The sequence below is a fragment of the Centroberyx affinis genome, unplaced genomic scaffold, assembly GCF_046629955.1.
Source record: "Centroberyx affinis isolate AG114_WGS23_722 - 3 ecotype Tasmania unplaced genomic scaffold, CSIRO-AGI_Caff_v1 ptg001619l_1, whole genome shotgun sequence".
Classification (NCBI taxonomy): Eukaryota; Metazoa; Chordata; class Actinopteri; order Beryciformes; family Berycidae; genus Centroberyx; species Centroberyx affinis.
This window is the reverse complement of record NW_027280059.1, coordinates 226337-285445: the sequence shown is the minus strand read 5'-3', so window position 1 is coordinate 285445 and position 59109 is coordinate 226337. Positions and strand designations below refer to the sequence as shown.

At 44.0% G+C, this 59109-nt stretch overlaps 3 protein-coding genes across 4 annotated transcripts; all 3 read left to right on the top strand.

The window, feature by feature from the left end:
* Nucleotides 1–8859: 8859 nt before the first annotated feature.
* id3 (inhibitor of DNA binding 3) lies at nucleotides 8860–10352 on the top strand. Its single transcript, XM_071528104.1, has 3 exons — nucleotides 8860–9266; nucleotides 9749–9821; nucleotides 10259–10352. The coding sequence occupies exons 1-2, from the start codon at nucleotides 8967–8969 to the stop codon at nucleotides 9800–9802; spliced, it is 354 nt and encodes a 117-aa protein (XP_071384205.1). The 5' UTR covers nucleotides 8860–8966; the 3' UTR covers nucleotides 9803–9821; nucleotides 10259–10352.
* A 3946-nt stretch (nucleotides 10353–14298) lies between these two features.
* Nucleotides 14299–24735, top strand: e2f2 (E2F transcription factor 2). The gene is made up of 7 exons (XM_071528103.1): nucleotides 14299–14574; nucleotides 21799–21898; nucleotides 22268–22487; nucleotides 22851–23012; nucleotides 23130–23244; nucleotides 23408–23618; nucleotides 24461–24735. Exons 1-7 carry the CDS (start codon nucleotides 14299–14301, stop codon nucleotides 24733–24735), a joined length of 1359 nt encoding a protein of 452 aa, XP_071384204.1.
* A 7071-nt stretch (nucleotides 24736–31806) lies between these two features.
* On the top strand, nucleotides 31807–58515 carry asap3 (ArfGAP with SH3 domain, ankyrin repeat and PH domain 3). 2 transcript variants are annotated; one of them, XM_071528100.1, is made up of 27 exons: nucleotides 31807–32176; nucleotides 36586–36658; nucleotides 39159–39304; nucleotides 41384–41458; nucleotides 42823–42872; nucleotides 43578–43701; nucleotides 44930–45015; nucleotides 45515–45590; nucleotides 46739–46825; nucleotides 47005–47114; nucleotides 48605–48674; nucleotides 48785–48872; nucleotides 49281–49329; nucleotides 50387–50553; nucleotides 50835–50968; nucleotides 51148–51239; nucleotides 51336–51516; nucleotides 52662–52747; nucleotides 52930–53045; nucleotides 53157–53224; nucleotides 54469–54576; nucleotides 54763–54985; nucleotides 55225–55406; nucleotides 55497–55516; nucleotides 55839–56049; nucleotides 56303–56434; nucleotides 56612–58515. In XM_071528100.1, the coding sequence occupies exons 1-27, from the start codon at nucleotides 32051–32053 to the stop codon at nucleotides 56684–56686; spliced, it is 2955 nt and encodes a 984-aa protein (XP_071384201.1). In that variant the 5' UTR covers nucleotides 31807–32050; the 3' UTR covers nucleotides 56687–58515. The 2 variants fall into 2 exon arrangements, with proteins under 2 accessions (XP_071384201.1, XP_071384202.1); XM_071528101.1 differs by having other exon boundaries at nucleotides 55225–55516.
* Nucleotides 58516–59109: the final 594 nt, after the last annotated feature.

Below are 59109 nucleotides of genomic sequence, written 5' to 3'. Positions count from 1 at the left end.
TGCCTTCTGAAGCCGCATCTGTAAGAGCGCTGCTCAGATTACAGCGTAAACGGTGGGTCCAGGTGAAGCCTAACGTTTGCCAGATGCTGCGGTAAAGTCACCAGGAGGTTAGCCTAACATTGGAGTGTTGTTGTTGGTCGGGGAGGGTGGAATCATCTGCTCCCTAACAAGGGGGGCATACATCTGGCATGAGCAGAAAAACAATACATTTATGAGCATTATCTCAAACGAAAGTGGGTGACAGCACTTTTGATATCTGGGTTTATCTGTGATATTTAAAGGAAAGAATAGAATAAAACTTTAACTAAAACATTAACTTGAGATTGGTTTGTCTTGCAGCTGAAAAGTAAGCTAGTTGTCTATTTGTCTATCTATTTATCTCCTCTTCAGTATGCCTCTAATCTCTCTCTCTGAGGCCTTGCAGACGTCTGGAGGACAATAATTAACTCACTCAGTCATTCAATGCGTTGACACAGGTGAGCACTACTGGGGTTGTTAAACAGTCATTATAGGGCCGTTGTGAGGTGGATGAACACACACACACACACACACTTGATTGACAACTAACATTGTCATAGCTTGTCTGTCACGTTAGGCTGATGCCCATTCAATTACAAAATGCCACTGTTGACTGTATTAACACTGATTAGATAAAGGTGACGTCACACTTAACCTGAGGCCTACACACCTTTATCCTTCACTGACACTCAACATAAACCCAGCAGAAAAAAAAAACATGACATGACATTTGGGCCTCTTGTGAATACAATGCAGAGACATGGTAATTGAAATCATTATTGGTTTAACGCTTCTCAGCTCCCATGAACTCGTCAGGCCTATCTCTTGTTTTGCCCGTTTTCAAAGGAGCTGCTCTTCGTCCTTCACTGTGGAGCTTATCAGTGTTGTTTGAAGTGTTCATCTTTATCAGAGCTCACTGTGTTAAGGTCATCAGCCTGACCCACTGACTATTTATGCCCTCTCTCTCTCTCTCTCTCTCTCTCTCTCTCTCTCTCTCTCTCTCTCTCTCTCTGTTTTTCTGCATCCCTCATGCTTTCATTCATCATGAACAACATTTATTCCTCATAGCCTTTTTTGTTTTATATTTGTGGTATGTCATTTCTCTGCCCCACTTTCTATCTGCCCTTCTCACAATGTCACAAAACTCTTCTGATCACGTTTCCTTCATTTTCTACATGTTAAAGATTCCTGTCATTGATCATGTTCCAATACACTGTGAGGAATCCTCCTGTATGACACTTCAATATCATGTTACGTCTTCTATTTTTGATTGAATTTCTGTATCTGGTGTCTTTTTTACTGTCCTGCCATGTAAATGTATTTTCCCCCTTAGGATCAGTATAGTTTCAACTAATTTGATCTATCTGTTCCCCACAGGCAAATCTGAGAAACTATGTAATCTTGAAAGTACCTCAGCATCATGTCTAATAACCCTGGGAGTTTTTTTTTGTTTTTTTTTTCTTAAAGTCTAAGTGCTTCCAGTATGTGAGAACCGGGTTCCACAGGCCATATTCCTCTTTTGGCCATTTTGGAGGATCGGAGGAAGGAACATTTTTAGAAATCTTGAGTGGCTTTGACCCTCCGCCTCGGCAAGACTCTTAACTTAGTGGTGCGGGGATATTTTCAGTAAATTACAGAGTAGCCAGAGAATGTTAGCAGGAAATGTCCGTACTACAATACACAGAGCAGACATGGCTAAACAGATATGGGCATTTCCTGGTAATGTTACTCTCTCTGGGAGTGAGTCATGGTTGTCTTATTCCAGCTTTCATTCTCAGAGACAATGCATTACACAGCTAGATTTTGGAGCATCTGTGCTTTCTGCAAGCAGCGACAAGTAACTGAGTGACAAAGGGTCACAGAGTGCGAGGATTTCTCATCATGATACAATTACAGCCTGGTTTCTCAAGCTATTGGTCTTGACCTAAAATGGGTCACAGATAGAACAGCAATAAGTTTTAATAACTCTCAGCGTGAGAGACAAAACACACTGGAGCATTACAACCTTAGTGACATGATGCAATTACGATGGTTTCACACACAGAGGCCAATTAGAACTCACACCATAATAGCCAGCTGAACATGGCAGTGCAAAGCTGACCAGCTGGCAGAGTGTCCGGTCTGTGTTCGATGGCTGGTGATTTTCCCTGAGCCTTGTCTCCTTTATGTCCATCCCATGATCCTGCATATGTCACACCGCCCTCATTAAAGCCATGTTGGAGGAGGAGTGTGTGTGTGTGTGTGTGTGTGTGTGTGTGTGTGTGTGTGGGTGGGTGGGTGGGTGGGAGGAGGGGGAGGGGGCGGTATTTGACAAGCGGAAAGACATCAGATAGTCAAACCGAAAATAGCTACAGAGAGAAAATTGATAATCACAGATCACAGAATATGAATGCGGCAAACATGTAAGCAGACAACCATCTGACGTACAGATATAGATATTCATACATACAAAAAGACAGACAGACAGATAGACAGACAGGCAGGCAGAGAGACAGACAGACAGGCAGTCCGGCAGGAGGGCAGGGTGTGTTTTGTGTTTGATTGGCTGCGGGACTCAGCAGTCCGTGTAAGAGCCTTTAATCAGGTCACTGAGAGCCCAGACCCTCTTCTCCCACTCTGCCCCCTCCGTCTGGAGGGCTCCGCCAGGGGTGACCAAGAGGGGCATCACTGACCCAGATTAGGACAGGGTAAGAGTGTGTGTGTGAGTGTGTGTGTGTGTGTGTGTGTGTGTGTGTGTGTGTGTGTGTGTGTGTGTGAGTGGTGATACGAGGGGGGGGGATCAGCTGTGTATCATCTCTCAATCCCCACTGTTTCTATTCATTAGAGGTACAAGGGAGAGACAGGAGAGATGAGGAGGGGTGGCATGTCTGTGTGCGTGTGTGTGTCCTCATGCATGTGTGCTTGCATATATCCATTTGTGTGCGCACAAGTGCTTGAATGAGTGTGTGTATGTATGTGTGTGTGTGCGTGTGTGTGTGTGTGTGTGGAGGGGGTTGGTGAAACGCCGGAGGACGGACGGAAGAAGAAGTGTTAAAAGAAAAGAATGGCGGTGAGAGAAGGAGAAAGTCACTGCTGTGGCTCATCTTAGATCTCAGGGACCCTCTTGACCTAGAAACACATGACACACACACACACTACGCACACACAGGTGCAGAGATACCCACCAGGGACCTAATGGCCTCTGTCTTTGTGTCTCTCTGAAGCCTGACCAGCTGAACCCCTGCAGCAGCAGCCGCAGCGTCAGGCTCCTCTACACCTCTTTCTCTCAATCCCTCTCTTTCTTTCCCTCTCTGGGCATCTCTTTCTCCTTTCTGTCTCTCGCCCTTGAGTCTCTCGCAGTTGTTTTCCACACTTGCTTTTAATGTTGTCTCTCTCTCTCTAAGCTTTCCTCTTCCTTCTTGATTCTCCTTCCTGGACACCCTTTGACCATTTTCCGTTTCTCTTTCTATCTCTCCATCTTTCTCCCAGAATCCATCTCCTCTCCGCTCCAAGACACATGCGTGATCTTATTCTGTGTGGGGTCTGTCTGTCTTACAGTGCTGGAAAGGATTTGGATCCCACTCTCAAACACTTTTGAGTCTTCAGGGCAATGTATGGGCCACACTCTGTGTGGGCTCCCACTAAGTACGGCCCAGACAGTCCTTAATTACAAGGTCAACATTCAAGTTCAAGTGAGTTTAAAGTGCATTTACCACAAAATGTCCCACTTGCACAACAACAGTAAAATCAACAATTGCACAACAGTAATAGCAAAAAGAAAAGGAGTTATATGGCCATCATCTGGTAATCATCTGGAAATGACTGCATGGGTCTTGATTTGGGTTAATGATTAAGGATGTAGCTCCATACTGGGTGGAACCAAGACTGGATGTGGATCAGACTCTTTCCTCCTTGGCAATATGGAGAAGTCTAGCAGACGCTGCCAGTTTGTCTCTCGGCTGCCTGTAGACACTTATGCTGGAATTTATTTGCAGTTTTAAAAACAGACGAATGGTTATAGAAGAGGATTAGGGCCTGCAATGCTTCCATTAATGGTAGTCCAATCATAGACTACAGCAGCAAGGTCAATGTCAGTTCTACTGTGGCCAAACAATATCACTGCCTTCTGTCTATCTGACTGTCAATCATCACGGAGTGGGCTGTAGGATACAGCGATGTGTAAAAGTCACTTATTAATGTAAGCTCTTACACCCATTATAATATGTCAATAAGAGATGGGCAAGAGATGGATATAAATTGCCAACAGCCATTGCAAATCCAGCCTGGTTTGAGAGGGAGGATGGTAGGTGTTATGAACCATCAGATCACCCTCAGCTACACAAACTGGGATCAACCAGTTTGGCCTTAACTATGCTTACATGAAGCCAGATGTTTATCCTCATTGGATGGTTGCGGAATAAACGGGCCGTTCCAGTCAGGGACGATAAAAACGACAAAACAACGGTGTGACCAATAGCTGGCAGCCTCTCTGCTCAGCCGGTCACACTGTGAGCAGAACAGCTCGCTTGTTTTGCACCAAAGAGACCATGGACTTCATGGCCTTCTGGGGCTTGAGCGTCCCACCTGCCATACAGTTGCCTTGCCTCTGTGTTCCTGTATGAACAGACCAGTAAAATATTCACACCCAGGGACATGGCCATCTCACAACATGATAGGAATGATAACAAAGTAGTAGACAGCCACAGCTCAACATGAAAACAGCAACTATAGCAGCACCTGACTTACTTTCACTATACACTCCTTTACTGCTGGAATCAAATTATGCCAAATGTACAAACAGTTGGATTTACATAGACACTGAATGTAGCCTATTTCTGCAGAGTTATGCAAATATAAAAGTGGTTCCTATTCAGTTACAAAGAATAATTGAGATGAATGAATGAATGAATGATGAATGGATGCGTATGCAGAGGCTTAAACACAAAACATAATTAACAATTGGCCTACGCAAAAGTAACACTTTGCACAAAACATCATTCTTCTAGGACATGAATTGTCCAGGTCACCAGGGACAGAGGCTTGGGATCTGTGGGCCGTTCAAAGCTGAAGGAGAAAACTGTAGCGTCTTTGATGAGAGACAGAATGAAAACGGCGAGCAGAGGAGGAGGAATCCTGCATGACACACACCAGGGATACAAAGAATTAAGTTTCACTCTGTTTCTTGCCACTTAATTATTCCCAAGATGGGCCTGCACTTGTGGAAGAAAGAGATACCCTTCTGTATACAACACTGCCTCTCCACATGACAGTATGGTGGTTTGCCCCCTCCATCTCTCTCTCTCCCTCCCTCGCCCTCCCTCTCTCTTTCTCTGTCTCATCTCACAAGATGACCCTCATTCCTCTGCACTCTGTTCTGTTGTTACCACAGGAAAAAGAGACGCTTTGTTGACGTCCGGGTTAAGAGAAAGCGCCTTGAGAGGTTTTCTTTTGGGTAAAGATGAGTGTGTGTCGGGGGGTGTTAAGGCTTTGAGGGGGGAGTGAGGAGGCTGAGGAGGGGTAGAAAGAGAGAGAGAGAGAGAGGGAGAGTACATGGCAACCCATGGGCAAGTAGTGCAAACACACATGCACACAGTCATGCAAGTGGAACAGATGTTTCAGCCTATTGTTATGTACAAGTATTTATTTTCATTATCTTTATTCGACGCTATTTAGATGTCAATAAAGTATATCGAATTGAAATTTAATTGAGCGAAAGTCAGAGAGAGAGAGAGAGAGAGAGAGAGAGAGAGAGAGAGAGAAGAGGAGGGGGCGCTGCTAATTATGCATGGCGATTGTTGATGGCTTGATTGTCTGCGTCCAGCTGCACGGAGAAGCGGGGAGAGGGAGAGGGAGGGCGGGGAGAGAGGCAGACTCACTGACGCCAGGCTCGGAATTCTCCCATCCATTGAAAGAGAGACCCGATTGTGTCCGGGGCCTTTCCGACGAGCACCTGATCCCTGCCCAGACACACCAGTGTGTGTGTGTGTGTGTGTGTGTGTGTGTGTGTTTTCACGGATTGAGAGCTCTGGAATCCGCAGACAGCCAATACAAACGCTGCCATGGGGACCAGAGCAAGCTACTGTGTTGGCATGTTTTTGATATTCTAGAAATAGCTGCTCTTGCCTAAAAATGAATACGGATTTAAATTAGTTTTAAAAAAAACAGTCAAGCTCGGGCATCATGGGATAGCCAGATAAAATAATGTTTACCTCAGCTCAGCATGTAGACCTAATCCCAATCGCATAATCTATTTTGCCTAAACATTGCCCCAGCGGTTTGCTCAGTCAGCAAATACAAATAATTATTTTCCCACCAGACTTGGGAATTTTAGGACAATATTTGTCCTCCCCTTGACATATTTAAGAAAGATATTTGAGGTCAAAGTCTTGTTTGGATAGTCAGCACCGCTCACAAAATGTATTTCTAAAATAGCAATAGACCAAACTCCGGTCTCACGGTTCAATATTGTGGTTTGCTCTTAAATGAGGTCGCTGGGTGACTTGTCATAAAGGGTCAATGGGGGAGCATTATTGCCAAGACGAAGGCAGTGGGTAGCGACCTTAGTGCTGACATGAACATCTGTTAAACCACTGCATAATGGTATGGGGTGGATATCTCCAGCCGTGCGTATTTACGCACAAATGTGTCCAGAATGAAGATAAAATGCAAGATTCTAAATTATAAAGATGGATGTACGTTTACCACTCATCTTTAAACACTGTTTTCCATATGTTACTTTTTTATCATAGGCGGTGAGAGAATACATCTGCCAGCGCCTACAGCATCACCAATAAAATATGATTTACAACACGGATAGGTCCGGCCCTCAGTTCTGATTGGATCAGACACGTTCAAAGTCGTTGCAAAATTCCTGATAAACGCACACCTGTTACCGCAGGTGTGTCAATTGAAATATGAAAATTACCAGTCACTCTGGCGCCCATTGGTCGATGAGCAATCACTTGAACTACTGTTCAACAACTTTGGCAGTGAAAAAACATTTAATTATTGTTGATTAAAAAGACACCTATCGTGTCGTGCCTAACAACACCTTAACCTTAAAATGATTGTAAACCACGGCCCTTCGTGGTTTTATTGCTTAAATAATGAATGTATGTTCATCATCTTTAAACACTGCTTTCCTATCACTTTTTAATCTCAGATTCATCTGCTCGAACAAACCATGCTATGCTGGGATAATCCATTCGTTAATGCCTATATAAATGCAAAGTTTGGAGTATTTGGGAACTTATTTCTCTTAATTTCTCTGAGTTCCTATTACTGGGAGTGGAACTGCAAAGTGGGATAGGGTGCGGGAGGAGGCGGGAGGAGGGAGGGGGTAGAGCCATTTCTGTGAGTGACAACCCCCGTCGGCCAATCCAGTGTTTGAGCGCCTGTGCTTTGCTCCTCTCCGGTGGTGGACGGGGGAGGGCGGGCCGTCTGCCAGAGAGGGGAGTGCGCGTCGGGGTGAATGGATGACGTCGGGAGGCTGGCGCCAGCATGTCTGGGACTGGCGCGTTAGATCAACACAGCTGGGCCGGGATAGGACACACAGCTGGCTCAGGCCTGCATTCCTCCACAAAACAGGATTGTGAGAAAAGGGGAAAATAAGACCCAAATAGGAGCAGAAGGGGACGAGCTTTGATGTAAACCAAAAGGGAACAAACTATGGAATTGTTAAAATATCTTTTCATACAATAATTTCACCCAAAGGAGGTTAGATTTTGCCATTATGTATTGATAGTGACTTGACAGCTTCATTGTGCTCTAATATGGGAGTTACAGACATTTTGAATTAGGCTATACTATGCAGCTCGTCTATAGGAGGATAAGCCAACAAAATATACAATGATCGATTAATTAATTCATAGTCACTTATAATTAATTATCATAATAAAATTGTATTAACAATTAATTAATTTCCAAATAACCTGACCCACTGACCTTTTACCTATATTATCTCCATATCTCCATATTCAGTATCATAGCTTTGTGTGATGCAGAGAAGGGAATAAACAAGGCAAGAGACAAGGAAGAGGGACTGCTGTTGGATGTGTAAAAACATGATGTGGTGATAAAAGGTTAAAAAATAATAATAGCTAATAATCATTCAGTTTGATAAAGTGTTGCCCTGTCATTAAAGAGCTTGTCTCTCCTCAGATGGTGATAATGTTTGTGGACTGTTTCTTAATCCACTCTTCAAATCAATCAGATATTTAGCCTGTAATTAAGGGGTTCACAAACGTTTTCATATCAGGGATATAGCCTAATAAATAATAGGCTAATAAATATACATTAGAACACGGACATCCATTTGATAAGATTCCGAGGAACCCCTTCTGAGAAGATTTTTGGTGTAGATATGATTTAGTACAGAATTGTATAACTGTTAACACTGTAGGTGGAGAGGGAACAGTGGGGACAGTGAAGCCTATAATCAAAGCAGACATTGTCTTATTGCACTAACCTTAAGGGAGTCAAGAAATTGTGAAATTTAAGTAGCCTATTCCTCCTTTAACTGGGAAACCCCTCAAGGACCCCTGGTGGTCGCCGGACCCCACTTTGAATGCTTTTGATAAGTTATCTATGTCTATTTCAAATAAATACCATTGTACCTGAAAGAGGTGACTAATTGATGGACAATCCCCTTAGGCACCCCAGCCTAATTTCCTCATTCTTTCACCTACCCCCCAGTAGGCGATATCAGCCAATCAGAACCGTCATGCTCCTCAAACCCGTCAGGAACTCTTTACACCGGCCAATCAGAGCGCTGGGGTTTATTTATATGCGAGAAAGGGGGCGTCAACAGGCGCGCAGTGTATAAAACCTAACTTTACACCGCTGCCACAGCACTGTAGCTGTTCAGGACAGTGGCAGGGAAGCGGCAACAGGGAGAAAACCCATCATCAACTTCTACCTTACATCAAGCTGAGTCTCGTGTGTTTTATTTTTACACCTCTTCTCTCATCATGAAAGCCATCAGTCCTGTCCGCTCGGTGAGGAGCTGTTACAAGGCTGTGTGCTGTATTTCGGATCAGAGTCTTGCCATCACCCGGAATAAACCCTCGTCTCTGGAGGAGCCCGTGGGCGCCCTGTGCGACATGAACGACTGCTACTCCAAACTGAAGGAGCTGGTACCGAGCATCCCGCAGAACAAGTCGGTCAGCCAGGTGGAGATCCTGCAACACGTTATCGACTACATCTTCGACCTGCAGATCGCGCTGGAGGCGGAGACCACAGCCACGCCGGAGATGGTGTTGTCAATAAAGGTGAGGCGAGATAGGTGGACCTATGGTTGTCCTTCAACAAGCAAACATCCTTCTTGCTGAAGTGTCCTTGAGCAGGACACTGAAGCACTACCAGCTCCAGTTTTTCTATCTAACCCGGCGCTCTGAACTCTATAGAGGAGAGAAAATGAGAATTCCCCGATAGGTTATGGGAATCAATAAAAATACATTAAGGTTTAGGTCCATTCTGTCTGGATTGGTATAAGTTTGCTCTGCTTGCGCCTCGGAGAAACTGTGTTGTCCGTTGAAAAGAAGTTCTACAATGTGCATCTCCATCTGCTTGGTGCTGATATCGTAACAGTGTTACAGTAGCTGATAATGTTGGCTAGTGTCTGATAACTGATGTGGAAAAAATGTTACTCCCCCGCACAGACCATTACTAATTCGTTCTATTTGATTATATTGAGTGTTCAAGTGTTGCCAACGTCTAAAACCCGCTTCTCCCCGTTTTGCTTTCCATTCAGACTGCAGACCTTACTCGCAATTTCTCCAAAGAAGAGGGGCGGTTGTGCCATTAGAATGGTGATAACAGATACGGTATGTATTGATCTTTTTTTTCCTATTCATACCTCCGTTAAATGTGTCATAGACTAACGTGTCTTTCTAAATGCATGAAAATCACAAGACTCCGATGTGATGTAAAATGGCTTTGGGCTATAGTCTACACGTTGTCGTAGAGTAAGGACAGAGTCTTGTTTGGGTTTTCTAAGTGACATAAAAGCCAGTAAATACCAACTGACATAGTCTGGGCATTGATATGCAGAGGGAGTTTAAGGTCTCCATACCCTCCACACTCACCATGGTTGCCAATTAGGCAGGCCAGTGAATGTGTGGCGGATTCATTGCTATCTGCCTGGGGTTAATGAAAGTTCCATGCTAGGCGCCAGTCTGTCTGCTCCCCTCTGCAGGGAGGGAGGGAGGGCGGGCGAGAGGGAGAGATCTGACTTCACTTTTCTTCCTTTCTCTCCATGCAGGTGCAGGGAAACACATGTCTCCACTTCACTCCGGGCAAGAGGACAAGAGGGGCAGAAAGGGTGGGATAGGTATTTGGAGAGAAGGAGGAGGAGGAGGAGGAGGAGGAGGGGGGGGGGGGGGGGGGGGGGGGTGAAAGAAGAAGGACAGAAAGAAGTGGACTGTTTCCTAGATGACTTGAGGATCAACAGTAGTGTACGCTGCAGAAGCAGACTCATTCTTTGGCCACTGGACAGACAAATCAACCAACCAAAGCTGAAACCATACTTTGAGATCTAAAAGGACACTGTTTGTACGCCCTCCTCCCCCCAAACCATGGATTCCCTATAGCTAGAAGTGTATTGATGCATTGTTGTTCTTTTCTTTTCATTTTTTGTGTTACATTCCAAACAAACTTTTGTGGGTCAAACTCCACAATATTTAGCTACACCCCAACCTCTACCCCTTCTACACCGAGTCTTACACCATGTCACTTAATTATCACCACATCACTTCCCCATCATCTGTTTTCTAATGATCTGGAGGCTGTTACAACTTAATGAGAATGTGTACATATCTCCTGTGGGTATGTAAGGTGTGCCAGTTGAGCTGAATTGGAAGGTGGTGTTCTTTCTGAATGGGGGTGGGGGTCGCCTTAGGTATAATCAGAACTCTATACTAGAGTTGATTGTAAATGTTTGTAGGGATTGTGTTATTTCTACGGACAATGTGCTGTGAGTTTCATAAACTCTTTATTATAAAGTGTGCTTTGTATGTACGTTCTTATGTAATGAAATAAAAAAGATGTTCTAAAACAGCTTGGAGGGTATGAAATAATTCATGTGAAGTATTGAAGTCAGTGGGATATGAAATAGCGTAGATAATGTTCCTCAGAAGGTAAGGGTGATGTTGACATGCTTTTTAGGGTTCAGATGACAGTGAAACGCTGATACAACAGGATGTATTCAGAAGAATCTTGAGGTTGTGTGGTGGGAAATCAAACGAAGGGAGTTTCCTGTGAGTGTCTCTATTTTTCCATAGACTGTTTAACCACCAGGGCCAGTATGAAGCATTCCCCCAACATGGGTCCAGAGGATGCTGAGAAGTTGTCACATACAATCTAATCATTCAAAAAATCTTGAAAGTGTTGCTTTAGTAACAATACTTATATCAACATTCATGACATCAGATCAGCATGTGTGTTAACGAAGATGACCTTGGAGGCTGAAGAGCATCACCTGTAATGCTGCGTATCCACACTGTCAAACACACTCTAATAATACATTTCAGTGAATTTTATAGTCTGGGTAGGCCAGGTATGACAGTATTAACCATATTCAAAAAATCACATATGAAATCGTATTAATAACTAAGAATAGAAGCAGCTGTCTGATGATACAATGGCTATTTGGAATGAGAATGCCATACTTACTTACACACTGTGGTCTCAAAAGGCGAACGAGCTACTCCACCTTGTGGATGTATCTGGAATTTCAGGCATTAGATATGAACTAAAACAGGGCATACTAACAGCATTTCATCATATCATCAACACATTTCAGTGGAAATTTGTGTATCCTGTTAGCTTATATTGTTATTTACTGAGTCTTTACAAGAAAAAAAAACAATGCATAACAGACAACCATCACACACAGTCCAATATACAAATAGAGCTTGTCCTAACCTACAATATGTGGCCAATGATGAGACTATGACTCCATCTAGTGGTGGAAATGGGTTATTGACATAAGGGTATAAAAATCAGGCCAGTGGAACAGAAACCACACACACACACACACACACACACACACACACATGCATGCACGCACAAATATATTCTCTGGTAAATTATATTCTCGTAGAATATATGGGTAGATGTTTGGCTGTGTTTTTGTCACAGTGTTTGTATCACAAGAGACATAGCCTAAATAGATTAAGCAGGACTGATGCTTGAGGCTTTTGTAATGCAGATAAGATGCCAGTAAACACCACAAGATGGGGGTGTTGGTTGAGCAAGCAATGACTTGTATCTTGCTGAAATCCCAGGAATGCAAGTACTCTAAACACAAGATAAGCTTGTTGCTTTCACCTATAGATGGATGTCACAGTGAACTCCGAAAAGGTCAAGTGTTGCTTTGGCGTAAAAAAAATCAACTCTTTGGTTTGATATGAGAGGGGCGCTACAAAGAGAACAAGGCAACGCTGACATAAATGTAATAATCTGAGGAGTCCATCAATCAAATACTCTACATACAACCAACTCTTATTCAGTGCAGTGATGCCATGAACAAGTTCTGGCATATGTCAAACAAAAGGCCATCATTATTGTGAACGTTATGTGTGGTGGATGTTGACAACACGTCCTCTGTTTGCCTGAGCCATACTGAGCTGCCAGTGTGAGGTATTTCACACTACACTCACAAGAGCCTTAAACACACACAGCATATTGACTTTGCACCAGATAAATAACACCTGAACTTGAGGGGTTCTTCTTTCTCTGTCGAAAGCTATTAAAATACAATACAATGCCAGTCAGTGCAAAACAATGATACCTTATTGGCTTAACTGATACAATTATTGTTTTATTTGTATTTTGTAGTCCAATATGCTATGTTATTTAATAAGCAGGCAACATTATCACCTTTTCCTTTCACTCTCAGCCCTCTGTAGAGTCATTAGCAACTATCTGAAGTGAATGGACCATAAGCAGCATGTTGGATATGGTGATTTGCCTGGAACTTTAACTCTCTTCAAGGCATGACAATAGGCTTGCCGACGTTGGGAGTTTACTCCATTAGGGGTCAAGTCATATGGCTTGGGTTGGGGTGGATGGGGGAGGGGGGTTGTTTTCTTTCAATATCTCTTCTGAGCCAATAAGCAAGAGTGTTACTGAATGAATCCAATTATCATCCGCGAATTATCCTCAGGAGCAACACCTTGTAACAGGCTACAATACACCATCATAAAGTGTGATAGTGACTCCATGTAAACAATGAAATAGAGAGGATCCTTTGCTCTTTTCATCCATGTCCCTTGTCCAGGGAGCGGATTTTTATACATTATTACAAAGCCTACGTTTTAATTGTGATATGTATCTAAACTATATTTAATAAGTTATTGAATGATGCAAAATATAGGTCAAAATTTGGTGACATAGTGCTTATCCTGGCCTGTAATGTAACTACTGTGGTAACAACAAAGTTACAACAATCTAATTATATAGATTTAGTAGGTACTACAGACGTCCAATCTTCATCATTCATATTTAAAATAATAAATCGTATAAGTAGTCATTGTCTGTAGGTCCAGACTGGTCACAAAAGAACACCCTGTTCCACAACTCAGCTGCTGTCGCTTTAAGACCAGACCACACCTACATACAACTGTTTTATGCAAATGTGACAAGCCGAACGTGCCGTCAGCCAATCGGAAACGAGCTCCAACCGCGGGAGATCTAAATTTCGCGGGACGAAGTTTGGCGGTAAAAAAGGCTGTTCTTCCCCAGCTCTTGTCCCCTTGTATGGAGAGCGGAGCTCGGAGGTGGACAGACAGGAGTCACAGGCAGGCTCGTATTCCGTGTATCTGAGGGATTCCCAGTGACTTGTAAATCTCAGGGTGGAACCTACTTCTCAATGAAAACAACAAGCCTCCTGGTGCTGGACTCTGAAATACTGGACTTTTTTAATTGTGTATTTATTTAGCCAGCAATACGTAATAACCCGCAAGGCAAGTTTACTCTGCACTTTGTTACGGGACAAAGGATAACAGTACTGACCAAGCTGCTGTAGGCTATTCACTGACAAAATACTTCGAAATACACCTGGATTTCATATCTAATTCATGCATTTTGCACCTAACAGGCTGATTTCAGCTGTATGAATTTTTCTTCTCAGTTCTGTTTTATTACAATCGCAGGGTTGAAATATATTTTGCAATCAAGCCAGCAACAGTAAGCTTGCTAATACAGGGGAAATCGTTGCAGAGCATTAATCACCGTGCTTGGCTAACAGCAGACTTCTCCCTTCGCCTGACCAGGCCGGTTTACTTTAGCTTATTCATGAAAATGATGCGGATGCCTGCAGGCGTCTCCCCGGCGTCGGGTCGGGCAGCAGCGGGTCTGCCCTGCGCCCAGCAGAAGATGAAGGTTTTGTCCACCGCCGGAGTGAAGACCGAGTTCTTCAGTACCGGGCTGTCCAGCCCACCGATGAACACGGTACCGGCCGGGTATTTCACCCAGATCTGCAACACCACCGCGGCGGAACAAAGGGCCAACAGCCTGTATTCAACCCCCCACGGACCCGAGGCTAAACCCATCAGATCATCCTCCGGTCGACTGCCGGTAAAGAATCAAGCAAACACCCACTGAACTGAAGAATAGATGCTAACGCGCTGCACCCAGCTTGAACTAGGCCTATATTCATATTATAATAACTAGTGAGCGATACAGTCCCGTACAGTCTGTGTGGGGCGGAATAATTCTTCATTTCCATTGGTATGCATATTGTAGCGTTTGTTTCATAGTTCAAATATGTTTTGACGTGATAAGCCACAGAGGAGCCACTGTGGCTGCTGTTTGACGTGAATGAATGGCGTGTGTTCCCGTTGCCGTCCATGTTGAAGCCTGAGAAACTAGTTTGTGCGTCTGTGTGTGACATCTTTCCCCCGCAACCCAGCTGTAGCTAGACAGACAGACGCAGTGTGTGTGTGCGTGTGGGGGTTGAGGGGTGAGGGGGTGACAGTGTTTAGTGAGTGTTTGGGGGCCCCACTTGTGAATAGGAAGGATGAGTGACCCCACAGTGGGAGACTGCTGGGGCTGTAAGAGTAGCTTTTAAAGACTCAAACAATACCTGGGGGTCTGGGGGTGACCAAGCTAATGGGAGAAACTAGATGTCCTAATGTAAACACATAGCATTTAATTACACTTAAAGCCATTGCACTGATTCAGTTCTATGACCTATATTAAAAATCTGATTATTAGAGAGAGGAACTTCGCTTGGGGATGTTGCCCAACCAGCTATTACCAGTAATTCGACCAGAAACTCCCAAGTCTTCTTATTTAGACAGCTTGTTTTGTGATTACACCCTAAGGCAGCTGTTCCAACCATAACCACTAAACATGTACCCACCTATCTGGTCTGCACCTGTCATATGGGCCGTCCAGGGCCTGTGTAACCTGTCAGTATCACTAGGAGGGGGGAGGGGGGTTAGAGGTCGTAACTGGGCAACTGGTCTGTTTTCCCAGGAGTTGGACATGAGGTGTACCACCAGTAGGAAGGAACTCCTGGAGACACTGAGACACTTTAATTCATGGCAATAATATTATAGCTTTATGTAAAGAAAATGCTATGGGTGTTATATGCTAGTAGTGTATAAACTGTGTGCTGCCTATTTTGGAAGGATTATCTGAAAATCTTGATGACCTTTTCTCTTCAGACACCTTACGACCCTCCAGGTCAAGATATATTGGGAAGAGCTGAGAGGATTGGATAGGAGTAAGCAATATGTTTGCGTTCCCCACCTGCTGCTGTTTGTTGTATCGGCCTCCCCTCTCTAGTCTGCTGGCCCGGCCTTGAGTTGCAGTAGGGATAAAGCGGTTAGGGGTAGAGTGGCAGGGGTCTCGAAATCTCACGTTAACCCCCTGCCCTTAGGCCTGTATTCACTAATAGGCCAGTCCAAGAGGATTAGCTGGGCATAAGTAAGGTGAAAAATGTAGGCTACCACCTGGCTTATTGAACTTTATTACCATGCTACTCAAGCCTGTATAGTGGTTATAGTTATAGAATACCCCCTGTTTTGTTCACAGACTTGAAAGGGTATTTTTCCCATGTCACCATCTCCCAATGACGCCATACAGTATGATGAACATTTGGACCCTACACCTAACATTGGGTGTAGGGTCAAATGTTCATATACTGTATGTGGCGTCATTGGGAGATGGTGACATGCCACTGATAAGCAGCCAGGATGCTGAGTGTGTTTTCACACTGATATGATGTTGTCTATTCTTTCTCCCTGCCATAAATACTGACTAGAGGGAGACTCCTACTCTGTGTTTGGCTCTGATGCGACCACAAGAACTGCACTTTTTAAGTGAGTTGGAGTAGGGCTAGTGCTCTCAGTTATTACACAGTAACACTGAAGGTGCGCAGGCCCATATCACCGCTGCGGGGCAAATAGTTTGTATCTCCAAAACGTGAGCTTTGGTGGGACTGAGAAGAGCGATGCACTTTTGAAATTACAGAACGGGTTTCATAAGTCCCAAAAACCCACGATTATGAATCTTCCTCTGCACATAGTAGATGATGTAGATTTTCAATAAAAAAAAAATTTTTTAAACTTTGTGTGACAGACAAAATATACAAGTGATGGGCTGAAAACCAAGCAAACATCTTTCAGTGTTATCAGGTGTGAACCAGAAGAAGGTGAAAGAACAAACTGGCCTAATAATCCTACTTGTCTCCCCTCTCTCTGGAGATGACATGGCAGCAGTGAGTTGTGAAACTCATTTCTCAGCAACTAGGCCCAGGCAGTGGGCAGCCGTTAAAAATACACTGGAAACAGACAGAGAGAATCTTACGGTCTCTCCCTTCCTTCCTCTGTCCCCGTCTCTCTCTCTCTCTCTCAGAAACACAGTGGAGAAGATGATCTCACAGCTTCCTCTTTTCTTTTCTTTTCTTTTCTACATGCTTCAAAGGAAACGAAACAAACGAAGATAACAAGAAGCTTCTCCTCCCTGGGCAGTTTTTTTCCTAAATTCTTGCTCTTATGTAATCACTGACCTGCATGAACATGATTTGCATAGTATGTACTGTAGTAAAGGAGGCAGGTGTTGAGGAGTTTCAATCTTTTTTCATGCTGAGAAGCCTCTGGCCTGGGCAGCATACATGTTGTCAGTAACACATTACATAATCTGGAGCTTTTATAAATTACCACAGGCCTCACCTCATGTCTCCCCAATAGAAAGACATTTTGTCCAGGTATCCCCAAATAGAAAGAACTGATTATCTTGTTGCAGTAACTGCTGAATGAAATCAAAATTATGATGAGCTTCATTTTTACCTCCTTTTCCTGGGTGCCTGCCAGGACGTTTTCAAGGTCCTCTTTTTGAGAACTAATAATAATAATGTGTGACACTTTGTTGATCCCTGTAGGCCAATTTTCTTTTCACTTGGCCCTCATCCAGGTAGGTCAGAGCACAGGATCAGTTACACACATCACTCCTGCAGCTGGTAGGGGGTCAGTGTCTTGCTCAAGGACACTTCAGCAGGGCGGATGTTTGCCGACACAGCAGTCTTTCTATCCTGCTGCTGGGTGCTTTAGTCTACTTAGATCAAGGATTACCTTTAGGGTTGAGGTGCCCCGTGTACACCCCCTAGCATCCCATTTGATCGTAAACGTCTCTTTGGTCCTTCATTCTGTGAGCCACTCACTTATTTCAACTATTCCTCATAACAACATAATAACCCCACTCTTATTGGCTGGTTAGATAAAAGGACGGTGGGCTCAACTTTAAAGCCTGAGTTCCTTTAAAAAAGGAATGAAGGCTTACTGGAGAGGGGCATGCTTTTGAAAACACCCTAAGAAAAAGTTAATGGTTGACTAAATGCAGGTGACTTCAGTGGCAGATTACTCTTCCTCACTCATTAATCCTCATAACTGTAGTAAAAGCATGTGAGGTTTAGCCGGGGTGTGAACTGTTGATAATGTTTCACTCTTGTTTCCTTTTCTGGTTGATGGTCATGTAAATGTGTTACAGGATTTAGGTTTAGCCTGCGTCAGGGTAGGGAAAAAGATCCAAAGTCGAGGGAAACCCTTTCTCAGTATGACATGAGCTTTCAGATTAAACCTAGACCTTCGCCTTAAGCTTCTCTACTGGAGAACGTTCTTGGGCAAGGAATCTTATATTTATAAGAGACTTCATAATTTTATTATCCAATAGATTTTCTGTGGAGGGGAAAATGCCAATTTGGTCATAAGATGCATAGACCCAGGCAACACCATTGGGAATATGATCTAGCCGACTTAATGTCGACCAGAAATGACGTTCCACTGATTCCCTGCTTATTTCTAACATCCATGTTTCCACATTTTCATGGAAGTGAGAGGCACCTCCAGTTCTTCCTGAGCATGCTGGGAAAAAATGAAAACGAACATCGATATTAAATAACACAGACAGCTAGTACAAACCAAGGAAAGAGTTTCTCGGCCCCTTGGTAGGAACACAAACCCCTTCTGCTCGGCAGGTTTCTGTTGAAGTCGGGCTGCTTATAACTTCCAGTACCTTCCTATATTTCTTTGTCACTGTGGCTAGGAACCCCTGTAGTGAGGTCCCATTCAGGCTGAGGGATAATGCGGCTTGGGTGTGAGACTGGCCACATTGCCCCCTGTTTACACTCAGCCGAAAGCTCTCTCTTCCTCTCTTCTCCCTATCGTTCACCTGGTATTACCCCAGCCTCAGGCCAGCGTTGGCCAGGAGCATAATGTCCTCAATGGGGGAGTTTTGCATTTCAAAGCTTCCTGCTCCCCCTTCTTCACCATTAACCCAAATGGACAGATCCACCCATCTCTTTCACCTCTTGAGGGGCACATTGACAATTTCGTCAGCTATGCAGGCATTGTTGTTTTCTTTTGACTACCCAAGGGTGTGGTAGGTAGGGTTTTGTCTACAGAGGAGTAGATATGTTCAGGCACACTGTAACTTGCCCTTGGCTTCGATGGAATCTGAGTCCCACCATGCAGCCTGATAGACGAAGTTTGTTGGTTTGAGGAGAGGCCCGGCTGTGGAGCGCTGACAGTCTTTCACGTGACTGAGATTGTGTGTGAAATGCCACTGCGGAAAGTTCACAACCGGAGAGACGGCGGGAATGAGGCGAGGGAGCTGTAGTAACAGAGGGACTCACATGCGGCTCGTGGGTGTAAATAGGCGGGCGGGCAGGCAGGGTGAGGTTATAACAAACATGAGTGGTGTGATAGTGTAACTCACTGTCTTGGAGATAAAGAGCTAGTAGGAGTGTAGTTGACTCAGGCCTTTTCCATTCTCCCTCACAGCAATAGGCCTAAACAGTGGATTGCTGCACAGTAGCTGCATGTGAACTGATTTTAAATCGACTAGCGTGGGCTTAATACCATAATTGTGGAAAGTGCAATCACTGCCATTCTATCCTAGCCTGTTCCTCGTATCAGATTAAGTCTCTCAGGATATTTTGCGCGTCCTTGTATGACTGTGCGTTAGGCAACAGCCTGTGTGATTGCATATGTGAATTGTTACCATTTTGCAGTCCCTTGTGGTTTGAAAGCTTGCGGAGCGAAAGAGAGCGACAGTCTGTATTTTCACAAGATGAAATGGTGTTTGCATAACGTGGTTGACTCACCAGAGAAAGCCCTCATGCAATCGGTGGGAGCTTCCCCCCCTCTCTCTTCCCCACCCTACCCCCTACAGCTGCAGGGTGAAACCGTTGGTTCCCCTCCGACACCAAGTCTGCTGTTGAATCTCAAGGTATAGACCTGCAGGGCCTAAAGAAGCTAGATGTGGTGCAACTTGACGTGCATACATAAAATAGTTGTTCGAATTCAAAAGTCCTATCCTAAATATATGTGTAGGTCGCTCATTTTGTTTTAAAACAGTTTGTGCTTTTTTTCTGTTCAAACATAGGAGGCGGTAGGGATTTGCGGAAAATCAAGTAAGACCAGTTAGATCCTCTGTCTCGCTCTAAACTACAGTGGTCATGCTTGTAGACCGCCTCAAACCAGTGTCATGTAATCCTTCTCTGTGGCTTCTGTATTTGACAGCTACAGTCAGGCTTGTTGAGCCAACAAAGAGACAGTTTGTAATCCCATAGGAGGAGGGTTAGGGTTAAGTGCCAATATTCAGCCGCCATTTTGATAAGGAGTAAGTGGTCACTGTCCTGTCCCTGTGTCCTACAGAAATTTGTATCTGTCTGTGTGTGTGTATGCTGTAAAGATTAAGCAGCCACCCATCCCCAACACACACACATACACATACACCTGCTGTGGTGCTCCAGATGTCACTAGTCAACAGGTGGACATGTCATGCAGCACACTGGGACAATGGCAGCCTTCATTATCCCCACACACACACACACACACACACACACACACACGTCTTAGTCCGTTCACCACTTTCCCATCTCAGAAAAAGCCTGTGTTATTTAAAGCAATCTTGGATAAAGTAGCTCACTAGCTTCTTGCCCACTGCAGGGAAGAATTTCTAAGACATGGAGGGAGGAAAAGTGCAGAGAGGCTCTAACCTGCTGGTTAGAGGCAGTGAGGGAGCTGAGAGGAAACAGTTCTAGATGACTGAGGTCCTAACCAGAAGCTACAAATTACCCAGCTGCCCCGCCAATGTCTGGCTGAAATCCTATGCCTCATTAGCTCAGTCACCAGTGTGTAGAAAGAGAGAGCAGGTGTGTGAGAGTGCATTGTTGTTGTTGTTGTTGTGTGTGCATACTGCGTATCAAGGGGGAATTTTACATATGTACATGGCAAGATCTGCTAGTGCACAATGAAGTTGGTTAGAGATAGTTAAATTAATCAATTCACTGGCCAGGAATTCAGCATTTCTGACTAATTTTACATGTCATTCACGCCTTTCTCCAATTTGGCACAAGCTTATTTGTCTTTTCTCAGGTAATTTGTCAATTTTCATTCCTGGGAGGGAGGCTGGAGGTCTGTGTGACTTTCAGTTTTGTTATGCTGGGCCTATGTAGGTCACTGAACACAGTAATGGTCACATGTAGGTATTTAGAGTTCATATTGGGGTCCAAAGGTTGTGTGTGTGTACTGTATGTTTGATGTGTGTGCACTTTCTATTGTAGGTGCTGGTCTCTCGTAGTGTGTGTGGCGCATTAGGGTTGTAGTCAGGTGATCAGCTGTTTGTGTGTGTGTGTGTGTGTGTGTGTCCTGGCAGCAGTGTGATAGCAGGATTGTGTCAGGGAGCCTATAGTGCCCTAAAGGCAGTTAGAAGAAAGGAGAGGACAGAGAAGTAGGGAGGCTGGGGAGAGGGAGGAGGAGTCATTGAGTGATTCCAGGGATTTCCTGGCGTTTCGCGGGCGGTAGGTCGAGTGGCGATCCCCCCCTCCCTCCCTCCTTTACACACACACACACACACACACACACATACACAAACACTACCAGCCCCCTCTTGAAGTGCTTGAGAAAGTGTGAGGGGGGTGCTTTGTTCCTGCTTGAGGGCTGTTGGCACATTTACGACACAGCACTTTTCAACAACCCCCTATTTAGCACTGATGTCACAGTTCCATAGATGGGCTGGACTTCTGTACATCTCATTCTCATGGTTTAACCTTTACTTGCCATCATTAAAAGTCAATGGGATTTGTTAAGCATTGGGATGAAGGATTGTTCCTGTAGACTGCAGGCTAGGAAGAGATTTAAATGAGGAATACATTACACTGGTGCTCTTGTTCTTATGGTGACAGAACGGTTTTAGGTCATGGTGAGCACTATACTACTATAAGAAACACTCTCCTTGCTCTTAAATGTTTCAAGTTTTCTCTCTAACATATGCAAACGCTTTGCTCTCCAGGCTAAAAGGAAGTTGGATCTAGAGGACCCCCTTTACCTGCCGGAGTTCCGCACCCCGAAAGGCAAAGGCAGTGCCGCAGCCAGGATACCAAGTCCGAGGAGTGAGTACACTCGCATGGATCGGAGGATAGATGTGAGGGAGGGAGTTGTTGTCAGGTTCTGGTGGTAGTTACATGTCTTTTCACACCTTTAATAATCTCACAAGCCAGTCATTCCAGCCAAGCCACAACATGTGAGATCTGTGGCAGTCAACCCAGACAGCTATCATAGAGACATTATACATTTAGGGACTGTTTTTGTTTTCAAATAGATGCAATGAAGTGCAGTGTAAGTATTCTATTTTTTCTCTTATTTGTGGGATTTTTTTCCCTGTCGTTGAATATCCCTATTGTTCTATCTGTTTTGGTCCTCCTTTTCCTCGTGCTGCTTTTATCACTAATTATCCTCCTCTCTTGTGTCTTTGTGCTCAGCTCCAAAGTCTCCAGGTGAGCGGACGCGGTACGACACCTCCCTAGGCCTGCTGACCAAAAAGGTTGTGGGTCTGATTGCTGAGTCTCCTGATGGCGTTCTGGACCTCAACTGGGCTACCGAGGTTCTGGAGGTGCAGAAGAGACGCATCTATGACATTACCAATGTCCTGGAGGGAGTGCAGCTCATCCGCAAGAAGTCCAAGAACAACATCCAGTGGATGTGAGTGCAGTAAGATAGGAACAGGAATAGAAAAGATAGAAATATAGACAGCTGCAGTACTCTATAGAACAGTCAATGTTTGAAATTAGCTTTTGGGCTCATCTGCCAAGGGCTGGTAAAAAATTACCTGCCAAGAATAATTTTTACTGGCCAAAATAATTAATATATTTATTTCATGTAATCCCACACCAACTTGTTTCTGGTGGTTGCCACATTATATGTTTTTAGAAATATACACATTGGGATAGAATTTAATTTCTGCAGAAATAAGTTTTAGCACCACCATTGTAGAATATTAAGACGTTTTTGTTTTTTTTTAGTTCAGGCTGACACTTATTGTTATGTGTGTGTGTGTTCTCCCAGGGTTGGAGGTGTGTTTGAGGGTGGTGCAGGTGGAGGGGAGAAGGCGCGCGCCCTGAGGAAAGAGCTAGGGGACCTGGAGAGAGCAGAGAGAGCGCTGGACGAACTGATCCACTCCAGCAGCACACAGCTCAAACAGCTCACCGAACACAAAGACAATCAGAGATATCCTTTACATATGGGAATGTGTGTGTGTGTGTGTGTGTGTGTGTACATACATCTGTATCCAGGCCTGTAATCTGCTAAATCTCTGCTGTTGTGACCCTTGACCCAACTCTGCACGTTGGGCTATGTGACGTACCAGGACATCCGCTCCATAGCCAGTCTGCGGGACCAGACAGTCATTGCTGTCAAGGCTCCTGCCGAGACCAAGCTGGAGGTGCCAGAGTCAGCGGGGGTGAGAGCATATCTTGATTTGAATCCATGTTCTTCTCTTTTCCTCCTCCTTCTTCTCCCCTCCTTCTCAACACCCATTCTGACCTCTCTCTCTCTCTCTCTCTCTCTCTCTCTCTCTCTCTCTCTCTCTCTCTCTCTCTCTCTTCTTCCCTTTCTCCTCACAGCAGGGCTCATTACAGATCTATCTAAAGAGTAAGAATGGTCCCATTGAAGTCTACCTGTGTCCGGAGGAGGGTCTGGAGGATGCCAGCCCCGTTAAGAACGCTACCACCCCCAAAAAGGAATACCCACAACCCCTACCTCAACCGCTAGGTCCCCCCTCTACGCCCACCATGGGACCCCCCAACTACACCATCAAACAGGAGCCTATGGAGAGTAAGTTGGGATTTCCATGGGGTCATGTTGGGTTATGATATAGGGTCAAGGCACAGTGAGATTCTGATGCTGCGTTCACACTGTGAGCAACTTGGTTAATGGGTCACACTATTCTGACTTGTGCAGCTACAAAGATCTGAACTGGCGAATCATGAATTTTTCGCTGCATTGGTATTGCCTTTCATAGTGTTGCATCATTTTGATGAGCTACCCAGCAAGATATAATGAGGTAGCATTAATAAAAAATTATCAAATAAAACTCAATAAAATGACTTCAGAGCTTACCATCAACCCCAACGATGGATGCAGCAGTTTTACAAGCATCGTTTTTAAATGTTTATTCCTGTCAAATAAAAGTTGTGGAGAACTGGGAAGCTTTGAATAGCTGCAATCAATTTCTCATCCATTTTGCACTCGTCAGCGGATTATTATTGTTCATGAAATTAAATTACATCAGTAGGGAAGCAAGCGAGCATGGAGATCTGATTGGCTGTCCACAGCTGATGACTGCAAAAAGTTTAGCTGTTATCCGTCCACAGCTGTTTTCCTCAGCCAAGTTTCCCTGGTCACTCAACTCTATAGGAAATGAATGGACTTCTGGTGATTTGTTGATCCTGTTGCTCACAGTTGGACTGCAGGGTGATATGTGCTTATTTTTAGTTCCCCCTCAGTGCAGCTAGGAAATCAGCAAATCTCTTTAAGATGGGAAAGCTTTTCCTGTTTTAGGCTTTTGTTTATCAAGCATGCTCTCTATTAAAAGTTCCTGGTCATTAGTTATTCACACTGTAAAATGTTAACTCTACTCTTTCCTCTGCTCTGCACTTGTCTCCTCTCTCTAACAGCCAACCTGTCCACAGCAGCCCCAGCCTCCTCCAGCGCCGCAGCATCCAGCTCCTCTCTGCTGGACGTGGAGGGTCTGCTGGGTTTGCCCCCCAGCCTGCTCCAGATCACCGAGGACCAGCTGCCTTGTACCGCCTTCACCCCGGACCCCAGCACCCCCTTCGTCAGCTTCTCTCCACCCCTCGATCACGACGATTACCTCTGGAGCCTGGAGGACGGCGAGGGGGTGTCCGATTTCTTTGATACCTACGATCTGGGGGATCTGCTGAGGAGCTGAGATTTAGATGGAGGAGGGATGGGCTGGGGGACGGGGATATTTAATTCAATGCCTTCTTGGGGTAGGAAACGTTACACTATGAAGCCATCATTCTTTGCTTTAGCCATGCCTGTTTGATGTCAGTGATTCCAAAGGGGGATTTAAGCCCCTTTGTTTATTTTTATAAAGCAAAGATCATTTGTATATATTATTTTAATAAATATGATAGGACTGGGAGGGTGGGGTTTGGGCTGAGATTGACACTGGTGTGTGTTCTCCCCAACCAGTAGGAAACACTGTCTCTAAACCAGGGTGGGGTTTTTCAAAGTTTTCAGATTGCTCTGATTAATAGGATAAAGTTTGTAATCTCATACAAATGCAGGAGTTATTATGCATATCACATCACCAGCTAAAGAATTGGTGCTTTTGGGTATGGGGCGGTGTTTACAGTGTGATAACTCAGGAATTTTTTGTCCCTTGTTTCCAAAGTCTAAATACTTGTACCACTCTTTGGCCCATAGGGGGCAGCCTTGTATTATGTCAGCTTTAACTGCCATGCAGCTTTACAGGATTCAATCACTGGATGAGAGTAAGCTAAAGCTACCAGGAGCCACACACAGGGTATGTTTTAGGAACCTGTCCCTAGTATCTTCACCACACACATTTATACAATTCTGACGAGATGGATAATAAGCAAAAAGACCAAAATTCCACCAAGTTTATGTGAATAAGGTAGAATTGATTGTTTAGTGCCCATCCTTTTAGATTCACAAGTGTCTACAGGTTGAAAATGATACAAAGTATTTTTTTCTATCATTGTGAAAATTGAGCATGGATATCAGTCAGACATCCGATTCTGAAGGTGCTTGTGTTGCTTCTATATAATCAGGGTCGCTCTGTCCTGCCTTAAGGTTTAGGTCAGGCCAGGTACTTGGCAGCTGTATTTGGCACTGCAATGTGTGACCGAATGTGCAAGGGTCTGATTGCCTATACTGGACCCACAGCCAAAGCTAATAGGTCTCCCGTTATTGACAGATAATGGCTACCTAGTGAACGCAGACAGTCTGTGACTGAGCAAGAGGATCATGCTCTCTTTTGTTGATTTGGCAGCTTTGTTTCATATCCAACTGCTCCTCTATCAATGTGAGTTTGATATCTTATTTTAATTGATTACATGAAATTACCTTTTGTTAGTAGTATAAAACTACTATTGTATTTCTGAGGAAATAATCCAAGAGTAATGATATGGGGGATGGGAGGGAGGATAATTGATGTAATTAAGGTTAATAGAGGGTTATTTTCTCTCTCCCCTTGTTTTGAAATGGATGAAGTCTTTTGATCCGATAGCAGCAGAAACAATGAGGACTTTGTATCTTTACTGTTTTGATTTTTATCACATGAATGTTTGTCCCTACATGTGGTAGTTTAAAAAAATTTAAAAGTCAAAGACATGCCCCTAAGATCAGAGACTTGTATCTGTTGTTCAAAAAAAAATTGAGGCATTCTAGACATTTGAAAATTTGAATTTCATGCTGATATATTTTTTGGCTTTCCCTCTATACTGCAGGAGATAAGCTAACTGTCCTGTCCTAACAAAACTTGAAATCGTGTGTTTGTGTGTGTATTTGACAGTTTTGGAAATGGGTGTCAGGGTGCGTGTGTATGTGTTTTTACAATGTAGATTAGAAATTGTGAATTCAGAAATCTGTAGTGTTTTTTCAATGAGCATTATTTTTTTGTAACTGTACATAATTTGTTTTGTATTTATACCTATTGTTTTTCTGAAACAAATTGGAAAGTTGATACTGACCATTGTACAGAAAACACAACTGTTATTGTATGACATGCGGCACTTAATATTTTTAATATTGTGTGGTCTGTTTGAAATTATTAAATAAATATTGAAGCCATGGTTTACACTTGGAATTCTGTTTCATTTTATTTCATTCACTAGTCAAGTCGGGAAGATGGAACCAGTGCAAGCAGCTTCTACGTTTCTGAGGAGCCAGATTTAGTCCAGCCCTCTTTAGAAACCGTTTTTTTAAATCTTGGAAAATGAATGCTGATCTTTGAATAATTTTTTCCATTCCTCTCAAGTTTATTTCTGACCTGAATAGTGACTCTTGGTAGAAGATTCGCTACCATAAGGGTTTGGTTGGTTTCCACATAGGCTTATAGTGGATTATGTCTTTAAAAACACAGCCAGGATCTGTCCATCTCAGCGCCAGTGTCTGGATCGCAGACTACTGGGGATATTGATCCAATGAAAGGTGACATTCCCCAGCGCAGAGAGAATGGGTTGACATGAAGAGTGACAATGACGCCGACTGAGCTATAAACTCATTCAGACAGGTAGACAAAAAAATGGACCGTCATTCTTTGTGTGTGTTGGTCGCTCTGGAAACAGGCTGACAAAAGGAAGCGGACACAGTGAAGGTCAGGGGTCAGTGGGTCGCCACCGAATGCTAATGATGCATTCTGGGAGGGAGAGGAAAAAAGAGTCATTCACAGGGAAACGTCGGGGAAAATTCACTAATAAAGGAGCATAGGCATGCATGTCTGTGTGTGGATGCTCTTGTTAAATTTTACATGCAGTGATCAATCTCTTTTTTCAATACAATGTGAAGATGAAAGTGCATTGTTCACTACCTTTGATGCTGTTGTTTGGGAATCCCTGTCTGAGCCCATTTATCTGCCTGTCTTAAGATGACGGCTGCCAAACACCTCATAAAACAGACATGTTTACTTGGTTCTCTCCTCCAGAAGCAAGGTCATGGGGAAACCAATCCAACCTAAAGTGAAAGAAGCAAAGAACCCTGGAAATGAGGTATGAGAAGAGGAAACAGAATTTTAAATATATGGTGCCTACAGAGTTCAAATGTTACCCACAGCGCTCAAGTGGGAAAAGAAACACGTGGATGTTTGTAATCCTCGGTAATAAACTCTTTCCCTCCCTGCAGTTCTTTGCTGAATAAGCTTTCTGCAAACTTCAACGTGTTTCTGTTTGCTCCTAAACCAACATCAGGTGTCTATTAGCACTAAGTGTCCATTAACGGATGTTGAACACAGCATCTCATGTGTTTAACAAGTGGCCATAAACTGAAAAGTCACACACTACACACACACACACGCACACAGCCTTTGACATTGTGGTTTACTTGCTGTCTAAACAGCAGACCACCTCAGTTCTGTTGCATCACACCTTTTAACTTGGGACCCATTGCAACGACTAGGGACTGGGGGGAATATTGTTAGTTGACCACTTAAATAGCCAAAACATAAATGCATTTCTGGGTGTTGGAATTGCAAGAATCAAGTGACAGCTTGTAAATGAGCAGCACTAAGTGTGGCTAAATGTGTGAGAACAAGTAGGTGATTTTTCCTCACCATGTAGCTGGCATTATGGCATATTGAAGGAAATGTTTCTACCTCTTTCCTTCAGTTTCTCCAAAATAGCATGTTAGATTTGTGTGCCTTCCACATTTAAAACCATAGGCCGCAGCTAAGCTACAAGCCTACAGAAGGCTAGCAAAGCTAACAAGCCATTTTAGGCCCACACACACACACACACACACACACACACACACACATACACACTCCCCATTTCTTTTTAACTGTGACAACTAACCACCAAATACAAACTGTCACAGTATTCCCATCCTTTGATTACACCCAGTATTCTTAGTTAATGTCACGTAATGTGACATTGTAGATACATAATATAATGACGGTGTATGACTCATAAACAAGTTTAACTGCCATTTCACAATCTCATAACAGTGCTTTTTGTTGCCATGCCAACTGCAGTGACAGGTGAGCCGCGGAGGGTGGAGCTGAGAGACTGGTGATGGACAGGTATGTTGTCAGTTGAGAGGCTTATCTATGACGCTGGCATGATACTGATACTGCTCACTCAATCAGTGAGGCAGGGATTACCTATTTTTCCATAACACACCGTCACTAAATGTCAAAGCTCTTGTTCTGACAGAGGTGCTTTTCAGTACATTGTCTTAGTGCAATTGTGCAGGTACTTGAAGCAGATTTTTTTTTCAAATAGAGGCCAGTGTCTTCTTTCCTTTCCCTATTCAAGATACTTTATATGCTTGTTCTATGCTTATTCAACTGGGAAACTATAGTCCTACATTTTTTTCCTCTTTTTCACGTTCAACCAATAAATCTATCTCTCTCTCTCTCTCTCTCTCTCTCTCTCTCTCCGATCCCTCCCCTTTTCACTCATCCATGTCAACCAGAAGAGGGGGTATTTTACGGTAAGCCTGGGCCCCCTGGTTTGACAGGGGTAGTAAATTGATAGCAGGACTGGTGGAGCTGAGTCAACAGGAGGAGAGGAGGGAGGGACAGAGGGAAGGAGGGAAGGAGGGAGGGAGGGACATCTCCTCTGCTCCCCTGCTACTCCACTCGACTGCTGGGAAGCAGTGAGGGAGTCCTGGCAGTAATAACCTTTACTGGAAAACGTCGCTACGACCTCATGTCTGTTGCGTGCATGTGTGTGTGTGTGTGTGTGTGTGCGCACAAGGAGCTGCATTCAGTGTATCTCACTACCTCACAGCTCAAACCTCACTGGTCTCAGAGGACATTTTGCTCTAAAACAAGAAGGGGTGTGTGTGTTTTGTATACATGTGTATGTAAGGGAGAGGTAAGAAAGAGAGAGCTAGTTGGTGAGTGAGGTAAGTGAAGAGAGAGATTACCACCAACAGACAGAGGGAGAGCGTATTTTGATATGGGATGTGAGAATAAATGAATGTGTGGGGTTTAATAAGGAAGAGGGTGGAGACAAAGGAGGAAAAGCATAAAGTGAGTCACTCCAGATTGTGTACACAGATATGAGGACAATAAAGCTTTGTAAACACATCTTAAAGCGATTTCTTTCTCCTTTCCTCAGTTTCATTGCAGCTTTTTCTTCCTCCCTAAGCTATGCATCTCTCCCCCTCTTCCCCCACCGACACCATCCACCTTCCCAAACAGTTTTTCTCTGTCAATCCCCCATTTCTGCTCTGCTCCCCCACCCTCCTCCCCTCCTCCTCCCCTATCCTTGTGTTCTCTATATGTTAGTCCGTGGCCTGAACAGACCGGCTTGCTCAGTCTTACAATAGGACCCAGGCTGGCGGGCAGGCAGACACACAAAGGCTCTGGTTCTTTCCTAGGGGCCGCGGAGAAACTGAAGGAGGGTATTGTTGGGACACAGCAAGCCTCAGCATTACATCAGCCCAGACATACACACATACGCATGCTAAAATGTGCGAGCAGCAGCACATACACACAAATGTGCAGGCAGATACACATATGCTGCATGTATATACAGTATATTAATAGACTACATATGCATGCATTCTTTCTCTTTCCCCGCACTCATATTATCTCACACAAACACATCCAGGCATACCGCACACACAATGAGAGGCTGGTAAACTGGGTCAGCAAACCTTTACATTTATTTAGCTCACTGCGTTGCCATTTATCATGTGCCCTCACTTCTGTTTTTCCTAATGTTTCTAACATAGGTTAAATACCAGCTTTCCAACTTTTCCAGCAGTGACTGAATGCATATCTTCTATGGTGTATTGTCTTAACTTGCGTGGAAAAAATGAGAGGTATTTGTTTGGCCTGCAGTGAAGTTTCACTTTGTACCTTTGTACTTCCAAGGACGGGTAATACAGCAGAATATGTTTGATAACCACTCCCTTAACCTTCCACTTAAAAGGCTTAGGTTTGTGTGTGTGTGTGTGTGTGTTGAAGTACAGCAACACAAGGATATCAAAAGCTGTGTGTGTGTGCATCTTGGTGTGTCTGTGTTATTTGCTGAAGCGAAGAGCCCATACAAAAAGGAGTTTGTCTATCTTTGTGAATACAAACACAGCAGCACTGTGAGCACACAGTGAAGGCACAACATCCATCCTCCACTTTTCACTGAAGGTCAGTAATAACTTTCTGCGATTACAGAGACCTACAGATAAGGCCCTTTCACCACACAGTGACTCTGTTTTCCCTCTGGGATAAAGTATGGTCCAGATAACGTTAAATTGCTTAGAGCTGAGGCTGACTCAGAATGTCTCCCTTTATATATCTAATGTAGGCAAATATGTGGTTTTTGTGGTGGAACCAAAGAGTGCCACTGTATTTAATAGCTGAGTGGTTTCCTGAAATCACCCATCTGTACTGCTGTTGCAGTGGTCTCCCCCCAGGCAGAGTTCAGTGATACACCTCTTTTCTTTGAGGTGACAGGCTTGACAATGGCAGGTATGCAGGAGTTATGTCCTAGCATAACACCTGTAGTTTTTCCCCCTTTTCCGATGCGTTCTCTCCCTCGCTCACCCTGTAAGCGGATTCGAAGAGAAGGTCGGAGGGGAGGGACTTCAGAAAACAGAAATCCTCCTTCAATGTGTTTTTGTGAGATGAAGAGGAGGAGTGGAGGTATGATGAAAAAGCTTGGGAGCCTCAGCCAAGAGGAGCATCAAAGTGTTGCGGGTGATGTTACACCTCCTATCTCCTGAAGGAAGGATGGGTCCTGTCTGGCACACAGATTAAAGGGCCGTACACATAAAACATTCTTCTTGTCTTTCATGGCTGCTTATTATCAAAGGCACGTCAGAGATATGATGAATATGTTTGAGTACGTTTGAGCTGTATTCTTGTTAAAGGTGTACTTATAGTTCTGCCTGTTCAAAAGCTCAAAATTTGCACTGCAGAGCGTTGAATATGATAGTTTACACGATGGAAACCGTTTTCAAGTTGCAAGTATATCTTTGCCCCCACTTTGTCAGATGCCATACCCTCCCCTCCCATCAGCATTACCACCACAACCATTGAAATTCCTCTCCTTTAGTTTAGTTTGTGAATGAGGCATTCTGCATATCCATGGCGACCACACTGCAGAGTCTGTAGAGTTTGCATAGAAATGAGGGCTAAGAGAGAGAGAGACGAGGGCAAAGACACACTCTCTCTTTCTCTCTCTGTTCAGTGTGCCAGAAAGTACAAACATTCCCACGTGATGATGGAGTTGCTCCCTCCCTCACAGCACGCACAATAGCGCACTGGCGCACCTCTGCACGCACACATTCATTGAGTCGAGCCTCAGTGAGTGAAAACTCGGTCATTACCCGCAGCTTTAGTCAACTTTTTTTTTTTACCGAAACACTTCAACACATCTGCAGACGCTGCTCTTGGGAAATCCACTCCGAGGAATACAGCTTTTCTTCTCCGTTGCCATTTTCACGCAGGGAGGAGCGAGCGGTTTCTTTTTCTTCAAATGGGAATATGCGCGCGTGAGACTTTGACTAACTTTTCCCCGCAGTGATTGTTGGACCTTTTCACTTGAAACATGCCGGAGCGAATAAGCATTTCGGACTTTGTGGTGCTGACTAACGAGGATTTGGCTTCGCCGGGGACGTCCAGTTTTCAGTCCAAAATGAGCGACTGTCGGAACACGGTTTCAGCGGTGGAGGAGGTGAGAGGAGGAGGAGGCGGTGGGGCTGCAGTTTACCTGTCCACAAAGCCCAGGCTAAAGAAAGCTCTCTGCACTGTCACCTGCTCTTACTCAGATGACTGATGTGAGAGGGTCTTTTCCAGTACAGTGCTGTCTAAAGATGAAACGTGTCATAAATTAGATTTGTTCAACACTCTCACTGCTGTCTGAGATAAACACTGAGACTTTGCCCTTGTGTGTGTGTGTGTGTGTGTGTGTGTGTGTGTGGGGGGGGGGGGGGGGGGGGGGGGGGGGGGGGGTAGCTGCTCTGGGTGCTCTTGTGCTCGAAACTCCTGTTCCAACATGAGATTCAGATGTGGAACTGGAGTTTGACAGTTCACGAGTCTCTGTTAAACCACTTTGCTAAAATATGAACTGCACGAACAGGTACGTGACAATAACTTATAGGAGTGCTTTCCAAATGGTGTTCCAGGGACCCCCGCGGGTCCTGTGGGGGGCTGCAGGGGGTCCCAGCAAAATGTTTAGTTGAATTTCACTGCCACTGCATTCAGTAGAAGTTGGCAAGAGGGAGAATTGTAGAAAAGTTTTCCTACTATTCTGGTTAGAGGTTTGACATGAAAAAGTTTGGAAGTCCCTGCCTTATAAAGCAAGGTCTATGTCTGTCTGGGAGAACTGTGGCAACAATAACAAAATGATGAGTACACTAGTGTCTCCAGGAAAGGTCAGAGGTTAGATTTGGGTCAGATGCACCTTTATACTGATTTAGTGCAGCCTGGCTTGTTCCAGCAGAACAGTAATGGTTACATGAGGTAATGCAGTATGCAGAGCGGTTACTTGGCCTTGCTTCCATCCCATAGGAATCAGACTGACACAGGACACACACACACAAAACACACACACACCACACATGCCACACTTACAGCAGGCATGCCAGAAGTGTGCCTCATTGACAGAATAGGGTATTTTGTGTGTGTGTGTGTGTGCATGTACACACACGTGTGTCTGTGCTTGCATGCATGTCTGTGAAGGCCAGTTTGTGCGTTTGTCTGTTTGAACTGGTACTTTGGCTCAAGGCCTGTTTGAGGTCTTTCTGTGTGTGTATGTGTGTGCATTTGTGTTTGTTTGAAATCTGTTCTCCTTGGCCTGTGGTCCCAAAGCTCCTCGGGCAAAGAAGGAAACAGAGAGGGAGGCTGCCATGAACTCCGCCATAATACAAATAATCAAAGTGCGCACAACTAGACCCTTCCTTGTCTGTCTTCCTTGTGACAAAACATAATGATTCACTGTTGTGCTGTAGCCCAAGATGTATTTCTGTTTTCAATCAGAGCTCACATCAGTTTGAATCACCATGTTCTTGCAAATGAGCTACACATTGACAATAGAAGAGGTTTGTTCTGAAATGAGATACCCGTCATTTGCAGAAAGAATTATGCCTTCTCTTACACAATGGTTGACGGCATCAAATCATATGATTAGGGGATAGTAGGGAGCTGCAGTCTATGGTTGAAAAAAAGATGACATCTTTACAAACTGGATCCTCTACACTCACCGAGCACTTTATTAGAAACACCTGTACACCTGCTTATTAATGCAATTATCCATTCAGCCAATCATGTGGCAGCAGTGCAATGCATAAGATCATGCAGATACAGGTCAGCAGCTTTAGGTAATGTTCACATCAAACATCAGAATGGGGGAAAAAATGTGATCTCAGTGAGTTTGACCGTGGCGTGGTTGTTGGTGCCAGACGGGCTGCTTTGAGTATTTCTGAAACTGCTGATCTCCTGGGATTTTCACGCACAACAGTCTCTAGAGTTTACACAGAACGGTGCGAAAAACAAAAAAACATCCAGTGAGCGGCGGTTCTGCGGACGGAAACGCCTTGTTGATGAGAGAGGTCAGAGGAGAATGGCCAGACTGGTTGGAGCTGACAGAAAGGCTTCAGTAACTCAGATAACCTCTTTACAACTGTGGTGAGCAGAAAAGCATCTCAGTACGCACAACACGTCGAACCTTGAGATGGCTGGCACTTTGGTAGCAGGTTGACATTGAGCTGAAAGCTGATACCTACCCAGTATTAATATGGTGTTCCTAATAAAGTGCTCGGTGAGTGTATATTTTACAGATACTAACTGATGAAATTCTTTCCCCTCCAAATGTGGAAACATTCAAATATAACGGCTTTGAGAGATGAAAGGTTTACATTAGGACTTTCCTGGCTAGAAACTGTGATTTCCTAGCAGATAGTAATTTATGTGACAGAGAGAGGAGATGGAGATCGAGGAGTCCGGGGTTTATAAAGAGAACAATTCCAGACAGCTGTCTGATGTATTTATGTTTGTCTAATGTCATTATTTATGGCCATGATGACACACTGGAAAATACATAGCTGGAATAGCTGTTCTGGGGAGGGACGCGCTGGAATCCTACACATGTGCACACAGACAGACAGACAGACACACACACACACACACACACACACACACACACAGATGTAATGCAACAGTCCCTTTATAGATGCGTAGGTATTATATGTTTGGTTTGCTCAGCAGGGACAGGCTGGATCAACTGTTAGGTTAATGTGTTGGCATGTGTGTGGTTTATGGCGGCAGACAGGGAGACGGAGACGAGCGCTCTGGCCTCGCACACCACACACACACACACACACACAGTGCTGCTTGTTAGTTATTACTGCTGATAAGACTGCTTAGAGACAAGGATAGAGGGGGAGAGAGGGAGGGGGACAGAGAGAGAAGAAATGGTTTCGTTTCCTCTGTAGCCATTTGGGAAAAATGTTTCTACCTTAAGTTTACCAGTCAGTATTTTAAAAACACATGATTTGATTCTTGTCTAATGTCTTTATAAGCAAAGTCCTTAAGACAACTCATTATTTTAATAAACCTATAATAGCTTTATGTTGTTTCCAGCAGTAAGAATAGGTTTCAAATTTTCCAAATGGTGGATATCTAATTTTGGGAATGAAACTCTTTGTTGGTTTTCCTGCCGCTGAGGGTGTCGTCATGCCCAGTTAATGTGGTAAATAAGGATCAGATATCAGTTTGAGATTAAATATCAAGCTCTGCTGCCAGCAGGCGCTTTCTCTGGAAAAACTCCCTCGGGTATACACACACACACACACACACACACATACACACATGCATACTCACACGCAAACACATACACACACCCTGACAGCAGGTGCACACAACCTTGCATATGGGCACAATAAGGCCAGAGTGGTGAGATGAGAGCGGGACGTGGCCTGGGTTTGTGTAACAATAAGAGCAGCAGGGAGGAACACATTGTGTCTCAACAGCAACACTGATGGGTGGAACTGCTTGCCCTGTCCAAAAGGGGTGTGTGTGTGTGTGTGTGTGTGTGTGTGTATATTTATGTGTTCGTTTGACAGTTTGTCTGTCTGTTTCGACTGATGGGTGGTTTGTCTGTCTGTGCGCACATGTGCCCAAAATTTATTTCACAAAGTCCAACAACCACAACTTGTCTCCTCGACCTGTACCAGCTTGTTTCCACTGTGTTTATCCTCTGTCTGCCAACCAACTTACCAAACAGTGGAAACTACATGGGCAGCAACTCCCATCTCCAGTCTCCACTAAATCACTTTCCCATACATTGTCTAGAGTGCAGAGTCACAGGACGCCTTTTAATTAGTGAACTAACACTTTGGGAGTGGACTGGCCTGGGAAGGACTGGGGTGTGTAAACACCACCAACTAGCAAGGCAGAGTCTCTGTTAAGTCTAGATTACTGGCCCATTAAAGCTATTTCTGGTGGCATGTAGGAGGAGTGCCATATGTCTAGCTGGTGAAACAAGTGGCTTGTGTAAAGAGAATCAAGCAGGTTATAGTTTCAAAAGTTGTTGGGTTGGGATGCTCCAACAAGCACCCTGCATGTGTGCTCTATTTATGTGAAATGAGTTTTACCACTGTTAGTTATGTTTCCAGTCTGGTTTCAGGGTGAGAAAGTGTAGCTGATGAAACCTGAAAAGCGACAGTCAGACAGACAGGCGAAGTGACATCATCTGGGCTTTTACATGACAGTGCAAGACAGACTAGAGAAGACTGTCTAGCTGGCGAGTGCTGAGTCACCTGTTCAACTTAATCACACAGCGTGAGAAAATTCGGTGGAACTGTCCACGCGCAACCACACACACACACACATACACACACATACACACACACACACACACACACACACACATACATATACTGTGAGAAAAGTAAACTGTAAACACAAGTCAAACATAAGCATTATTGAATAGTAATAGTAATGCTTACTTGTGTGAGAGACTATAATTAATCTGCACATAGAGGACATGGAAGTTTTGGGGGGAGGCAGTTTGAATTCAAACACCTTTATTAAATCTGGATTTGAATTTCACATACCAACGTGTGTCTTGTTATTGTATTTCAGTCTCTGGAGATGGACCAGACAACTCTACAGAGGATGAAGAAGATGATCAAAGCTATACACACTTCTGGACTCAGTAAGTGTCCATGCATCACATACACACACACACACACACACACACATTGTATAACTACACCACAACATCCTCTGACTTATACCTCTTGACTGGCATTACAGTACTTACAGGCAGGTCGGTACAAAATATGTTTTAATATTATAAACACACTGCATGATGAAGGATGTGTCTATCCCTAGAAATGAAATGCGTCAGCTCAGCTGCTGGTTTCTAAACAACTTTCCACCGCTAGAACGGCTGGTGAGCTGTTCAGTGCATGGGGGGGGGAGCGTCAGCACAAATCATCCTGCAAGTCCACTTTAGATGACATCATCACGCTAGTGTGGGCAGTGTTGTTTATGAGTGAGGCCCCTTGTTATGCGCCCAGGATGCGTGGGATGAAGGGTAATTGTGTTTACAACCATACGGTGTATGGTATGGTTTCCTGGTGTATGTGTGTGTGTTTACGTGGCTAAATGTGTGGCAGTGTAGAGTGTGTATATAGTTTCATGGAGTGTGTGTGTGTGTGTGTGACCTGTGTGTCTCCTGTAAGTGCCTTCCACCAGTGAAGGAATCATGACCCACAATGAAGCATCCAGTGTTTACCTGCCAGAACCACAGGTCAACGAGTGCATGTGGAGTGAGTGTGTATGTGTGTGTGTGTGTGTGTGTGTGTGTGTGTGTGTGTGTGTCATGTGAGGTCTATGTCACCATCACTTGCCATCATCCCCAAGAAGCAAGCATGCATTAGATGTGACTGTTCACCTCAAAAATGTGCGGGGGAAAGAGAAGCATTGCAGAACATATCCTGAAGTTGTTTTTCTCTTGCTAGCTCACAACCCTGTTTCCCATTTGAAGGCCTCAACTCATAGCTTTGGAGAAAACCTGAGTCAGAGAGCCAGCTGCCCAGAATTAGGCAACCAGAGACGTGTGGGTCACTAGTGCTGTAGTAGCTGCAGAGTAGTACCCCATGATTATTCTCCATTTCTCCATGAATCTATGTTCCCTCGCTCTCCTTCCTTGCCTGTTTCTTCCTCTCTTTCTAAGTAGAATCATATGGGTTAGTTGCAGTAATGCGAGGACCGGAGCCCCCCCCCCCCCCGCTCATTGTGTTGTTGAACCCCTTAATCAGTCCCGATGTTTTTCATGTGGAACTACAGTCTGACTCACCACACGTACAGACACAGTCCTGCACTGCTGTACGCCCACTCCTCCCCCACACTGGCCTGGTGGCCCATTTCTCTGTCAGCCACACACACACACACACATATATATATATGCACGCAAAAACACATGCATGGTTAGATATTCTCTTCTTTCACTCTCTATTCCCACTAACCCCTAAGTGCCGCTTTTCTGTCAGGCTCTGCCAAGATGCTGCGGCCTTTGTGTGTGTGTGTGTGTGTGTGTTCGTTCTGGCAGAGCGAAAGAGTTGAGTTCCTCTGGTGGTATCTAGTAGTTAAAGGTCAGCCATAAGATCCTCCTCTGAGCTCCTCTGTGACTCAGCTGTTTGTTGTTTGATAGATTGATGTTTGTTGTTGTAATAATACTTTATTTATAACGAACATCAGAAACACAACCAAAACAGTTCTTTGTTGCATCAGTTGGTCCTTCCCCCACTCTCTCTCTTTCTCTTTCTCTGTCTCTCTCTCCCCTACTCTTCCTCTCCTCCTTCCTCCAGTATTTCCACATTCTTTCCCTAAATTTGCTGTTTTTCTGTCATACCCCATTCCCTTTTACTGCTTTTTGGCCATTCAGTACATTTGTGTCAGCCTGTCTCCCAGCTACAGTCAGTGTACCTTAGCCTTGTATTTGTCTTGAAGTCCAAACCAGACCAGAGCAGACGAACCAACTGCTCTCATCTTGCTTATTTCTGTTTAGTCTACTATGGGTACTTCTACAGATGGGTTTTGTCCAGTCCATATGCTCCTTTACTGGCTACTTCAATTCTTAATCCGCAGTTACCAACAAATGTGTCTGTCTTTCCCTTTATTTGGGGATTTGCCAAAGTCAACTAAGGCATTTCTGTACTAGAGGGGTCATTAAAGATTTGCCTTTTTCCATTTAGGCAGTGTAAATACCAATGTGTTGTGTAAATGGAATATCCCCTGTAAATAGTGTAGACCTGTGCATTGTGAAAGGAGACTTTTGGTTGTAAGTGTTGATCAAATTGCCCATGTGCGTTGCCTCAGAATGGTGGCATGCATGACCTTAAGTCTGACTAATCAGTGTGAGTTCAACAGACTGGGAGCCCACTAAGGTCATGACCCTGGGGAAAGTGACCTTAAAGGTCTAGAGAAACATCAGTCTCTCTAACTTAGCCTGTCTCCCAAGCCGGGGTCAGTGGGAAACTAGTCCTGATTGTCCTGACAATTCATGCTTGGCTTGTTAAAACACTCTCACTGCAACTAGACCTGTCAGCCTGCCTTTTTCTTGTTTTGTGTTCATGTAACTTGCGTCTGATTCTCTGTTTACAGCCTGTGTGTGTACTTACTCTGTGTGTATGTGTGTTGTTTTTCAGCCCATGTGGAGAACAAGGAGCAGTACATTGAGGTGTTGGAGAACCTGGGGAATAGCCACCTGACCCAGGACAACAACGAAGTCTCCACAGGCTTCCTGAACCTGGCTGTGTTCACCAGAGAGGTCACAGCACTCTTCAAAAATCTGGTAAGAGGAGGAGAGTTAGAGGAAAAGGAGCTGGGAGGGGGGGCAGGAAACGGGAGGAGGGGAACAGCTCATTTCCTCAAATGAGCTGTCTTTACCGGAGAGTTCAAACCACACTCTGCAAAACCTAGTGAGGAGATAGGGAGGAGGGAAGGAAAATGAAGACAGAGAGGAACAAAAGAGGAAGGAGAAGTTGGCCTCTTGCATCGCTCCCAAACCCCAGGATGATGGATTGATCTGAAAGTTCCGAGAGGGAAGAAGTGAATCAGCTAGATTTATTTTCAGTCTATTATATGTGTGTCCATTAGCCCTACCAGACATAATAGATGTGATGTGCAGGGTTAGGAAAGATCTCATGTTCCTATGCCAACTTTCCTTCTCTATTAACCCACATTCTGTACTGTTGTCCAGCTTAGATGTGAGTGTTGAGCGGTTCAAACATTATTCACTCTACACACACTATCCTGGCTAAGGTGTGATTTAACCATGCTATGAGATCATAAAACTCCCTCTGTATGTGTGTGTGTGTGTGTAAGTGTGTGTGACAGAAGAGATGAATTATGAATTTGAGTGCCACAGGTGAAAGGTCAAAGGGCATTGGGTGGCAAGGGAACCCTAAGTCTGGGTCGATATGATGGTGCCTGTGTGTGTGTGTGTGTGTGTGTGTGTGTGTGTTGGGAGGGGGCTTTCAACAGCTGCATGCTAGCGCCTCTTGATTCTCCAGAATCTGGGGCAGTCTGGAACCCTCCCACTGATAGTTTCCATAGCGATGATAATTCATCCCAGACCTCCATGTGTGAGTGGAGACACACACACACAGTCACACACTCTTACTCCCTCCCCCCAGCTGTCAATCAAGGCCTCACAGGGGAGAGAGCAGGCCTTACAGATGTGAGGAGGAACTGGGTCCAGAAGACTAACAGAGGATGATTTAAGGACTCGCACTGCAAACTCAACCTGAACGCTTTCCTTTGCGCTATGTGTGTGTGTAACTGTGTGCATGTGTCCCTGTCTCTATATGTGTGTGTGTGTGTGTATGCGTATGTGTCGAGGGGTCTGGGAATAGGTATTTCCCTGTGTTGCCTCGACTCAGCTTTTGGAGGCCAATCAAAACAGCCAGACCAATTTCTAGGTCTCTGAGTCAATCTATCAAGGTGAACTCAGCGGTCAGCTCAAGGAAGTGGTTGTATAATATTTATCACAAGACTCGCTTGTATGCCAAAGGTAATTCCACTAGGAGTCATGGAAAAAAAACAGTGTAGTTTACAGACAGAGTTCAGAAATTTGGACAATGGCCAACTAAAAGATGTGGACAGGACACAATGGATAATGTATGTTACCATTTAGCAGGCATCGGTAGCGATGTCATAAATTTCACCATTGGGGAATTAGTGGGTAGGTAATTATGCATTACTGTAAAGCACAGCTGTTTTTTTTGTTGTTGTCGTTCAGTAGGTCACTCTGCCTTAGCCTTGCCCATGAGCCGGTTGATCGCCATCACCTAACACATCCTCCCCACCTGCCGCTTAACTGAAAAAACTCTTTCTACCATTAAGTTGTGCACACTGATAAGAGTGGGGGAGGAGTGTCAAGGTGCTTTGGTTCTCTGGTGGTAGAGATTGTGGTTGTTTGTGTGGGTGTATGCATGTGTGTGTATTTTTTGGTATGTTTCAGTCTGTGTCCATGTCTCTGTGAGTGCTTAACTACATTTCGCTAAAGCAGAGGTCAGGAGGAGGACACTGCCACGTTTTCAGCATCACTGCATGACTCATTATGTACCCAGATTCACCACTGACTCAATTCATCTGATTGCCATCTCAAATTAACCTCAACTTCCAGTTTGCAGAACACAAACACTTCATAAAACATGATTGTTTCATGCTCCCATTTGGATCCAAACATCTTAATGGTGCAGATTATTGTCCAGTGTTTTCTTTTCATGACTCACCGGTTCAAACAAGACTGAATCACCATGTTTTTAGTGTTATCCACACTCATTCCCAGAAATTCTACTCCATGGGGAGATAAGGAAAATGTGTAAACAACTGCATGATGTACCTAACTTTCTTCAATCTGTTTCAGGTGCAAAACCTCAACAACATCATGGCCTTCCCTTTAGAAAATGTCCTGAAGACTGAGCTCCGAGACAGCAGACTAGTGAGTCTAGATTTTATTACATACTGTACTTATTACATGCTAATAAAACTAATCAGAGATGGGACAATCTGCTTATCTCATGATACAAGTCGATACGCGATATGGGGTTCATGATTCAATACAACCACGATACGATGTAATAAATAAAAGTTAAATGACAATAAAGCCTGACTCTGCAGAATTATGTTTATTTCTGAGCCACAAATCTTTCTAGCAATGGCACTGGCTTGCTAGAATGTAAACAACAATTTAAAAAGTGTAAATAATATATTTTCAGTGGAGAGCTTGTGAAATTGTGATGGTAATTTTTCTGTATTATCACATTTTTGTATTGCGATATACTAAATTTAGATATATCATCCCGTCCCTGTAACTAATATAATATACCCAAACTGCTGTTAGACTATTACTGTTGGTTAAGCTGAGCATACACAACAAGACCGTGACTTGTTTCAGACACGGCTCCTGTAGTGTGAGTTTGGAAACCTTGTGTTTTAGGACAGACAGACTACACCTGCCTTAAGTAGATAATGCCGTCTGTCTGTCTGTGTTGTAGACAGAGCTGAGTGTGCTAAGATATGGGATAAGGTGTTGCTGTTGATGCAGATTAATGAGTAAGACCAAGCTAGGTTACTATGCTGATCAGGTCTGTCGTTACAAATTGTTTGACCTTTTGATTTGTCAGGCCGACAGACGAGTGACTAATAACAGGCTAATGCTTCTGTAAGCTCCTGTCGCTGCCCTCTCTTTGTAACAGCTGATTTGACAGTTGAACATTGCTTCACTGTAACTAGGTAGGAAGTTAAAGTGCTACCGAATTCCTGTTCAGCCAGAAAGGAGACTTCATAGCATATTGTGATGAATCATACCTTTGTGCATTAACTGCCTGGTGTCAACCCAGACATCAGACCAATACCCAAGGCAATAAAATACTTTACCTGACTGTCCATGGACTCATATTAACCAGAATTGTAATTTACTCAACATGTAAATGCCACTATCCATCTGTAGGAAGATATGACTTTACTGTAGTGAACTGCTCACTTTTGTGTAAAAGCAAGCAAAATAAGCAAAATAACAGCAAAAAATTGCAGTATAAAAAAAGTCAAGCTGATATTTTTCATTATGAATGTGCACCCTACTTATTTGCTATGGAAGTTTTTTTTTTTTACAAATTCCTTGCTGGAGGGTCATGTTAAGTGAACAATCATTATGTCCAGAGTTTAAATTACATGCAGTTGTGGTTCAGTCTTTATAAGAATTCACTGACGGGGATCCTTCTCTTCTCTTCTCTTCTCTTCTCTTCTCTTCTCTTCTCTTCTCTTCTCTTCTCATGCTCCCTTTCTGTGTCATTTCCTCTTCAGGAGCTCAAGAAACAGATGGAGAAGAGTTGGAAGGAGTATGACATAAAAATGTAAGTGGTAAACTTTACTGTTATATTTATGAGGATATACAACCTCCCGTTCCTAAGGCTGCATAGTGCTTGATTATAGTGCAGCTCTTGATCTGCAAGCCTCATTGCTTTCTTGAGAGAAGAGAAACTTAAGCCTGAGACAGATGTGATTGCCCAAGCAGAATCACGCAACACATTTATGGTTCTTGCTAGTCTTTTTTTTCTGGGTCACAGAAGTTGGTATAAAAGCAGAGGTTAATGGGATAATAGTTCATTCCCCTTGGCCATTCTCTGTTACATGTCTACGAAATAAAACTGAGGCACTTGCACTTTGCAGCCCTCATTTGATCTCATTTCGGCAGTGGTTTTAAGTGCTTTATAATGTTGTAAGGGGATTTCAACTCTCCTTTATTGTCTTCTATCCAACTTCCTCCCCTTTCTGTATGTGAGGAAAGTGAATGGGTTAGTGGAATAAAAAGCAACCAGAGGGAGGGGAGCTACCTTTTATGAAGTTGCATAGAGGGAAGACGAGGTGCAGCACTCTCAGTGAAAAAACTTATAAGCTTTAATAGTTAATCACATTAAAATAAAGGAGTTGGCTTTCTTCCTTCCAGAGTTGATCAGACAAATGGTCCAAGAATTGCACAGTACGCTGTTGTGCAAGGGTGTAACGAAAACGTCTTTCTTTCTTTGTTTCTTTGTTTGTTTGTTTCTTTCCTCCGACAGAGGGAAGCTGGAGAAGGAGCGGAGGGAGAAGAGCAGGCAGCTGGGGCTGATCAGGATGGAGGGATCAGACGGGGGAGAGGACATGGAGAGGGAGAGACGGGCCTTCCAGCTGCAGATGTGTGAGGTGGGGGATTACTGCCAGGCAAAATACCCTACCCAGGCACCTTTCAAATACCTGAGGTGGACTTGATTTAGTTCTCAAGTGTGGGTGGTCTTGCGTTGTGAATTCCATATTCCATCCATGCTCAACTGGATGGCCAGGTTTGTTCCCTTGCATCCCTCCATTAATTCCTATAAAGGGTTGCAGTAAGTCAAGTATGATTCTGCTTGGCTAGGTATTGTAGAGCTGCAGACTGGGCCATATACAGTAGGAGGTACAGTTCAAAGGCTGATGACACTAGTCTATATCCATGACCCACAACTAAAAGCCAAGTGAGTGAAATCCCTGTGAAATTCATTGGCAATGCTGCTACACACAGGCAATGATGGTGTATAAACTCAGTTGAGTTCCAGTCCACATGTAGCTACAGTTTACGAACCCTGAGAAAAGTAGTCTAATACTGACTGAGACCAGCTGTTGAGAGGAAGAGGAGGAAAAATGGAATTTCCACTTGTTGCAAGTCACTCCACCCCTCTGTCTGCCTCTCTCTCTCTCTCTCTCTCTCTCTCTCTGTCTTTCTCTCTTTCACCCCTGCACACATACTAACTCTCTCTCTCCCTCTCTCTCGCACACACACATATACACATACACACAAATGCACACATACACACAAACGCACACCAATATACACCGAACAGAAACACCTCGCTCACCCTCAGACAGACAGATGGATTCAGACTTGGGTTTTATGGAGCAAGGACAATGTAGTCATTCCTTCCACAGAGCAAAAAAAAAAAAGCCCCATAGCTTGCTCCCAAAGCTTTTTCCTACCTTTTTAAACATGCATTAAGCCCTCAGGCAGGATGGAAATGGGTCAGAATAAAGCCTGAACTATGCCTCTCTTTGTTATTCTACGTTTCAGCCATCTTTTCAGTATAAATAATTACTTTTTCCTGTTACAGTCTACAAGGATCACTGACTGGTTGGAGTGGTGAAATTCGGCACATGACCTTTGAAACAATATGGCGCAGTGTCCCAGATTCTAGCCACGCAGTTAAAAATCATGTTCAAAACAGGATATTGGAGATGCTGTGTGTAGTCTAGGATGAGTCTTAAATTATGGGCACTGCAAAATGGTAGCTTTGTTCCTCATTTTCATTTTCAGGCTTGCGTGTGGATGCATCTGACCGTACGCTGGAGTGTAGCCAGGTCTGGAGCTGCTTTAACTGTGTGTGTGTGTTTATGCTTCTAGTATCTTCTGAAGATCCAGGAGCTGAAGGTGCGTCAGGGCCCAGACCTTCTCCAGAGCCTCATCAAGTACTTCCAGGCCCAGCTCAGGTCAGTCTCAGCAAACATCTCCTTTTATGTTTTTTTCTCGCCCGACAGATGTCCATATTGTCATTTTGTTCTAGGTGTGAAAGAACAGTTTATTTTCTCTTACAAGATAAAAGGCTAATATGGGATTTTGACGTAACGTAACCACAACACATCTGAATGTGCTATCGAAGCCAAAAAAAGGGGGGAATAGAGGAGGTAAATCCAGCCTTCTGAAAATAAACCCCTGTCTCTCCTGGTCTAAAAAGCATATGGATTTGATTCTACCTCAGGATTTTTGTGAGGGATTTTGCACAAAAGTTGAGGTTGTTTGGTCATGTCTTACTTTTGCGAGCTATTATTACTGTTGTTAACCATTTACCCATTTTAATCACACTGTGTTTTATGTGGTGTCAGAGCTGCTTATACAGCCTCGGCATATGATGTTTTGGTTGGTGTTGAACTGGAATGTTTTGACTGAAGCACTACCATGACTCAGCATTTGTTGTTTTTCTGGGCTCAGTTTCTTCCAGGACGGGCTGAAAGCTGCAGAGAATCTCACTCCCTTTGTAGAGAAGCTGGCTGCGTCTGTCCACACGGTAAACACACACAGGAGCTACGCTGTTGGTCTGTCTGTCTACCTGTATAACATGCAGTCAGTGTTTATAGGGGTGCATTTTCAGGAATCTTACGTCTGCAACCTACATCATGATATCCATCTTTGTTATGAATTCAGTACAGTATTTGTCATGACGAGAGGTCAAAGGTTCGGTTCTGCTCCAGCTGCTGTCGGCCTGTTTTGCATTTAATTGTGTGACTGACTCAGAGTGACGTTATCACAAAACACACACACACACACACACACACATGCACGTACATATCGATGCTATCATTCCCCCCAACACGGACAAAGTTTTCTCCATTTGTCATCCCTGATTCAGTCACAATAACAGATAAAAACTGTGGCCATGAAGGCACTTACTGTAAAGCTCTCGCTGTAAATCACATGGAGTTTTAGTATCTCAGACAACAGTTAAGTTATAGCGCTATTTCACTGCTGCAACTGCCAAAACCTCAGCCTCTCTCCCCCTCTGGAACTTTCCCAACTGAACCCACAGGCACAGACTGTTATTGGAGGCTATTCCCAGAAATGCCTCCCCTATTTCCAAAAGATGAAACTGAAAGCATCCCTCATTTTAATTCTTTCCCCAATGCACACCTATTTCTCCAACCACTCTGACTGGCCTCCAGTCCGCACACAACTAGCCCTCTGCCTGGTTCTGGATTCAGCTCTGGAAACAGGCACTTGACTGGGGATGCAAGGGAACGTTAGAGGTTTTTCTGGTTCGGCAGAACAGATACTCGCCCAGACATGCCAGGCCTCAGCTTTAAGAAGGAAATTTAGAAGAGATACAAATAAAGGCGTGTGGTATGGTTTCCAGTAAAAAGGCAGAAATATTCCAGATAAATTTACTTCTGTAGCAAGCAAGACTGGTCACACAAGATTGCTGCTTTAATACGGAAAGCATAGCCCCACAGGACTACACACCCCTTTCTCAGCTCTGTTCTGCATTATTTAGGCCGTTATGCAAAGCTCTGATGTATTTGCTGTTCCACACCCAGAGCTAAGGGCCACATCAGTAAAACATTTCATATGATCTAATAAACATTCTGCTCTGCTCAAAACATGCTGTACTTCCAGAATTTTGTTATTAGCTGACCTCTCTGGTGTGTGTGTGTGTTGTAGGTGCGTCTAGACCAGGATGAGGAGGTGAGACAACTCACTCAGTTGAGGGATTCTCTCAGACTGCTCCTACAAGTGGAGGGGAAAGAGGTACGCTTACCCATAATGCATCAACACTAGTCTTGTGTATACAACTTAAGTACCTTGAGTTAGTATACCGTACATTTTCTGGTACTGTCAAAATCCAAACCAAATGTGTACAGCTCAGCATAGTCAGAAAGACTGGCCTTACAATGTTTGAGTGAAGTCCTAATCTGTTTGTATCCCAGGAGTACCTGAACAGAAAGAACTCTGGTAACGGCTACAGCATCCATCAGCCCCAGGGCAACAAGAAGTACGGGACAGAGAAATCTGGCTTCCTGCTCAAGAAGAGTGATGGGTATGGAGACATGCATGAATTCCTTTTCTTTAATTTCCAAAACAACGTTTTATATAGAAAATTTGGCTAATGTAAGATTACTGTTTACATTTCAAACATTTGCTCTCTGAATACTTAAACAATTCTTATAAAAGCAATATTTCTGGTCATTGATTGGCTGAGTCATGTTCAAAGCCGTTGTAAAATACACATAGTATTAGTATTGGAAATTCATGAAACAAAACATAAGAGTGCTGGCTAGTCTGCAGCATGCAACATGTATTTCAACATCATATTTTGAATTGAGTGCAGCCCACGATAAGTGCTGTTCTCTTATATGGAGTAAACAGCACCAAACTCCATAAAAAATTCATCACTGAGCTACAGCCAAAGTAAAGTGTATGAAAAATGAATTTAATTGTGCCCATTTTATTTTATAGAAATCTGATCTATTCTAGACAGTCCTATAATTTGAATATGAAATAATATGAAATACAAAAGTACTGCATCCAAAAGTATCTTGATACAAATTACATCTTTTTTTTAAATCCAGCCAAATGCAAATTAAAAAAAGACACAAAAGTAATTACATATGTACTTCAAATACATTTAATTAAAATATTGCCCATCTCAGGATGGCTGCGATGGAGTCATTTACCATGGAGGCTGAAATCATGGCCAGAAATGTCGCCTCTGGAATCACATGGCCCCTCCGTCCTGCCTGAACCTCCTCTCCTGCATCTCCCTCTCAGCCTTCCCTCTTGTCTCAACATACCAAAAAAGAATTCGGCTGATGAATGGATGGAAATAGAGTGAAGGACATGATGCGTGTGTGTGTACTCGGTATTTATGCTCAAGACTGAGCACCAGCAATAGGATCGAGGTCGCGTCGATGTTTCTTGGATTATTTGTGAAGTACTGCGTATGGATATTGAAGCAAATTGCCTCTCAGAGCTGGGTGGGGAATAACTGGGAAAGGCATGGAGAGAGAAGGGGGAACTCAAACTTTATCTAGCCCAGCTGGTCTTCATTATTGTGTGGTGAAGATTCAAGCAGGGGCCCCTCCTCTGGAACTTATTGGCAGACTGGCTAACTGAGCGGATCCAGCTTTTGCGTCATGCACACAGACACACACACACACACACACACACACCACAGAGCTAGATTACAGTGCGATAAGGAGAGGGGATGTGGTTCAGTAGGACGAATGGGAGGCAGGAGAAGAGTAAATTTCCCCCAGGTCACTGACACAAAACAGAGCATGTTCTCAGCCATTTTACCTGATTCAATCAAGATAATAAAAACAGGACTGGGGCCGTGTGAATAGGAATAAGCTGGGCCATCATAGTGTGTAGGTCACCATCACTCAGGCCAAGGGCATATGGTAACACTTAATGTACTGCGCAGGAACAATCCAGGTCAATATTGTAATATCAACAGCATGAAATGAATAAAAAATGTTTTTTTTCTCATATTGTACCCTTCTTCTTTGTTGGTGTATCCTTCTGCAGGATCAGGAAGGTGTGGCAGAAGAGGAAGTGTGGAGTCAAATATGGCTGCCTGACCATTTCTCACAGCACGGTGAGGGCTAATAAGTGGCACTGAGTGACTTCTGTCCAAATTCATGCATAGCAAACCAATTATGTAATAAATACTGACTTCTGTGTGTGTGTGTGTGTGTGTTTCTTCAGATCAACCGACCGCCAGCCAAGTTGAACCTCCTGACCTGTCAGGTGCGGCCCAACCCCGAGGAGAGGAGGACCTTTGACCTGGTCACTCGTAGGTTCCCACTTAACCCTTGACCTCAGGGCCCCTTAGCTTTTACCCTCAGCATTATCTCAACCATTAAAGACTGTCAGGAGTCATTTGCAACGCAGCTGTGCGGATGCTCGCCTATTTCTTCTTTTGGTCCCCACATTACTCCAAATTGTGATCAGACACATTTTGCTTTGGGATGAACTTAATAGATTCCTTTTGTGATTTATCTACATTGCTCTGATGTGAAACAGATGTGATTCTATGGCTCTCACTTGTTTTACGCTACGTCAAGCCATGCACCTTCTTCCTACCACCACTCCTATTGACTTGCATCCCCCTTTCACACTGTCTGCCATTGCATAATGTATTTTTACACAATCCATTGGCACTGACTAACCACCCTTCCTCTTTCTCCCGCTTCCCTTGTAGACAATCGGACGTACCATTTCCAGGCAGAGGACGAGCAGGAATGTATGATGTAAGTACTGGAAAACCTCTCTTCAACTGCCACAGGCTCTAGGCTAACTTTGTTTACCTCCTCATCTCTTCATCATTGTTACTGTGTAAGCAAGTCGTTACATGTCATGCACATTTGTTTGGGATTATATGGAAACCAGAGAGAGATGCGGTCGTGTAATATTCATGCAGAAAGAAAAAAGACAAAGATGACATTGAGAAAGAAGAGAGGTGTATTCAGAGAGAGACTGGTTTTATTTTCTGTGCAGCAAGAGAGTGTGAAGATAAGGAGTTGCATTTCTAAAGAGAGTTAGCAGCATTGATGGATTAATAAAAAGTTTAAGTTGTATTCAGAAAAAGGAGATGAGTGCATAGTCTGATGATTTATGCAATGGAGAGAATGAAACAAGTAGGGCTGACAATGGACAAAAAGGAAGATAAACTAAAAGATGGAGACAGAAAAAGACACAGCTGTCCTCTAGGAGCCCCCTGGCCCAGCTGGTGCTGGGTGGGACTGTTCTCTCTAGCCACAGAGAGCAAGCAAGGCAACTCTTTGTGTGTGTGTGTGTGGGTGTGTATGTGTGTGCATGGACAGTGTAAGGGGTTTTCTGTCCCCTGCCCTTCCCTGTGTGTGGGCCTCCAGGCAGAGTCTTTGATGTGATGTGCTGTGTGAGTTTAGGGACAGAGGAAGAGACAAGGATGGATGGGAGGGAAAAGACGAGGACTCAGCTGGAGGGGCAGAAAAAAACAGCAGCATCAGAAATGAAGGACAAGAGGTTAAGTGTGAATGTGGGTGGTAGGGCACTCATGAAACTTGGATGTGAAAGTGATGAGGACTGCTGACTAAGCAACTTAGCAGGTGGTTCAAAACACATTGAACACATTGATGACTATTTTTGATCTTTTGGGGAAAAGTAGAAATAATCAATCCTCTGGTTTCCTTTAGTGCCACAACTCCCATCTATGGCCATTTTGCAGTGTCCATTTTCCTTTGTCCAAGTGAGCAAACAATTACTAAATGTGATAACTGTTAAAAAAAATAGGGGGGAAAGCATTAACTGTTTGTGTTTGTCCTGTAGCTGGGTGTCAGTGCTGCAGAACAGTAAGGAGGAGGCCCTGAACACAGCACTGGGTGGAGACCAACTCCACCTCCAGGACAGCGGGCTCCAGGAGCTGTCCCGAGCCATCATCACCGAGCTACGACAAATGCCTGGCAACGAGGCCTGCGCCGACTGCGGAGCCCCAGGTCAGCCAATCAGGCGAAAGATGATAGCCAAATGGGTGTTGTTGATTAGAATTCTAGATTTTATCCAGGAGATTGAATGAAAGGCATGAAAATGTTCTGAACAAATACATTTTCTTTATTGGCGTGACTGTTAAACAGAAACAATATTGCCAAAGCAGCACTCAAAATGTAAAAATTCAAAACCAGCAAAATATCAGTTCAAGCCGTGTTGATTTTGTAGACAATTGTGTGTCTCTGACAGTCTGTTTGTCTGCCTGACTCTTTCTCTCTGTCTACCTCAGATCCGACGTGGCTGTCCACCAACCTGGGCATCCTGACCTGTATAGAGTGTTCTGGGATCCACAGAGAGCTGGGTGTCCATTACTCCAGGATCCAGTCTCTCACTCTGGACCTGCTCAGCACCTCTGAGCTACTGGTACTAAATCCACACACACACACGTACAGTATATTTGTGTATACACACACAGGGTTAGGTGGATTTTGTGTCCGCATGATGGCCTAGTTACAGGCGTTGTGTAAATGTTTTGCCTTTCATCCAAATGTCTTCATGTCATACCTTTCTGTTTATACCTTTATGTATATGTCTCGGTCCAGTTGGCAGTCAGTATTGGCAACACCAGATTCAATGACATCATGGAGGCGGGCCTTCCCAATGACTCTGTCAAGCCACTCCCACAAAGTGACATGTGAGTTCCTGATCTTTCCAGCTACCTGATTGGTCAAAAGGCGCTGACAGCAGGTTTTTTTTTTTCTTCACTAAAATACATTGCTTTAACCATCAGGAATGCCAGGAAGGAGTACATTGTGGCAAAGTACGCCGAGCGTCGGTATGTCCTGCGGAGAGAGGAAGCAGATCCTGGCCGGCTGTACGACGCCGTGAGGAGTCGTGACCTCACTTCCCTTCTGCAGCTGTACGCTGAGGGAGAGGAGCTGGCCAAACCACTCACGCTGCCTGATGGACAGGTAAAGATAATTTGCAGATTAACACACCAGTATTTCTCCCAGAAATGTGCCTTGCTAGGGTGTGACTAGCAATTTGATCTTGTGACACAAACCTTTAAGCTCTAAAATGCCCCTAAATTGCCAGTCTTTTATGCTGAATGACAACTCCTCCAGACAGGGTACCCCACCCAGCTTGTTCAAGCCTACACTAGTGCGCACACACACACACACACACACACACACTTGTGCAGTGTTTCATAAATACACAATACAGTTACAAACTTGTTTTTTGTTACAGTAGGACTGTGGCTGGAATGGGTAAAAACAGAATGAAATCCTTTAGTGGTAAAAAAGGTCATGACGCGTGTGGGAGGTGTGTGGACAGTTACAGTATGTGAAATATGTGTTAATTGTCATCTTGTCTGCATGCTCCATGTGGGACGGTAGTTAAAGGCCTCAGTAGTAGGCAAGACAGCCCTCCCATCTCTTTGGCCTCTAATCCAATCTTTCCCCCTCTTTTTCTCTCCTCATCCTCTCATCTCGTTCTCCCCTCCTCTGCTGTCTCTTAAAGTCTTACACTTCCTCTCTTTAATGCATCTCCTTCTTTTCTTTAATCATATTCTACCCTCTTGTCAGCCGCTTCCTGCTCGGATAGCGTAAGCAGATTGTGTAATACCACTGACTTCGGAGGGTGTGTGTGTGTGTTTGTGTTGGTTGGCTCTGGTTTATTATTTCAGCTTTTAGGTCAGAGCTCATGTCTCTTGAGATCAAGGGAGACAAGTTCATTGAATTACTCATTCATTTCCCTCTCTCTCTCTCTCTCGCTCCTCTCCTTTTGCATTTTACATAAACACAAACAGATAATGCTCAAAGCCTTAGGCCTTGCTTACTTATTTAAGCCTTAAGTTTTAGCCTACATATACGTCTATTTAGACGTATGTTATGTATGTATGTTACCCTGGGGCAGCCAATACAGGCTGCCCCAGGGTAACATACATACATGCCCCAGGGTGCCCCAATAGGACTGTCAATAAACTCATATAGACACTGTATCCTAAAGGCAAAAATGTGTCCTAAAGGCAGAAATGTTCTATACAAATGAAATATCTCTTTAAGGGTGAACAGTTTGGCCTAATATGTACTTTTCATCTTTCTTCCTATATAAGGACATCAGAGAGACAGCTCTCCACCTTGCTGTACGTCTGGAAGAGAAGAGCTCTCTGGCGCTGGTGGATTTCCTCATCCAGAACAGGTCAGACACGGACCAGAAGTCAAGTAGTGTTCATACCTACTTGGTATAAACGGTTTTAAGATCTAGATCTATTATGTTTGACTTGCCTAGGAAGTTGTGGCTTCCCTCTGTTAAAGGAAAAAATTTGACATCATCTGTCTGTCTGTCTGTCTGTCTGTCTGTCTCCCTGTATTTATACACAGCAACTGTCTGGAGAAGAGAACAACAGAAGGAAACACAGCTCTCCACTACAGCGCCCTGCACCACAAGCCCGAGTCTCTCAAACTACTGCTCAAAGGAAAGGCAGCCCTACACACAGGTACTGTCTCTATCACTCACTCCCTTTCTCCTTCTCTGACACACACACACACACACACACACACAGTGCCATCAGTAAATACTAATACTGCTTATTTTATGCTTGTCCTAGTGAACTCGGCAGGAGAGACAGCCCTCGATATTGCCAGGAGGCTGCAGCACATACAGTGTGCCGAGCTGGTGAGACTTCACTTTACCTTACTTCATCTAAGTAAAGTATTAATTCATAAATTCAGGGACCACAAACGTAGTCAGGAGTTCCACAAAAGAATCAAGTTGCAACATTAAAATCCGTACCAGAAAGTAATCTCCAAAAACAAAACAGATCAACTCCCACAGCTGGAAATACTACCTTAAAATAACTCCCTGTGCAGCAAAGCTCAGCTAAGGACTAACTCCCAGTACAAGGAATCCTATCCTCAGCAGCTCCCAGTGTGCATCATTTATAAACTGGTTTTATTTTCTTACCGGCCATCTGCCCTGCTGAATCAGACCTGCCCTGTGTAATATCCTGTTTTATTGTGCATTGGAACCAGCCTTGTTGTGTAGAAATCGAAACATAGTTGCTCGGTATACTGGGCCATCAGGTGCTTTTTTAGCTGCACCCAGCAGCTAGTATACTGTAGGTTGGTCTTTAGGTCCATCCCAAAAAAAACTATAACACTGTGCTGGTTTTCATCAGCTATATCTATTGATCCTGAACTCACATGGACATGAGTAATGGCTTATCAGACTCAGGAGAGTTTCCTATCAATTTGTTAAGCTATTTAAGCTCCTCCCGCTTTCCTTTTTAGCTGTATTGACCCTGAATTCACATTGAGATGTGTTATCATCTATCTATTGATCCCAAACTCGCATTTACATGATTGGCAGACTCAGGAGAGCAATCCCGAAGCCACACTGAGATGTGTGATGGCTTGTCAGATTTGAGAGTTTCCTATTGATTAATGATGCCATTTAAGCCCCTTCCTAATTGGCTTAATTTTGATCATCTGTATCTATTAATCACCAAGTCACATTGAGATATCGTTTATATCTGTTGATTCCAAACTTGCATTGTCATGAGTGACGTCTTGTCAGACTCAGGACAGAGCTTCCCGTTGATTAGGTGTCATTTATGCCCCTGCCCTTTTCCTAATTAGCTGTTTTTTTTGTTGTCTATATCTATTGATCCAAACGTTGCACTGACAAGAGTGACTACAGTCTCTGTGTAACTCTGTAAAGCTCTGACAGCTAAGCAGGAAACATTAAAATATATTTGCTAATCTCTACCTCAAACCCAAGCCGAATATACAGTACACATGACATCAAACCTTGTGTATGCTACCCGCTGCACTGCACTGCATAACAGCAATAGACTATAAGTATGTGTGTGTTATCATATGAGTATTCTGAGTGTGTTTGCTTCTCTGTGTGTGTTTCAGTTGGAGCTGGCCCAGAGTGGGAAGTTCAACTCTCAGATCCATGTGGAGTTCATGTGGGAGACTCAGTCTCAGGAGCTGTATGACAGTGAGGATGAACTGGATGAGAGGGTAAACACACACACGCCCTGCCTATCTTATTACTGACTTTCTTTTTCAGCCAAAGAAAAAAAAGCCTTTAGAAACTTTGGAGCAGCATATTATAGGATCTTCCACTCTGCAATAGCTCCTCTATTCATTTGGAAAAGGCTGTAAGAAACTATAAAATAACCTTGTGCTCCCTCTCCCCTCTTCCAGGTGAGCCCATTGCTCAGAAACCATCGCTCTCCTCTTCCCTCAAGCGGAGGTGGTGGAGCGTCCGCCCGCTGGAGCGTGGCTAACGGGGCCAGTGCCAATATGGCTACCAGGCCCTGTCAGACCTATGAGAACCTAGACTTCCTGTATAGAAATCCCCCGACCAACAGTGCCCCCTCTGGAGGGTCAATGCCACCACCACTGCCAGCTAAATCCATCCAAAGAGGTGAGCTACATAAGATTCTCCTTAATTCATTAGATCCTCCCTTCTCCCTTCTCAACTTTGTTTGGGGGATAATTAACTTTGAAATGGATTTATAGTCAGTTCAAATAACTTTTTTGCATTCAGCTCTTGGCATATCACATTTGGCTTTGCAAATCTTTGAATGCCTCATGAAAAGTATGCTGTCACTCTTGTTCTACATTCTTTAATTCAGTTATTTGACCACTATTTCCCCTCTACAGGTCGCTCAGACCCCCAGATCTCAGTCACCACCCAGGAAGCCAGTCCCATTCCAAGACGCTGCTCCAACCCGGTCCCCCACCCCTCCAATCCTCCGGCACAGGCCAGACACAGCCCTCCCTCACCCAGCATAGAGAACCAGGGCCAGGGGGGAAGACCGCCTAGATCTCCCCACGGACAGGGAGCTCTGCTCAGGGGGCATAGGCAGACCTGGGAGGGCCAAACTGGTGCTAGTTCTGGGTCTCAAAGCAGTATAACGCCAACGTCCTCTCAGAACCACATAGGGCCTGTCAGGTGAGACAGCACTGCTACACTAGCAAAGCACAGCTAGTAAACCACCGTAGTGTTTGATTTGCCTTGTAGTGCCCTCTACTGGAGCTTAATATGACTCACCCTAATCCTCCATGTTAAATTGTATCCGCCTCATAGAGATGATAAAGTACAAAGTCTACAAAGACAGAGTCTAAAAAGTTAATTTCATTTGAGACCCCTCCTTAAATAAATGTCTTATTCTAGGATTAGGCTTTTTTGATCTATTCATAAACCGCTCCATATGACTGAGGACCACCTCTAGTTGGACTAATTTCACATCAATGACTTCTTCGTCCCTTTCCAGTTCAGAGAAGACCACGTCATATCGTCGGACCAGCAGCGGAGGAGGGGGCCAGGGGAAGTGTGGTGTTTTGTCTCCGAGCTGCGTGGGCAGCCAGGAGGAGCTGTACTGCAGCCTGGTGGGGAATGGTCGGAGCCTGAGCCCAGCTCCCGCCCCGGCCCCATCCTCCTCACCTGTCATGGCCCCCGCCCCACGACCACGCAGGAACGCTATGGTACAACCACACACAGAAACCTCTTTTTTATTCTGTTTCAGCTATATTTCCATGTTTTGATACTGAAACAATGACTGTTCCATGTCACAATGCCATAGATTTATTTCTCAATTCAATAAAGTTGTTTTTAGTCTAGTTCTCAAGTCTCAAGAGGTCTACGTTTCTCTCTAATATAAAAAGAGTCTGTGAGATTTCACAGTCAATATAAATCTGCTGGTGGTACACTGAGGAATATATTGCATGTCTCCTCCAGGTTTCTGGCAGCAGGTCCCGTCAGAAACGCGTCAAGGCTTTAGTCGACTGCCGAGCAGTCAGTTCTGAACAGCTGGCCTTTTTCAAAGATGAGATCATTGTGGTCACGGCCACTGATGACCCCCACTGGTGGGTGAGTGCAACTACAATTTCTTTCCATAATCTCACTGTAAACCATTGCCTTGTCAGTTGCTCTTTGAGTAGTAATGTGAAAGATTTTACATGGACTTGTAATGTAAAAGATGTTTGAATTTTAATATGTTCCTTGTGTATTCATATCAGAAATGTTGCATTATCCTTTATCTAACAGGTTGGTCACATAGAGGGAGACACATCCAGGAGTGGTACCTTCCCTGTCAACTATGTACACAAACTGGCAGACTGAAGGGACATGGAGTTATGGACCTACTGTATGATAACATACTAGAGGAACTGAACCAGCATGGGATGCTTACTGGAAACTTGTCCTCATCACGCAGTGGAATGCATCTACAACTATGTACTCAAACTAGAGGATTTGAGCAAATTTGGAATGCTTCTGCATGAGGACACAGGAGCCAAGGGGAACCTGAGGATATAGTGGGCATTTTTTTAGGGCCTTATACCCTTCATCAGTCACTCATCCAGGAAACCAAGAAGGGAACTGATACTGAAGCCTCTCACAGACCCATAAAGCCTCTCATTCCAAGGACAATATTTTCCCCTATTGGTCTATTCTTGTTTCGCTAACTCCAAGGATAACATTTTTCCCCAGTTGTCTGTCTGTGGTATTAAAAGCCATTAACAACTGTTGATAGGGACTATTGACTTTTTGGGGTAGAAACTGTTAAGTCAATTTAATCATTACTGACACATTTGTATGGTTGAGCTGGCTGTACTGATCCTAGATCTGTGCTTAAAGGCAAAGCTTACCTGTTGGGGAGAAAACCCTCTAAGGCGCTTTAAGCTCACGGAGATGAAATCTCCTGAAGAGGCGGCAGAGCCGTAAACGTGTGCCTAGCCTGCTGCTGTATAGGGATGAATACAGAAAAGTTTTTTTTAGTTGAATGGAAACTGAAGTCTAGTCCTTTCAGTCGTAGTGTGTTGAGACTTGGGAGGAGAATACCTGCCCAGTGTCTGTTGCCGCCTGCCCTGGGACTCCCAAACTGGCTTTGTGCCCGCTAATTCTGTCTCCCAACACAGCGCCAGGCCTCTGGGGCAGCCAGGACAGGGATCTGAAACCTTAGCGCAGCCGTCTAACCTGACTCTGGGCACGACTGGCTGGGCCCTGGCAGGACGGAGGGTGGAGGATCCAGTTTCTTCTGGCTCCAGGAGTCTGTCTCTGGAGAATAAGGAATAAGGAGGGTGTGTTAGAAAAGAGACTGTCTTCTGTTCTACCAGGAAATAGCACAACATAGATAGGAGGGCTTGTTCGTAACAGCACCCCACTGTAGTAATTTGTTCATTGAACACAAAGGTACACACTTATTGTAGGCACGTGTGTATCAGACCAGATGTACACAAGCACACTTGCACATATGCACACACTAGCCTTTCTCTCATACTAGTAACAAACACAACCTTAACATATTTCACTGCAATTACTCACATGCTTCACTGTACATACTTATCCAAACACTGCCCACTGTTGTATATATTTGACGTTTTCTCATGTTTTGCATTACAAACAAACAATTTCATCATCGCAGATAGTGTTACTATATTGATGTTAATGTATTTGTGCATGCAGGATTCTGTCTGCTTCATTAGCAGTCTAAATGGTCTTCAGAGAGAGGAGAGAGAGCATGGAATAGACACTCACAGATGTGTAATCTCACAGAAATGATCTTGTTTCACTCAGTGGTGACTCTACACAAACTAAAATCACACACATACTGACAATAATGAGTAAAGGTGTGCATGCAGCAGGTATTCACTTCCTTTTTAATCATTCCTGTGTTTGGCGAGGACTTTGTCTATCTGTCTCACTGATATTGTGTTGTTACTGTGTTAATGAATATGAAAACATCCTGACAGACTTGTTATCAGGTGATTGTGAGGCAGTGGATGACTGCACTATAAGGACAAATTCAACTCTAAGTATAACTGTAAGTAGGAACTCTGGAAATGTAAACACTAGTAAATTAGTTCAATTTAGTATGAGAGTACAATATATTTGTTGACTGTTGTAACATACACATAAAACACATGTCTAATAAAGTACCATACTCTTTTATAGTGTAATAAGTTTCTTATTGTATAATATGCAGGTGCTGTTTTTCTGTAACTGGGCTCACACTGTCCAAATGCACTGAGTCCTTTCTGCCCAATGCTAGCAGGCATTGATTAAATAATTTAGTGAGTCTGAGCACACATACGAAGCCTCCGTCCTAGTAATGAATGTTATAAAAATAACTACGAGAAAGGGGTGAGGAGCCAGTACTGCCATCCATACCTCTCACTAAAGACATGAACATACAGTAGCAATCTATGGAGAGAAATAGACAGAAGAGATGAATATGCTGCACAGTAAGTTTAAAATACAAATGACTCAATGTTGTCATCTCTGTGTGGCAGTCTAATGTTTTTCTATGGAGAAGAATAGAATGGTGAACCGCTTTGGGATAAACAGGATAAAGTAATTGAATATAAAAATCCTACTGTCACTGTGATTCCATCCAAAATTTTAAAGACAGTCATTTTTTTGTTCTTTCAGCCATATCAGGAAATGCAATTTGCTGAAGATCACCTGCAGCAGATTTGGATTATTGATCTTCAGAACTCCTAACTCAAAACTAATGGAAATTAAAAATTGTGAGAAAATGCCCA

What these genes read in the sequence shown, in the direction of transcription:
- id3 (XM_071528104.1), top strand. Translation starts at nt 8,967, where the DNA reads ATGAAAGCCATCAGTCCTGTCCGCTCGGTGAGGAGCTGTTACAAGGCT. An exon ending in AGATGGTGTTGTCAATAAAG is followed by an intron (nt 9,267 to 9,748) that starts GTGAGGCGAGAT and finishes CTTTCCATTCAG; the next exon opens with ACTGCAGACCTTACTCGCAA.
- e2f2 (XM_071528103.1), top strand. Translation starts at nt 14,299, where the DNA reads ATGATGCGGATGCCTGCAGGCGTCTCCCCGGCGTCGGGTCGGGCAGCA. An exon ending in AAGAACAACATCCAGTGGAT is followed by an intron (nt 22,488 to 22,850) that starts GTGAGTGCAGTA and finishes GTGTTCTCCCAG; the next exon opens with GGTTGGAGGTGTGTTTGAGG. An exon ending in GAACACAAAGACAATCAGAG is followed by an intron (nt 23,013 to 23,129) that starts ATATCCTTTACA and finishes CCAACTCTGCAC; the next exon opens with GTTGGGCTATGTGACGTACC.
- asap3 (XM_071528101.1), top strand. Translation starts at nt 32,051, where the DNA reads ATGCCGGAGCGAATAAGCATTTCGGACTTTGTGGTGCTGACTAACGAG. An exon ending in TCCAGCTGCAGATGTGTGAG is followed by an intron (nt 43,702 to 44,929) that starts GTGGGGGATTAC and finishes TTATGCTTCTAG; the next exon opens with TATCTTCTGAAGATCCAGGA. An exon ending in AGCTAAATCCATCCAAAGAG is followed by an intron (nt 54,986 to 55,224) that starts GTGAGCTACATA and finishes TCCCCTCTACAG; the next exon opens with GTCGCTCAGACCCCCAGATC.